General features: G+C 45.6%; 1 protein-coding gene and 1 pseudogene across 1 annotated transcript; one reads left to right on the top strand and one right to left on the bottom strand.

The window, feature by feature from the left end:
* Positions 1–21,032: 21,032 nt before the first annotated feature.
* On the top strand, positions 21,033–48,053 carry LOC123056027 (BTB/POZ domain-containing protein At5g66560-like; annotated as a pseudogene).
* Positions 48,054–50,211: 2,158 nt separating this feature from the next.
* LOC123050329 (c-Myc-binding protein homolog) lies at positions 50,212–52,062 on the bottom strand. The gene is made up of 5 exons (XM_044473143.1): positions 51,910–52,062; positions 51,310–51,382; positions 51,177–51,225; positions 50,884–51,007; positions 50,212–50,432 (listed from the first exon to the last, which is right to left on the bottom strand). Exons 1-5 carry the CDS (start codon positions 51,910–51,912, stop codon positions 50,388–50,390), a joined length of 294 nt encoding a protein of 97 aa, XP_044329078.1. The 5' UTR covers positions 51,913–52,062; the 3' UTR covers positions 50,212–50,387.
* Positions 52,063–72,089: the final 20,027 nt, after the last annotated feature.

The following is a 72,089-nucleotide window of genomic DNA, read 5'->3' as shown; positions in this document are numbered from 1 at the left end:
TCCCAGATGGCTTCCTGACCCTCTTGACCCATCCCGCACAGCACCTCTAGCAGATTGTCTAGGAGCAATGAAAGATCCATTGCCAGCTCTATTGGCAGAAGCTGACCTGGTGTTCTTTGCTGGAGAAGACCTTGATGACCTGGTGTTATTTGCTACTGAAGAAATAGTTGTGCTCTCCTTCTTGGGAGGTGGTACTCGTGTTGCTGAAGAGGTATTGGTCCTGCTCCTCTTGAGAGGTGGTGGTGCTGCTGTTGTAGCCTCAATGTTGGTGCTCCTCTTCTTGAAGAACCAACCTCAGAGTAGTTAGCTCTATTTGCCTACACAAGAAGATTAGTTAGCTCTATTTTCCTACACAAGAAGATTAGTTAGCTCTATTTTCCTACAAATGAAATGAATGTAACAATGCAATGAATGGAACTGAAGGACCTACCTGGTGCTTGTTCATCCTCATCTGGAACTTAGGTTTCAATGGGTCACCACAATTGTTGAGCCTGTGCCCTTGCTTCTTGCACTTGCTGCATGTCACTGTACCAATCCTAGAAGTATCCTTTTTAGCTGGCACCTCAAACATGCCTTTCCTCCTGGCAGTTTGGTTTTTACCTTTCTTTTCTCTAAAAACAGGTGGAGAAATATCATCACCAGGTGTATGAGGCCAATGGTCAGGACCTGGCACAGGGAATATTATGTGCTTATATGTTTCACAATACATGGGTTTCTTGAAGAAAGCATTCACATAGTCTTCAAGATGTATCTTCACTTATGCATTGCAGCAATGGCATGACTGCAGGGGACACCTGTCATGTCCCACCTACTACAGTCACAGGTCTCGTTGTTCAAATTAACACAATATGTGTTTTCAGATCTACTTGTAACTTGCCATATGCCTGGACCTGCCATGTATGCTTCACAATACTTAGCCCACTGAAGGAAATATGCCCTAGAGGCAATAATAAAGTTGTTATTAATATTTCCTTATATCATGATAAAGGTTTATTATTCATGCTATAATTGTATTAACCGGAAACTTGGTACATGTGTGAATACATAGACAAAACAGAGTGTCCCTAGTATGCCTCTACTTGACTAGCTCGTTAATCAAAGATGATTAAGTTTCCTAACCACAAACATGAGTTGTCATTTGATGAACGGGATCACATCACTAGAGAATGATGTGATGGACAAGACCCATCCGTTAGCCTAGCATAATGATCGTTTAGTTTTATTGCTATTGCTTTCTCCATGACTTATACATGTTCCTCTGACTATGAGATTATGCAACTCCCAAATACCGGAGGAACACTTTGTGTGCTATCAAACGTCACAACGTAACTGGGTAATTATAAAGATGATCTACAGGTGTCTCCGAAGGTGTTTGTTGGGTTGGCATAGATCGAGATTAGGATTTGTCACTCCGAGTATCGGAGAGGTATCTCTGGGCCCTCTCGGTAATGCACATCACTATAAGCCTTGCAAGCAATGTTACTAATGAGTTAGTTACGGGATGTTGCATTGCGGAACGAGTAAAGAGACTTGCCGGTAACGAGATTGAACTAGGTGTGAGGATACCGACGATCGAATCTCGGGCAAGTAACATACCGATGACGAAGGAAACAACGTATGTTGTTATGCGGTTTGACCGATAAAAATCTTCGTAGAATATGTAGGAGCCAATATGAGCATCCAGGTTCCGCTATTGGTTATTGACCGGAGATGTGTCTCGGTCATGTCTACATAGTTCTCGAACCCGTAGGGTCCGCACGCTTAACATTCGATGATGATTTGTATTATGAGTTATGTGATTTGATGTATCGAAGTTTGTTCGGAGTCCCGGATGAGATCACGGACATGCCGAGGAGTCTTGAAATGGTCGAGACATAAAGATTCATATATTGGAAGGTTGCATTTGGACATCGGAATGGTTCCGAGTGGTTCGGGCATTTTTCCGGAGTACCGGGAGGTTACCGAAACCCCCCGGGAGAAGTATTGGGCCTAGTGGGCCTTATTGGAGGAGAGGAGAAAGGGCCACAAGAGAGGGGCGCGCCCTCCCCTTTCCCAAATAGAATTGGACTAGGGGAGGGGGCCGGCCCCCCTCTTTCCTTCCCCCTCTCTCTCCCTTCCCTTTCCCTCCGGTGGAAGAAGGGAAAAGGGGGGCATCCTACTTGGACTAGGAGTCCAAGTAGGACTCCCCCCTTGGCGCGCCCTACCTGGCCGGCCTCCTCTCTCCCTCCCTTCTTTATATATGTGGCCAGGGGGCACCCCAATAACACAACAGACAATCTCTTAGCCGTGTGCGGTGCCCCCCTCCATAGTTACACACCTCGGTCATATCGTCATAGTGGTTAGGCGAATCCATGTGCTGGTAACTTCATCATCACCGTCGTCACGCCATCGTGCCGACAGAACTCTCCCTCTGCCTCAACTGGATCATGAGTACGAGGGACATCATCGAGCTGAACGTGTGCTGAACGCAGAGGTGCCGTACGTTCGGTGCTTGGATCGGTTGGATCGCGAAGACGTTCGACTACATCAACCGCATTACTAAACGCTTCCACTTTCGGTCTACGAGGGTACGTGGACACACTCTCCCCGCTCGTTGCTATGCTTCTCCTAGATAGATCTTTCGTGATCATAGGAATTTTTTTGAAATACTACGTTCCCCAACAGTGGTATCAGAGCCAGGTCTATGCGTAGATGTTATATGCAGGAGTAGAACACAAAGAGTTGTGGGCGATAATAGTCATACTGCTTACCAGCAACGTCTTACTTTGATTCGGCGGTATTGTTGGATGAAGCGGCCCGGACCGACATTACATGACCACGTTCATGAGACTGGTTCTACCGACGTGCTTCGCACACAGGTGGCTAGCAGGTGTCTGTTTCTCCAACTTTATTTGAATCGAGTTTGACTACGCCCGGTCCTTGTTGAAGGTTAAAACAGCACACTTGACGAAAAATCATTATGGTTTTGATGCGTAGGTAAGAATGGTTCTTGCTAGAAGCCCATAGCAGCCACGTAAAACTTGCAACAACAAAGTAGAGGACGTCTAACTTGTTTTTGCAGGGCATGCTGTGATGTGATATGGTCAAGACGTGATGATATATAAATTGTTGTATGAGATGATCATGTTTTGTAAAAGTTATCAGCAACTGGCAGGAGCCTTATGGTTGTCGCTTTATTGTATGAAATGCAATCACCATGTAATTGCTTTACTTTATCGCTAAGCAGTAGTGATAGTAGTAGAAGCAATAGTTGGCGAGACGACAACGATGCTATGATGGAGATCAAGGTGTCAAGCCGGTGACGATGGTGATCATGACGGTGCTTTGGAGATGGAGATCAAAGGCACAAGATGATGATGGCCATATCATATCACTTATTTTGATTGCATGTGATGTTTATCCTTTATGCATCTTATTTTTCTTAGTTCGACGGTAACATTATAAGATGCTCCCTCACTAAATTTCAAGGTATAAGTGTTCTCCCTGAGTATGCACCATTGCTACAGTTCGTCATGCCGAGACACTATGTGATGATCGGGTGTGATAAGCTCTACGTTTACATACAATGAGTGCAAGCCAGTTTTGCACACGCAGAATACTCGGGTTAAACTTGACGAGCCTAGCATATGCAGATATGGCCTCGGAACACTGAGACCCAAAAGGTCAAGCGTGAATCATATAGTAGATATGATCAACATAGTGATGTTCACCATTGAAAACTACTCCATCTCACTCTCACGTGATGATCGGACATGGTTTAGTTGATATGGATCACGTGATCATTTAGATGACTAGAGGGATGTCTATCTAAGTGGGAGTTCTTAAGTAATATGATTAATTGAACTTTAATTTATCATGAACTTAGTCCTGATAGTTTTTGCATATCTATGTTGTAGATCAATAGCTCGCGTATAGCTCCCCTGTTTTATTTTTGATATGTTCCTAGAGAAAACTAAGTTGAAAGATGTTAGTAGCAATGATGCGGACTTGGTCCGTGATCTGAGGATTATCCTCATTGCTGCATAGAAGAATTATGTCCTTGATGCTCCGCTAGGTGACAGACCTATTCCAGGAGCAGATGCAGGCGTTATGAACATTTGGCAAGCTCGATATGATGACTACGTGATAGTTTAGTGCACCATGCTTTACGTCTTAAAACCGGGACTTCAAAAACGTTTTGAACGCCATGGAGCATATGAGATGTTCCAAGAGTTGAATTTAGTATTTCAGACTCATGCCCGTGTCGAGAGGTATGAGACCTCTGACAGTACTTTGCCTACAAGATGGAGGAGAATAGCTCAACTAGTGAGCATGTGCTCAGATTGTCTGGGTACTACAATCGCTTTAGTCAAGTGGGAGTTAATCTTCCAGATAATATAGTGATTGATAGTGTTCTCTAATCACTATCACCAAGCTACTAGAACTTCGTGATGAACTATAATATGCAAGGGATGACGAAAACGATTCCCGAGCTCTTCGCGATGCTGAAATCGGCGAAGGTAGAAATCAAGAAAAAGCATCAAGTGTTGATGGTTGACAAGACCACTAGTTTCAAGTAAAAGGGCAAAGGGAAAGAAGGGGAACTTTGTGGCACCCCGACCCGCATGGAGCAGGGGGCCTTCGCATGTCAGCCCAGGATAACACCTGACGCACGACAGGTCCATAATACAGCATTCCAGGTACAAGAATATTCATCAAATACATGTATATGAGATCACATCATTGATGAATACAATTATCTGGCATAGCCCTAAGGCTATTAAATGACAGCGGAAGTCTGATTGAATGGCGGCGGAAGTCTTGGTTTGGCAGCATAACAACTCTGGCTGGGCTCCACAACTCACAGGACTGGCAAGGTTACGGCCTAGCACGACGGATCAAGCGAACAATTCGGGTACGACCTACAAAACTGGCATGACACGCCAGATCAGTACATTGAATGTACTTGCAAGACAACCAAATACATAGCATCCAAACAAGTAGAAGACAAAGCAGGAACCAAGTGTATGCAACAACCTATCTCATATCAATTACTAAACATGGCATGATATAGATCAACTGAGCATGAACAACATCATAGCATCTACTAACATGGCAATAACATGGCATATCAAAACATGCTTATAACATGGTAATAGCAAAACATAGCATATCATCTCAATCGGAGCATAATTTAACATGTCAATCAAAGCATGGCATGGCATCATGGAACTATGCTGAAAATAAACTACCGGTCATAACCAATGCAGACATAATATGTTAACTTTATGCAACTACCTTCTGTTCTGTCATGGTTCTTTAAATGCAACATATTACTCATGCAATGCAACCAAACTTGTGCACCGAGTCCCTCGGACTCTCTTACCAACAGGTTATCTCGCAACCGAACAGTGATCTTTCCGGCGATCACAACCACGACCAACACTTGGTCTCCAACACTCACCGAGACCTCATCTCGTGATCATATCAAACCATCGCCGTGACTTCTCACGACTATCTCATAGTCCAAGTCACCATATTCTTGTTATCACATCTTTATTTACCAACTTAATTATTTCAGGTTTATCCTCCATTTCGACCAAGACCTGATAGTGTGACCTACTACGAACGGTGTTGCTATCGATAGACTTTATATACACTCTGCAGAGGTAGCACACTGTACCCACACCACGGAACCCATGGCCTTGTCATCCCATTCGGGTGGACCAACGGCATTCCGACGAAGCCGACCTACTGCCATGACACTCTCCCGGCCACTCTGACCTACTCCCAACTGGGCTAGTCCTGGGTGGCCCCGTGTCTACCAAAGACACAACGACCACCGTCGTGGCCAAAACGTCCCTCACGGGGACCGGTACCAAAAAATTTAACAACGGGCACACAAGGTTATGTCCGCCTATCTAATCAGGGTAAGCATGCCCATAACCTTCCCTAGTAGGAGGCACCGGCGAGAGGCACGACAATAGATCGCATTAAGGCCTTCCCATAAGGCAAATGTGGCTGCACTGAAAAAGTTCGATTTGGTGGCACTATGACTCGATCCCATCGATGACGGAGGAGGTTTGTTATTATTAAGTCATTTTAGGAGCTTCTCCATCATCATGAACATGAATGCAACAATGAACATGCATCATACAAATGCTTTAATAAAATACCGAACTTCTCAAGTACACAACTATCGAATACAGAGCATGACAATATCAAGTACTAGCATATCACCGTGCATTTCAATCATCATAACATCTTATAACGATGACATGAAAATAAAGTAGAGTAGTGACATGGCATTATTAATAATAACATTTTAATTAGCATGGCAAAAGATATCATGAAAACACAAGCATGCATGACAGGCATAATGGAATAACTGCAGACGAAAACGATATGAAACAACTGCAACTACACACACACAAGGTGCCAGCAAAGTCAACATGCAAGTTCGGGGCTCATGATAAGAGGTTGGCTTGCCTGGGGGTCGAGGAATACTCCGAGAAAAAGTGTGAAACGATCACGGAAAGATTTGCCAGAAAGAGTTCTCTCTCGGAGGGGGCTGTTTACGTGTGAGGGAAAAATGGTCATTTTCACTGTGTGGAAACATAATGAAAATGATACCAACGGAAAGAGCTCGACGAACAGAGAACGTGAGCTCAGGAGGACAAGGCGCATCTTGTGGTGGGCTCTATTGCCGGCGAGGAGCGCGGGAGAAGAAACAGCAGGGCACGCGGCGTAGAGGGGCTTCGGGCTCGTGTGGACACGGGGTTCTGGTAAGGGAGAGAGGAGGCCGAGGCTATGGGGCGGCTCTCTGGAGCATGGGGGATGCGGTGATGGTGGAGGAACAGAGAGGGAAGCCCGGCATCACCGGAATCGGGCGATTCCCGAGGCGGCGGCTATGGCGACGGTGGTGGTCAGAGAGCGACTCCGGGGAGGGGTGAGTGGCTTGGGGAGGCTTGAGGACTGCGAGAGAGCTCGGGGGCGCTATTTATAGCCGCGGGGAGAGCTCGGGAAGGAGGGGAGGGGTGGCACGCGGCAGGCGACGTGTCCGCGCGCCGGCGAGGGCGCGGTGTCGGCAGGCGCGGCCAAGGCTCACGGGAAGCGGCAGGAAGGCGACGAGGAGGATGCAGCCGAGCAGCAGAGGCTCACGGAGACGAGCAAGGCTCGAGGACAAGAGGAGGAAGCGGACACTGGCGAGGAAGAGGACGAGCTCACGGGCACGCACTGCTCGAGCGTTGGCACGGCTCGCCGGAGAAGAAAACGAAGGGGGCCAGAGGTCCAGGGGGAAGACGACGTCGAGGGGGAGCTGTTGGGCATTAATGGCGAGGCCAGAGACGGTCGGAGTAGCGCTGCCGACGAGAACAGTGGCTAGACCACCGTTTTGGCTGGCTGCCCTCGTAGTCACCACTGACATGGCGCGCTCTGGAGTTTTTACTGGTGCCAGCTCATGTCTACCGCGTAGTCCTTCGAAGAGAGAGTAATACTGCGGTAGAAAAACAGGCAAAGACAAATGGAGCTGAGTAAACCAAGCTCCACAAGTTTTCTGTTGCAAACTTGGCCACACTCTAGAGAGTAAACCAGAGAGGGCAAAAGGTAAATTTGATGTCTGTGAGGCTTAGGGTAGAAAGGACTACGGTCCTGGGAGTTTTGAGGTAATTTGGACAACTATTTACCATAGTTGCTGTACAACTACCAAATCTGACCCAGAAACTGAATGATGAACAACCACTCACTAGGAGTGATGGATTAAGCTAAAACTTGGCAAAGCCTGATGATTTGGACATACCATGATGCTGTAAAAAGTTCATACCAAATGGACTCACCAAAATGGTACTTCCTTCACAGCTATCATTTCTGTCCAAAAACTTCAGAAAAATCCTCAAGGCAATTGGCTAGATGAAATGAGCCAAAATCTTGTGGAGATGGGTCATATAGATAGGAGAAGGCCTGGGAAAAGTATCAGCCATAAAGAAGCAAGATAAAATACACTTGCTTCACAAACTGAAAATTTGGACAGAAAACAAGAATTGCTCCTGTGCTCACATAGTTCAATGAAATGAACTGAATTTGGGTGGAGGCTAATTATTTGCGATACTTGAGAGGATGGAAAAGTTTCATCCCATTTGGAAACCCTATGAAGGTACTTCCTTCACAAAGTTGTATTCTGGTCAGAAACTCTGAAAAATTGCACAGGGAGCTAGGATGAATGGATTAAGCTCATATTTGGCATCCATGGGTTATTTATCAAGTTTAATCACCCTGCCAAATTGCAGCTCCATTGGAATTAGGAATAAAGCACTTCCTTTGCAAAATTTCAGAGAAGGCAGAAACTTGCATTGGATCATGTGCCAAATTTTTGAACTGAGGAACATGAGAGGAGGATGTAAATAGTGATTATATAGCAAGGACAAGCTCCACAATTTATGTGGGAATTTTCTCTGCTATAAAAATAGTAGTTCCTTTGGAAAATGGCATAAATGCAATATTGGCATTAAATAGGAAAAGGCAATTTTCCTTATTTAATTATGGCCAATATACTTGCCAGAGCTTGGATTAGGCATAAGTATCAACTTCACCAATTCTCATGAATTTAGGAGATGGCTAGCTATGCCTTTGGATTTTATTCCTCAGAAAGGCAAGAAAAGGAATAAATCATAATTCAAAAATATTGCATTGGACTTAGCAATATTTTTGCATATCCAAGGTTCAGAGAGATAGGAGGATCTCTGGGAACGATTGGGAGGATCAACAGATCAAGGAAAATGATGGCTCCTTTGTAAGCACAAAGGACCTATCCAAATTCCAAAATTTTGGAATTAGGGTTTGAGAGGATTTGAGCTGATGCAAATGAGGTCTTGCCCACTGAAAAAGACATGAGCAAGGTTTTGAAAGGTTGAAAATGACAAGAATCATCAGAGTCATCCAACAAACTTAGGAGAAAGATTTTGAAAATGAGTGCCAGGAAGGAATAACAGCACAAAAAATTGATAACCCAATTTTGGGGCTGTTACAAACTTCAAGAAGAATGGCAAGCAAGTTGCCACTCCCATGAAGAAACCCAAAGCTAGACCCACGCCTGAAACTGAGTGCTTCTACTGCAAAGGAAATGGTCACTGAAGTGGAACTGCCCTAGATACTTGGTGGATAAGAAGGATGGCAAAGTGAACAAAGCTATATTTGATATACATTTTATTGATGTGTACTTTACTAGTGTTTATAGCAAACCCTCGGTATTTGATATTGGTTCAGTTGCTAAGAGTAGTAACACGAAAACATGAGTTGCAAGATAAACAGAGACTAGTTAAGGACGAGGTGACGATGTGTATTGGAAATGATTCCAAGGTTGATAAGATCACCATCGCACACTCCTTTTACCTTCGGGATTAGTGTTGAACCTAAAATAAATTTTATTTGGTGTTTGCGTTGAGCATGAATATGATTGGATCATGTTTATTGCAATACGGTTATTCATTTCAGTCAAAGAATAATTGGTGTTCTGTTTACATGAATAAAACCTTCTATGGTCATACACTTAATATAAATGGTTTATTGAATCTCGATCGTAGTGATACAAATGTTCATAATATTGAAGCCAAAAGATGCAAGGTTAATAATGATAGTGCAACTTATTTGTGGCACTGTCGTTTAGGTCATATTGGTGTAAAGCGCAAGAAGAAACTCCATGCTGATGGGCTTTTGGAATCACTTGATTATCAATCACTTGATGCTTGCGAACCATGCCTCATGGGCAAGATGACTAAGACTCCGTTCTCCGGAACAATGGAGCGAGCAACTGACTTTTTGGAAATAATACATACTGATGTATGTTGTCCGATGAGTGTTGAGGCTCACGGTGGGTATCGTTATTTTCTGACCTTCACAGATGATTTGAGCAGATATGGGTATATCTACTTGATGACATATAAGTCTGAAACATTTGAAAAGTTCAAAGAATTTCAGAGTGAAGTGAAAATCATCGTAACAAGAAAATAAAGTTTCTACGATCTGATCGTGGAGGAGAATATTTGAGTTATGAGTTTGGTCTTCAATTTGAACAATGTGGAATAGTTTCACAACTCACGCCACCTGGAACACCACAGCGTAATGGTGTGTCCGAACGTTGCAACCGTACTTTATTGGATATGGTGCGATCTATGATGTCTCTTACCGATATACCACTATCATTTTGGGATTATGCATTAGAGATAGCTGCATTCACGTTAAATAGGGCACCATCTAAATCCGTTGAGACGACACCGTATGAACTATGGTTTGGCAAGAAACCTAAGCGGTCGTTTCTTGAAAAAACTTCAACCTGATAAGCTCGAACCCAAATCGGAGAAATGCATCTTCATAGGATACCCAAAGGAGACTGTTGGGTACACCTTCTATCACAGATCCGAAGGCAAGATTTTCGTTGCTAAGAATGGATCCTTTCTAGAGAAGGAGTGTCTCTCGAAAGAAGTGAGTGGGAGGAAAGTAGAACTTAATGAGGTAATTGTACCTTCTGCTGAATTAGAAAGTAGCTCATCACAGAAATCAGTTCCAGTGATGCCTACACCAATTAGTGAGGAAGTTAATGATGATGATCATGAAACTTCGGATCAAGTTACTACCGAACCTCGTAGGTCAACCAGAGTACGTTCCGCACCAGAGTGGTACAGTAATCCTGTTTTGGAAGTCATGTTACTAGACCATGACGAACCTACGAACTAGGAGGAAGCGATGATGAGCCCAGATTCCGCAAAATGGCTTGAGGCCATGAAATCTGAAATAGGATCCATATATAAAAACAAAGTGTGGACTTTGGTGGACTTGCCCAATGACCGGCAAACCATTGAGAATAAATGGATCTTCAAGAGGAAGATGGACGCTGATGGTAGTGTTACTATCTACAAAACTCGACTTGTCGCGAAAGGTTTTCGACAAAGTTCAAGGTGTTGACTACAATGAGATTTTCTCACTCGTAGCGATGCTTAAGTCTGTCCGAATCATGTTAGCAATTGCCGCATTTTATGAAATCTGGCAAATGGATAACAAAACTGCATTCCTTAATGGATTTATTAAAGAAGAGTTGTATATGATGCAACCAGAAGGTTTTGTCAATCCTAAACGTGCTAACAAAATGTGCAAGCTCCAGCGATCCATCTATGGACTGGTGCAAGCATCTCGGAGTTGGAATACACGATTTGATGAGTTGATCAAAGCATATAGTTTTATACAGACTTATGGTGAAGCCTGTATTTACAAGAAAGTGAGTGGGATCACTACATCCTTTCTGATAAGTATATGTGAATGACATATTGTTGATCGGAAATGATGTAGAATTTTTTGGAAAGCATAAAGGAGTGTTTGAAAGGAGTTTTACAAAGAAAGACTTCGGTGAAAGCTGCTTATGTATTGAGCATCAAGATCTATAGAGATAGATCAAGACGCTTGATAAAGTTTTTTCAATGAGTACATACCTTGACAAGATTTTGAAGTAGTTCAAAATGGAACAGTCAAAGAAGGAATTCTTGTCTGTGTTGAAAGGTGTGAAGTTGAGTAAAGACTCAAAACCCGACCATGACAGAAAATAGAAAGAGAATGAAAATTCATTCCCTATGCCTCAGTCATAGGTTCTATAAAATATGATATGCTGTGTACCAGACCTATTGTGTACCTCGCCATGAGTTTGGCAAGAGGGTACAATAGAGATCCAGGAGTGGTTCACTAGACAGCGGTAAAAATTATCCTTAGAGGACTAAGGAAATATTTCTCGGTTATGGAGGTGATAAAGAGTTCGTCGTACAGAGTTACGTTGATGCAAGCTTTTACACCGATCCGAATGACTCTGAGTCATAATCTGGATACATATTGAAAGCCGGAGCAATTAGCTAGAGTAGCTCCATGCAGAGCATTGTAGACATAGAAATTTTGCAAAATACATACGGCTCTGAATGTGACAGACCCGTTGACTAAACTTCTCTCACAAGCAAAACATGATCACACCTTAGTACTCTTTGGTTGTTAATCATATAGCGATGTGAACTAGATTATTGACTCTAGTAAACCCTTTTGGTGTTAGTCACATGGCGATGTGAACTAATCACATAAAGATGTGAACTATTGGTGTTAAATCACATGATGATGTGAACTAGATTATTGACTCTAGTGCAAGTGGGAGACTGAAGGAAATTGTTGGGGAACGCAGTAATTTCAAAAAAAATCCTACGCACACGCAAGATCCATGTAGGTGATGCATAGCAACGAGAGGGGGGAGTGTTGTCCACATACCCTCGTAGACCGAAAGCGGAAGCGTAATATCAACGCGGTTGATGTAGTCGTACGTCTTCACGATCCGACCGATCCTAGCACCGAACGTACGGCACCTCCGTGTTCAGCACACGTTCAGCTCGATGACGTCCCTCGTACTCTTGATCTAGTTGAGGCCGAGGGAGAGTTCCGTCAGCACGACGCGTGGCGACGGTGATGATGAAGCTACCGGCGCAGGGCTTCGCCTAAGCACTACGATGATATGACCGAGGTGTGTAACTGTGGAGGGGGGCACCGCACACGGCTAAGAGATTGTCTGTTGTGCTATTGGGGTGCCCCCTGGCCACGTATATAAAGGAGGGAGGGAGAGAGGAGGTCGGCCAGGTTGGGCGCGCCAGGGGGTCCTACTTGGACTCCTAGTCCAAGTAGGATTCGCCCCCCCCCCCTTCCTTTCTTCCACCGAAGGGAAAGGGAAGGGAGAGAGATGGGGAAGGAAAGAGGGGGGGCGGCCCCCTCCCCTAGTCCAATTCGGTTTGGGCAAGGGGAAGGGCACCCCTCCTACGTAGCCCTTTATCCTCTCCTCCAATAAGGCCCAATAGGCCCATTACTTCTCCCGGGGGGTTCCGGTAACCTCCCGGTACTCCGGAAAAATGCCCGAACCACTCGAAACCATTCCGATGTCCGAATGCAACCTTCCAATATATGAATCTTTACCTATCGACCATTTCAAGACTCCTCATCATGTCTGTGATCTCATCCGGGACTCCGAACAACCTTCAGTTCATCAAATCACATAAACTCATAATACCAATCGACATCGAACGTTAAGCGTGCGGACCCTACGGGTTCAAGAACTATGTAGACATGACCGAGACACATCTCCGGTCAATAACCAATAGCGGAACCTAGATGGTCATATTGGCTCCTACATATTCTATGAAGATCTTTATCGGTCAAACCGCACAACAACATACGTTGTTCCCTTTGTCATCGGTATGTTACTTGCCCCAGATTCGATCGTTGGTATCACCATACCTAGTTCAATCTCGTTACCGGCAAGTCTCTTTACTCGTTCCGTAATGCATCATCCCGCAACTAACTCATTAGTCACATTGCTTGCAAGGCTTATAGTGATGTGGATTACTGAGAGGGCCTAGAGATACCTCTCCGAAACACGGAGTGACAAATCCTAATCTCGATCTATGCCAACCCAACAAACACCATCGGAGACACCTGTAGAGCATCTTTATAATCACCCAGTTACGTTGTGACATTTGATAGCACACTAAGTGTTCCTCTGGTATTCGGGAGTTGCATAATCTCATAGTCTGAGGAACATGTATAAGTCATGAAGAAAGCAGTAGCAATGAAACTGAAACGATCATAATGCTAAGCTAACGAATGGGTCTTGTCCAACACATCATTCTCTAATGATGTGATCCCATGCATCAAATGACAACACATGTCTATGGCTAGGAAACTTAGCCATCTTTGATTAACGAGCTAGTCAAGTAGAGGCATACTAGGGACACTCTATTTGTCTATGTATTCACACATGTACTAAGTTTCCAGTTAATACAATTCTAGCATGAATAATAAACATTTATCATGAAATAAGGAAATAAATAATAACTTTATTATTGCCTCTAGGGCATATTTCCTCCAGTCTCCCGCTTGCACTAGAGTCAATAATCTAGTTCACATCGCCATGTGATTTAACACCAATAGTTCACATCACCATGTGATTAACAACCATAGTTCACATCGTCATGTGGCCAACACCCAAAGGGTTTACTAGAGTCAATAATCTAGTTCACATCGCTATGTGATTAACACCCATAGAGTACTAAGGTGTGATCATGTTTTGTTTGTGAGAGAAGTTTAGTCAAGGGTCTGCCACATTCAGAGCCGTATGTATTTTGCAAATATTCTATGTCTACAATTCTCTGCACGGAGCTACTCTAGCTAATTGCTCCCACTTTCAATATGTATCCAGATTGAGACTTAGAGTCATCCCGATTGGTGTAAAAACTTGCATCGACGTAACTCTTTACGATGAACTCTTTATCACCTCCATAACCGAGAAATATTTCCTTAGTCCTCTAAGGATAATTTTGACCGCTGTCCAGTGATCTACTCCTAGATCAAAATTGTACTCCCTTGCCAAACTCAGGGCAGGGTATACAATAGGTCTGGTACACAGCATGGCATACTTTATAGAACCTATGGCGGAGGCATAGGGAATGACTTTCATTCTCTCTCTATCTTCTGCTATGGTCGGGCTTTGAGTCTTACTCAACTTCACACCTTGCAACACAGGCAAGAACTCCTTCTTTGACTGTTCCATTTTGAACTACTTCAAAATCCTGTCAAGGTATGTACTCATTGAAAAAACTTATCAAGCGTTTTGATCTATCTCTATAGCTCTTGATGCTCAATACATAAGCATCTTTACCGAGGTCTTTCTTTGAAAAACTCCTTTCAAACACTCCTTTATGCTTTCCAGAAAATTCTACATCATTTCTGATCAACAATATGTCTTTCACATATACTTATCAGAAAACTGTAGTGCTCTCACTCACTTTCTTGTAAATACAGGCTTCATCGCAAGTCTGTATAAAACTATATGCTTTGATCAACTCATCAAAGCATATATTCCAACTCCGAGATGCTTACACCAGTCCATAGATGGATCGTTGGAGCTTGCACACTTTGTTAGCACCTTTAGGATTGACAAAACCTTATTGTTGTATCATATACAACTCTTCTTTAAGAAATCCATTATGGAATGTAGTTTTGACATCCATTTGCCAGATTTCATCAAATGTGGCAATTGCTAACATGATTCGGACAGACTTAAGCATCGCTACGAGTGAGAAAATCTCATCGTAGTCAACACCTTGAACTTGTCGAAAACTTTTTGCGACAATTCGAGCTTTGTAGATACTAACACTACTATCAGCGTCCGTCTTCCTCTTGAAGATCCATTTATTCTTACTGGCTCGCCGATCATCGGGCAAGTCAATCAAAGTCCATACTTTGTTCTCATACATGGATCCCATCTCAGATTTTATGGCCTCAAGCCATTTCGCGGAATCTGGGCTCATCATCGCTTCATCATAGTTCGTAGGTTCATCATGGTCTATTAACATGACTTCCAGAACAGGATTACCGTACCACTCTGGTGCGGATCGTACTCTGGTTGACCTACGAGGTTCAGTAGTAACTTGATCTGAAGTTTCATGATCATCATCATTAACTTCCTCACTAATTCGTGTAGGCAACACTGGAACTGATTTCAGTGATGAGCTACTTTGCAATTCGAGAGAAGGTACAATTACCTCATCAAGTTCTACTTTCCTCCCACTCACTTCTTTCGAGAGAAACTCCTTCTCTAGAAAGTATCCATTTTTAGCAACGAATACCGTGCGTTCGGATCTGTGATAGAAGGTGTACCCAACAGTTTCCTTTGGGTATCCTATGAAGACACATTTCTCCAATTTGGGTTCGAGCTTATCAGGTTGAAACTTTTTCACATAAGCATCGCCGCCCCAAACTTTAAGAAACGACAGATTAGGTTTCTTGCCAAACACAGTTCATATGGTGTCGTGTCAACGGATTTAGATGGTGCCCTATTTAACGTGAATGCAGTTGTCTCTAATGCATAACCATAAACGATAGCGGTAAATCACTAAGAGACATCATAGATCGCACCATATCTAATAAAGTGCGGTTACGACGTTTGGACACACCATTACGTTGTGGTGTTCCGGGTGGCGTGAGTTGCGAAACTATTCCGCATTGTTTCAAATGAAGACAAAACTCATAACTCAAATATTCTCCTCCACGATCAGATCGTAGAAACTTTATTTTCTTGTTACAATGATTTTCTACTTCACTCTGAAATTCTTTGAACTTTTCAAATGTTTCAGACTTATGTTTCATTAAGTAGATATACCCATATCTGCTCAAATCATCTGTGAAGGTCAGAAAATAACGATACCCGCCGCGAGCCTCAACACTCATCGGACTGCATACATCAGTATGTATTATTTCCAATAAGTCAGGTGCTCGCTCCATTGTTCCAGAGAACGGAGTTTTAGTCAACTTGCCCATGAGGCATGGTTCGCAAGCATCAAGTGATTCCAAAAGCGCATCAGCATGGAGTTTCTTCATGCGCTTTACACCAATATGACCTAAACGGCACTGCCACAAATAAGTTGCACTATCATTATTAACTTTGCATCTTTTGGCTTCAATATTTATGAATATGTGTATCACTACGATCGAGATTCAATAAACCATTTATATTGAGTGTATGACCATAGAAGGTTTTATTCATGTAAATAGAACAATAATTATTCTTTGACTTAAATGAATAACCGTATTGCAATAAACATGATCCAATCATATTCATGCTCAACGCAAACACCAAATAACATTTATTTTAGGTTCAACACTAATCCCAAAGGTAAAGGGAGTGTGCAATGGTGATCTTATCAACCTTGGAATCACTTCCAACACACATCATCACCTCGCCCTTAACTAGTCTCTGTTTATGAGATTATGCAACTCCCGAATACCAGAGGAGCACTTTGTGTGCTATCAAACGTCACAACGTAACTAGGTGATTATAAAGATGCTCTACAGGTGTCTCCGAAGGTGTTTGTTGGGTTGGCATAGATCGAGATTAGGATTTGTCACTCCGAGTATCGGAGAGGTATCTCTGGGCCCTCTCGGTAATGCACATCACTATAAGCCTTGCAAGCAATGTCACTAATGAGTTAGTTACGGGATGATGCATTGTGGAACGAGTAAAGAGACTTGCCAGTAACGAGATTGAACTAGGTATGAGGATACCGACGATCGAATCTCGGGCAAGTAACATACCGATGACAAAGGGAACAACGTATGTTGTTATGCGGTTTGACCGATAAAGATCTTCATAGAATATGTAGGAGCCAATATGAGCATCCAGGTTCCGCTATTGGTTATTGACCGGAGATGTGTCTCGGTCATGTCTACATAGTTCTCGAACCCGTAGGGTCCGCACGCTTAACGTCCGATGGCGATTTGTATTATGAGTTATGTGATTTGATGTACCGAAGTTTGTTCGGAGTCCCGGATGAGATCACAGACATGACGAGGAGTCTCGAAATGGTCGAGACATAAAGATTCATATATTGGAAGGTTGCATTTGGACATCGGAATGGTTCCGAGTGGTTCGGGGATTTTTCCGGAGTACCGGGAGGTTACCGAAACCCCCCGGGAGAAGTATTGGGCCTAGTGGGCCTTATTGGAGGAGAGGAGAAAGGGAGGGGGGCGGGCCCCCTATTTCCTTCCCCCCCTCTCTCTCTCTCCCTTCCCTTTCCCTCCGGTGGAAGAAAGGAAAAGGGGGGCATCCTACTTGGACTAGGAGTCCAAGTAGGACTCCCCCCTTGGCGCGCCCTACCTGGCCAGCCTCCTCTCTCCCTCCCTCCTTTATATATGTGGCCAGGGGGGCACCACAATAACACAACAGACAATCTCTTAGCCGTGTGCGGTGCCCCCACCACAGTTACACACCTCGGTCATATCGTCGTAGTGCTTGGGCGAAGCCCTGCGCGGGTAACTTCATCATCACCGTCGCCACGCCGTCATGCTGAAGGAACTCTCCCTCGACCTCAATTGGATCAAGAGTACGAGGGACGTCATCGAGCTGAACGTGTGCTGAACGCGGAGGTGCCGTACGTTCGGTGCTTAGATCGGTTGGATCGTGAAGACGTTTGACTACATCAACCGCGTTACTAAACGCTTCTGCTTTCGGTCTACGAGGGTACGTGGACACACTCTCCCCGCTTGTTTCTATGCTTCTCCTAGATAGATCTTGCGTGATCGTAGGAATTTTTTTGAAATACTACGTTCCCCAACACCCACTTCTTCCCCTCTTCTAAAATCTCTGAATAAGTAGGTGTGATCTCCCATCTGCATGACTCTGTCTTCTCTCTGATCTTCTTAAACTTAATCATCTGCTTTGTTCTTATGCCCTCTAATATAGTCCTGATTGGCTTGTTCCTAACATCCAATATCATTCTATTGGAAACCTCACTAAGGTTGTTTACTACCAGGTCTGTTTTGCACACATTGTCCATTTTATACTTAGCCCATGTATGCTCTGGTATCTGTGACAACCACTGCCAAGCTTCTAAACTTTCTTTTTTCAAATTCTCGATGCCTAAATCATGACCATGTTTGGTAAAGGAATAGGCAGCCTGATCTAAATGTTTCTTAAGTTCCTCTCCTCTGAAACCAACAGATTGGAAATTGGCATAAATATGTATAAGACAAAACCTTTGTGGAGAGTCAGGGAATACATCATCTATTGCATTCAACAATCCCTATTCAATGTAGTGTAATCTTAAGTGTTACTAATGATTAACATTTTACTCATGGCAAATGTAAAGGCAAATGTAAAGACTAGGTACAGAACCATACCTTCTGCCTGTCACACATAATTGTGTATTTGCCAAACTTATTGTCAGTTCCAATGACTGTTCTCAACTGTGTGAGAAACAATGTCCAGTTGTCTGTCTCTTCCTTATCAACAACACCAAAAGCTATTGGGAAGATGTTATTGTTGCCATCCCTCCCTGTAGCTGCCAATATCTGCTGACCAGTGCTTAGCTTGATGAAGCAACCATCCAGACCTGCTAACATGATCACATGAGTGCCTAATTACATTAATGAAAAAATATCATATACATTTGTGTCTGAATACTTACCTATAAATGGCCTGCATCCTTTCAGAAAACCCTCCTTGCATGCAAACAAGCAGTAAAACATATAGTGAAACCTTGGGGTAGGAGCTGGGTTTAGTGGGTCCTCATGTGTTGTTACTATGCACCTACTGCCAGGGTTAGTATCTAGCACACACTGCAGGTAGTCCCTTATTCTGTGATACTAGAGTTTGTGATCTCCTTGCACAACCTCAACTGCTTGCTTCCTTACCCTATATGCCAAGCTTTTAGGCACATGGACACCAAACTTCTTCTTTGTGTATGACATAATTGTGTCAACACCAGCTCCAGGGTTGGATCTGACTGTATCCTCACAAACCTTAGCAACCCAACTGACTGTCACCTTTGTGTTCTCTCCACTTGCTCCACAAGTGTGATCCAGGTTCATCTTCTTGATACTGAAAGCTGCCTCATGAGCTATCCTAGAGGCAACTATGTAAAACTCACAACCATGTTTTCTCTCAAAGCACCAAGCAATAACCCTAGTTGGTTCATTTCTGTGATACTCAAAACTCCTAAGAGTCCTCACATGAAAATTTCTAAGTGCTTCTCTGAACTGAACTACATTTTCAAAGCACAAATGCATTGAAGATTGCTCATGTGCATCAGGCCTGGATGGATCATACCATCTCCTCTCCTTCTTCTGTTTCTTCCTCCTCTTCCTTCCGGATGGCAGCCTTGGAGCATCCTCTTCATCACTTAGGCCAAAATCACCTGGAAAACAGTACTCATCAGCTTCAGGGACATAATCTTCAAACTTGATGTGCTCAGGCTCACTGTGAGACTTGCTAGTTGGGCCAGGTTTTCTAACTGGCTTAAGCTTTTTGGCTCCTTTTGTAGTTAGAGCAGCAGGATCCTCTGCTTGTTCATCTTCAGAAACAATTTGTTCTTCCTGCCAAAACTCAGAAGGTTCTGAGTTAGCTCCACAAAAGTGCTCTGTAGTATCAGTGCCAGCCTCATCTTCACCCCTACACCAAGCTTTGTAAGATATTTTCTCCCCTCTGTAATCACCCCTAAAGAACTCAAAATCTGAAGATGATTTGTCATCTTCAACTTCATCTTCTTCTTCTGGTACATCTTCTTCATCTGCTTCTTCTTCTACATCTTCTTCTTACACAACTGTTTTCCCCTTGTTCAAATTGCTGCTTTGCTGTGTGTTCAGGTAGGGCTCATCAGGGGTCAGAACTGGCAAACTAGCATTAGAGGCGGGGTACAGAACACTTTCTTGTGAAACTCTGTAAACAACAGGTTCACCAACATGATCAATGGGGATCTGTTCCTCAAGCATTATGTGATCCATATTAACATATGTTGGGCTTGGATCAGTAGCTTTTCTGACATTGGTGTTCAGTACCTTCTTATCAACAAATAAGTCAAGCATTTCCTCTAATGCCTCCTCACTATCCAGGGCCTCCACCCCCTCCAGCCCCTTTCCCTCTTCCTTTACATAAGTCAAAAAAGCATCCATTCCATAGCCCTCGAACTCAACCAATGCTAATATGGTCAGATAACTGATATCTGAAGAAATTGAATACTTTCTCTCCATATTATCTGTTCCTTGAAAATGTAGCCTCATGACCCAAATCTGATCATCTAAGTTGTAGGATTAAATTGACAAACAATTATTTTTTAAGTCACTGAAACTTAAAACAATGACCAAATGCACTGAACATTACTGAACTTTCTAATTACAGTGAATGCACTGACCAAATGCACTGACCAAATGAACTAACCAAATGCACTATCTTCTACAGTGACGTAACCAATAAAATACAGTACCCTGCCAAGAACAAACAAGTACTAACCCTAATTCTAATTTGAACTAAACGTATGAAGGGCCCAGAAATTTCTTACCTCACTCCACCAAAGGACAACGCACAACTGTGGCCGCCATCTGGATCCGCGTGGATGCACTTCGCCACTGCCCTAGCCGCGCGGACTGCCGGATCTGAGCTCGCCGGATCTACCTGAGCCGCGGGCGGTGATGGCTGCTGCGACCGCTGAGCCGGGATGCTCGAGCTGCCTAGCCATTTGTCCACCTCTGAATGTCCATCGCCCTCCTGGCCGGTGACGCCTTGGCTCAATAGCTCGCCGCCGACGGCATTTGGCTATGCCGCCGCCATCGCCCACCTAGGTCACTGCGGGGGAGAGGAGGGGGAGACTGAGAAAGAGTGCGGCCCGACCGCCCACTTTGGTTCCGACCGGACCGGCCGAGCTAACGGCCGTCAACGGCTGCGCCATGAGCGCGCGTGGCCAGGTGGGTTGACAGGTGGGCCCAGCACGTAGGAAAACGGTTAAATCGCTAGTCACTGCAGGTTTGGGTTTTTTGAAACAGCCAACCGCTTGTTTGGTAGCTTTCTGAGAAAAATTAAAAAAATTATAGTTTTTTGGAACCCTAACCTGTAAACTAGTAGTTTTATGCTATTTACTCCAAAAAATGGGAAGCTATAAACATCTTGACCTGACAATTTTAGCTATTGACCATGTAATTTATATACATGGCAGAAAAAAATATGTTACAACACAAGCAGTAGCGTTGCTCTACAACATCAAATTTTGCTCTCTCATGCAAATTTAGCAACTTGGAGTTAATCCGACTCTTCCGTATGAATCATAGTGCTGAAGTTCAGCTTTGCCCATATATTAAGTTTGTCACGCATAGTATCTTCTTCCCGGCTTGTGTTTGTATATAAGCATGTAATATACTCCCTCCGTCCCATAATATAAGACGGACAAAGGGGTACTAATCTATATATAAATCCTTTTCTCATCAAAAGAAAAATAATAATCATATACGAATCCGGACTCGATCTTATTGTCGGAAGCTATGGACGGTGAAACCGTGTACAACACGTAGCTTGGTGTTTTACTGGAGTATATTATAGATACCGATCATAGCTTTCGTTCCTCCCTTGAAGTCAGCTGCAATCAATCTGTTCCTATATTCGATCCATCGGGCCGACTGGATCGACGACCCTAGCAAGCTAGCTAGCATGTTGAGCTCTTCCGCGCCTGTCGGCGAGACACCGCCGCGCACAGCATCAACCATTGTTGCGGAAGGTGTGTCCGGGTCTCATGTGCTCACAGTTCAGGGATACTCTTACACCCTTGGAATCGGCGTCTACAGGGCTATTCTGGCCGGCGTCTTACGCGTTGGAGGACATATCTGGAGCATCGCTTACTACCCTGATGGTTTCGACAGAGATTCTACCGACTGTATATCTTTTTCTCCATTTCTTCACCGCGCCGATGTTGTCGGCCATAGTTATGATACCAATGGTGATGATAATGATGATGTTGATGCTAAGCAAGCTATCAAGATGAGATGCAGGTTTAGCCTGCTGGACCAGGTGGGCGAACCGGTGCCAAATCACGACACCGTACATGACGTCCATATGCTGTGCGCGCGGGCAGGGAATCACGTCTCACAGATTCATCACAAGGGCCGATTTGGAAAACTCGGAGTATCTTAAACACGATTGTTTCAGGGACCTAGCTAGCCGGCGCCCGTGCACTCGTTCGTTGGATTGGGCACACTTTCCTTTTAAAGAAACGACAGCACCAGGACCTTTTCAATTGCACGAAAGAAAGAAAGCGACTTGTCCCATGTGGTCATGTTATCTATCCCATCTGTATTTATTAGGGGATTAAAAATTTCAAAAAGTTGTAACTTTTGATTCAAGTGTCAAAATTCAGATTCGTTTTCACCATTGGGTTTCTCGCGATGAGTTCTTCAAAACTAGATCCCATATGAGTAGGTTTCGACGAACTTTTTTTTCGAGCAACTTTGTGTGCTACAGAGGCAACTTTAGTGATACAGAAAAGCAACTCCTTTTCCCCCTACTATGACTACCTATCAACGAAAGATCCTTCTAAGTTGGTTACCATGACTACCAATTGACTAGTTTCACCTTTAAAAATGCCTACCATAAGGACAACTCCAACGTGGATCACCAAAATCGCCCCAAAAAATGTCAGAATCGGCCTCTCTAGACATTTTTAACCATCCAATGACAGTCACCTAATTTGTTCGAACAAGTCCATACGTCATAAATCCTCCAAACCGAACGATGAGGGGGTGTTCTCAGGGCCCCTCAGCGTCAATTGCTCCCTCCAACATGAAGCCGGATCCCATCTCCTCAGACGACAAGAGGAGCAGAATTCGCCCCTCCTAGTCGAGGCCCCCGCGATGGACAAAGAGCTCGCACTACAAATGGAGATACTAACCCAATGGTCAACCTCCAACCACTGTCTGACAATGCCCTCTCCACTGCTCTCGAGCAAACACAACGTCCAAAACTAGATTGCGCCTAAAGGAGGAGACGTCGTCCCCACTGCGCCAACCATTTCTGTTGTAACAAGGAGGTGGGAACAACAACTTCGAGTATTGATAAACGCAACCCCATATAAAAAAGACTAAGTTCACCCAACAGAGCCCGTTGGGGGTAGAAAAGAAAAACAACCATATGACTTATATGCACTGAAGTTGTACTTAAAAAGCCAGCAACTTTTGGGGTGTTTTTGTGCAACTCCAATGCATTCATCAGACAACTCGTGTGTAGTCTCATTCTAACTTGGTATCTAGATAAAGCGGCCACATATAGAAAAGACTAAGTTCACCAGACAACTCGTGTGTAGTCCAAGCCTGACCAACTTCACAGTTTTTCTTGGGCACCCAGGCAATAGCAGAGGAGAAAACACACACGCGCGCACGCACACACACATAGTCATGTGCCTCATATCTCCAGCTAGGAAACCTGACGGTTCCACCCGCTCCCCTCTACGGTCGCACTAAGAGATTCCACCCGAGGAGAGGAAAATCTTGACTCCACCTCTACGACACAAATTTTAATTGCAGGTATCTAAAACCTTTAGATATTTACCAAATAATAATGGTCTTGATAAATGTTTCTGTTCATGAGGATTGGGCAACTGGATACATGGTTTTAGGCAAACTATTTGTTGATCGTGGGCAACTGGATACTTGGTTTTAGGCAACTGTATGGTTGATTGTCGGCAATTATGACACCTGAAAAAGGGATAAAGAACATACAAATGTTCATTTTTGGAGGGTTCACGGATAAATTTAATCCCCTAAAAACACTTCACGGTTTTAGTCACGCCCCATGACCAACTCCACCCTGCTCCCCCTCTATGATTATTCGCCAACTATTTATGATCATACCATGGATCCCTCCCCTAGGAGATAAATTCTTGATGCATCTCTATGACACAAACTTGAAAGGTATCTAAAACCTTTACATATTAGTCAAATTATGGTCTTGGTAAAATTTCTGTTCATGAGGATTGGGCAACTGGATACATGGTTTTAGACAACTGTATGGTTGATTGTGGACAACTGGATACATGGTTTTAGATAACTGTATGGTTAATTGTGGGCAACTGCATACATGGTTTTAGAAAACATAACGGTTGATTGTAGGCAACTATGACATCTAAAAAGGGGATAAAGAACGTACACATGTTCATTTTTGAAGGGGGGTCACAAATAAACTTAATCCCCTAAAAACACTTTATGGTTTTAGTTATGTCCCCATGACCAGCTCCACACCGCTCCCCCTCTATGATCATTTCACCTAGTATTTACGATCATACCAAGGGATCCAACCCCGAGGAGATGAATTTCTTGATGTGTCTCTATGACACAATCTTAATTGAAAGGTATCTAAAACCTTTACATATAAGCCAAATTATGGTCTTGGTAATAATTTTGTTCATGAGGATTGGGCAACTGGATACATGGTTCTAGGCAACTGTATAGCTGATTGTGGGAAACTATGACACCTGAAAAGGGATAAAGAACACACACATGTTTGCTTTTTAGGGGCTCACAGATAAACTTAATCTCATAAAAACTCCATGGTTTTAGTTATGTCCCCATGACTAGCTGCACCCCACCACCGTCTATGATCATTCGCCAAAGTGTTTATGATCACACCAAGGGATCCCACCCGAAGAGAAGAAATTCTTGACACAAACTTAATTGGAAGGTATCTAAAACCTTTAGATGTTGGCCAAATTGTGGTCTTGGTAATGTTTTTGTTCATGTGGATTGGGCAATGGGATACATGCTTTTAGGCAATTGTATGGTTAATTGTGGGCAACTATGTTATCTTTCATGTATTGTGCATAAAAAGGATGCAAGCTATGTCGGGCAAGTCAGAGTATTCTGTCTAGCACAAGTTATCTAGGAAATAAAAAAAGGAAAAAAAAACATAGCAGCTCTAAGTGTTTCTGACCAGAACATAAGAAAGAAACTATGAGCTAATTTATGTGCAACTCATGTGTATTTCCCAAACAACTTAGCTGCTGAAAAAAAGCACATAGACAAAAGAAGACATGATCTTGTTACCCCCTCCCCTGCCAACTCCGTCGCTCCATCGTAATCTTGTTAAGTCCATGTACGCCCTTTCTCCTGTGGATAAAAGTGTGACATGTTTGTGTTAACCTAGGATAAAAACATGTGTGGAAAAAAGAAAAAGAAAAAAGAACAAGAAGCATAGCACAATAAAACTGTCCCGTATAAATTGGAGCAACTCATGCTAAAAATTGGAGCAACTAGTTGCGAATGTTGGAAATATGCCCTAGAGGCAATAATAAAATGGTTATTATTGTATTTCCTTGTTCATGATAATTGTCTGTTGTTCATGCTATAATTGTATTAACTGGAAACCGTAATACATGTGTGAATACATAGACCACAACATGTCCCTAGTAATCCTCTAGTTGACTAGCTCGTTGATCAATAGATGGTTATGGTTTCCTGACCATGGACATTGGATGTCATTGATAACGGGATCACATCATTAGGAGAATGATGTGATGGACAAGACCCAATCCTAAGCATAGCACAAGATCGTGTAGTTCGTTTGCTAGAGCTTTTCTAATGTCAAGTATCATTTTCTTAGACCATGAGATTGTGCAACTCCCGGATACCGTAGGAATGCTTTGGGTGTACCAAACATCACAACATAACTGGGTGGCTATAAAGGTGCACTACAGGTATCTCCGAAAGTGTCTGTTGGGTTGGCACGAATTGAGACTGGGATTTGTCACTCCGTATGACGGAGAGGTATCTCTGGGCCCACTCGGTAATGCATCATCATAATGAGCAAGATGTGACTAAGGAGTTAGCCACGGGATCATGCGTTACGGTACGAGTAAAGTGACTTGCCGGTAACGAGATTGAACAAGGTATTGGGATACCGACGATCGAATCTCGGGCAAGTAACGTACCGATTGACAAAGGGAATTGTTACGGGATTGATTGAATCCTCGACATCGTGGTTCATCCGATGAGACCATCGTGGAACATGTGGGAGCCAACATGGGTATCCAGATCCCGCTGTTGGTTATTGACCGGAGAGTCGTCTCGGTCATGTATGCATGTCTCCCGAACCCGTAGGGTCTACACACTTAAGGTTCGGTGACGCTAGAGTTGTAGAGATATTAGTATGTGGTTAACCGAAAGTTGTTCGGAGTCCCGGATGAGATCCCGGACGTCACTAGGAGTTCCGGAATGGTCCGGAGGTAAAGATTTATATATGGGAAGTCCTATTTTGGCCACCGGAAAATGTTCGGGATTTTTCGGTATTGTACCGGGAAGGTTCTAGAAGGTTCCGAAGTGGGGCCCACCTGCATGGGGGGACCCACATGAACGTGGGTAGTGGGGGCAAGGCCCCACACCCCTGGTCAAGGCGCACCAATATCCCACCTTAGAAGGAATAAGATCATATCCCGAAGGGATAAGATCAAGATCCCTAAAAAGGGGGGATAACAATCGGTGGGGAAGGGAAATGATGGGACTTCTTTCCCCCACCTTTGCCAACGTCCCAATGGACTTGGAGGGCAAGAAACCAGCCCCCTCCACCCCTATATATAGTGGGGATGCGCATGGGAGCAGCACCCCCAAGCCCTGGCACCTCCCTCCCTCCCGTGACACCTCTTCCTCCCCGCTTGCGCTTGGCGAAGCCCTGCCGGGATCCCGCTACTTCCACCACCACGCCGTCGTGCTGCTGGATCTCCATCAACTTCTCCTCCCCCCTTGCTGGATCAAGAAGGAGGAGACGTCCCCGCTCCGTACGTGTGTTGAACGCGGAGGTGCCGTCCGTTCGGCGCTAGGATCATCGGTGATTTGGATCACGACGAATACGACTCCATCAACCCCGTTCTCTTGAACGCTTCCGCTCGCGATCTACAAGGGTATGTAGATGCACTCCTCCCCTCTCGTTGCTAGCATCTCCCAGATTGATCTTGGTGACACGTAGGAAAATTTTGAATTTCTGCTACGTTCACCAACAGTGGCATCATGAGCCAGGTCTATGCGTAGATTCTATGCACGAGTAGAACACAAAGTAGTTGTGGGCGATGATTTGTTCAATTTGCTTGCCGTTACTAGTCTTATCTTGATTCGGCGGCATTGTGGGATGAAGAGGCCCGGACCGACCTTACACGTACTCTTACGTGAGACAGGTTCCACCGACTGACATGCACTTGATGCATAAGGTGGCTAGCGGGTGTCTGTCTCTCCCACTTTAGTTGGATCAGATTCGATGAAAAGGGTCCTTATGAAGGGTAAATAGCAATTGGCATATCACCGTTGTGGCTTTTGCGTAGGTAAGAAACGTTCTTGCTAGAAACCCATAGCAGCCACGTAAAACATGCAACAACAATTAGAAGACGTCTAACTTGTTTTTGCAGGGTATGCTATGTGATGTGATATGGCCAAAAGGATGTGATGAATTATATATGTGATGTATGAGATTGATCATGTTCTTGTAATAGGAATCACGACTTGCATGTCGATGAGTATGACAACCGGCAGGAGCCATAGGAGTTGTCTTAATTTATTGTATGACCTGTGCGTCAATGAAAACGCCATGTAATTACTTTACTTTATTGCTAACCATTAGCCATAGTAGTAGAAGTAATAGTTGGCGAGACAACTTCATGAAGACACGATGATGGAGATCATGGTGTCATGCCGGTGACGAAGGTGATCATGCCGCGCCTCGAAGATGGAGATCAAAAGGCGCAATATTGGCCATATCATGTCACCTTATGATTTGCATGTGATGTTTGTCATGTTTACATCTTATTTTCTTAGAACGACGGTAGCATAAATAAGATGATCCCTCACTAAAATTTCAAGAGACATGTTCCCCCTAACTGTGCACCATTGCGAAGGTTCGTTGTTTCGAAGCACCACGTGATGATCGGGTGTGATAGATTCTAACGTTCGCATACAACGGGTGTTGACGAGCCTAGCATGTACAGACATGGCCTCGGAACACAAGCAAAACACTTAGGTTGACTTGACGAGCCTAGCATGTACAGACATGGCCTCGGAACACAAGAGACCGAAAGGTCGAACATGAGTCGTATAGTAGATACGATCAACATGGAGATGTTCACCGATGATGACTAGTCCGTCTCACGTGATGATCGGACACGGCCTAGTCGATTCGGATCATGTATCACTTAGATGACTAGAGGGATGTCTATCTAAGTGGGAGTTCATTAAATAATCAGATGAACTTAATTATCATGAACATAGTCAAAAGGTCTTTGCAAATAATGTCGTAGCTTACGCTTTAGTTCTACTAAGATATGTTCCTAGAGAAAATTTAGTTGAAAGTTGATAGTAGCAATTATGCGGACTGGGTCCGTAAACTGAGGATTGTCCTCATTGCTGCACAGAAGGCTTATGTCCTTAATGCACCGCTCGGTGTGCTGAACCTCGAGCGTCGTTTGTGGATGTTGCGAACATCTGACATACACGTTTTGATGACTACGTGATAGTTCAGTGCGTAATGTTGAACGGTTTAAAATTGTGGCACCAAAGACGGTTTTGAAACGTCGCAGAACATATGAGATGTTCCAAAGACTGAAATTGGGATTTCAGACTAGTGCCCACGTCAAGAGGTATGAGACCTCTGACAAGTTTCTTAAGCCTGCAAACTAAGGGAGAAAAGCTCAATCGTTGAGCATGTGCTCAGATTGTCTGAGTACTACAATCACTTGAATCGAGTGGGAGTTAATCTTCCAGATGAGATAGTGATGGTTCTCCATAGTCACTGCCACCAAGCTATTAGAGCTTCGTGATGAACTATAACATATCAGGGATAGACATGATGATCCTTGAGCAACTCGCGATGTTTGACACCGCGAAAGTAGAAATCAAGTAGGAGCATCAATTGTTGATGGTTAGTAAAACCACTAGTTTCTAGAAGGGCAAGGGCAAGAAGGGATACTTCATGAAACGGCAAATCAGTTGCTGCTCTAGTGAAGAAACCCAAGGTTGAACCCAAACCCGAGACTAAGTGCTTCTGAAATGAGGGGAACGGTCACTGAAGCAGAACTACCCTAGATACTTCGTAGATGAGAAGGCTGGCAAGGTCGACAGAAGTATATTGGATATACATTATATTAATGTGTACTTTACTAGTACTCCTAGTAGCACCAGGGTATTAGATACCGGTTCGGTTGCTAAGTGTTAGTAACTCGAAATAAAAGCTGCGGAATAAACGGAGACTAGCTAAAGGTGAGATGACGATATGTTGGAGTGTTTCCAAGGTTGATGTGATCAAGCATCGCATGCTCCCTCTACCATCGAGATTGGGGTTAAACCTGAATAATTGTTATTTGGTGTTTGCGTTGAGCATAGACATGATTGGATTATGTTTATCGCAATACGGTTATTCATTAAAGGAGAATAATGGTTACTCTGTCTATTTGAATAATACCTTCAATGGTCTTGCACCTAAAATGAATGGTTTATTGAATCTCGATCGTAGTGATACACATGTTCATGCCAAAAGATATAAGATAGTAATGATAGTACCACATACTTGTGGCACTGCCACTTGAGTCATATTGGTATAAAACGCATGAAGAAGCTCCATGTTGATGGATCTTTGGACTCACTCGTTTTTGAAAAGATTGAGACATGCGAACCATGTCTATTAGTATATATGCATGAAGAAAGTCCATACAGATGGATCATTTGGACTCACTTGATTTTGAATCACTTGAGACATGCAAATCATACCACATGGGCAAGATGACTGAAAGGCCTCGTTTTCAGTAAGATGGAACAAGAGAGCAACTTGTTGGAAGTAATACATTTGATGTGTGCAGTCCAATGAGTGCTGAGGCACGCAGTGGATATCGTTATGTTCTTACTTCACAGATGATTTGAGTAGATGCTGAGATATTTACTTGATGAAACACAAGTCTGAATTATTGAAAGGTTCAAGTAATTTCAGAGTGAAGTTGAAGATCGTCGTGACAAGAGGATAAAATGTCTGTGATATGATCATAGAGATGAATATCTGAGTTACGAGTTTGGCACACAATTAAGAAATTGTGGAAATTGTTTCACGACTAATACCGCCTGGAACACCATATTGTGATGGTGTGTCCGAACATCATAACTGCACCCTATTGGATATGGTGCATACCATGATGTCTCTTATCGAATTACAACTATCGTTTATGGGTTAGGCATTAGAGACAACCGCATTCACTTTAAATAGGGCACCACGCAATTCCGTTGAGACGACACCGTATGAACTATGGTTTAGAGAAACCTAAGCTGTCGTCTCTTAAAAGTTTGGGGCTGCGACGCTTATGTGAAAAAGTTTCAGGCTGATAAGCTCGAACCCAAAGCGGATAAATGCATCTTCATAGAATACCCAAAACAGTTGGGTATACCTCCTATTTCAGATCTGGAAGCAAAAGTGATTGTTTCTAGAAACGGGTCCTTTCTCGAGGAAAAGTTTCTCTCGAAAGAATTGAGTGGGAGGATGGTGGAGACTTGATGAGGTCATTGAACCGTCACTTCAACTAATGTGTAGCAGGGCACAGGAAGTTGTTCCTGTGGCACCTACACCAATTGAAGTGGAAGCTTATGATAGTGATCATGAAACTTCAGATCAAGTCACTACCAAACCTCATAGGACGACAAGGATGCGTACTACTTCAGAGTGGTACGTAATCCTGTCTTGGAAGTCATGTTGCTAGACAACAATGAACCTACGAGCTATGGAGAAGCGATGGTGGGCCCGGATTCCGACGAATGGCTCGAGGCCATAAAATCCGAGAGGATCCATGTATGAAAACAAAGTATAGACTTTGAAAGAACTACTTGATGGTCGTAAGGCTGTTGGGTACAGATGGATTTTAAAGGGAAGACAGACAATGATGGTAAGTGTCACCATTAAGAAAGCTCGACTTGTCGTTAAGATGTTTTCCGGCAAGTTCAAGGAGTTGACTGCGATGAGACTTTCTCACTCGTAGCGATGCTAAGAGTCTGTTAGAATTATATTAGCAGTTACTGCATTATTTATGAAATCTTGCAGATAGGATGTCAAAACATTGTTTCCTCGACGATTTTCTTGAGGAAAGGTTGTATGTGATACAACCAGAAGGTTTTGTCAATCCTGAAAGATGCTAACAAGTATGCAAAGCTCCAGCAATCCTTCTAAGGATTGGAGTAAGCATCTCGGAGTTGGAATGAACGCTTTGATGAGATGATCAAAGATTTTGGGTTTATACAAAGTTCATGAGAAACTTGTATTTCCAAAGAAGTGAGTGGGAGCACTATAGAATTTTTGATGAGTATATGTTGTTAACATATTGTTGATCAGAAATGATGTAGAATTTCTGGAAAGCATCCAGGGTTATTTGAAAAGTGTTTTTAATGGAAAACCTGGATTAAGCTACTTGAACATTGAGCATCAAGATCTATAAGGATAGATCAAAAACGCTTAATAGTACTTTCAAATGAATACATACCGTGACAAGATTTTGAAGGAGTTCAAAATAGATCAGCAAAGAAGGAGTTCTTGGCTGTGTTACAAGGTGTGAGTATTGAGTAAGACTCAAGACCTGACCACGGCAGAAGAAAGAGAAAGGACGAAGGTCGTCCCCTATGCTTTAGACGTAGGCTCTACAATATGCTATGCTGTGTACCGCACCTGAAGTGTGCCTTGCCATGAGTTAGTCAAGGGGTACAATAGTGATCCAGGAAGGGATCACATGACAGCGGTCGAACTTATCCTTAGTATCTAGTGGACTAAGGAATTTTCTCGATTATGGAGGTGGAAAGGGGGTTCGTCGTAAAGGGTTACGTCGATGCAAACTTTGACACTAATCCGGATGACTCTGAGTAGTGAACCGGATTCGTATAGTAGAGCAGTTATTTGGAATAGCTCCAAGTAGCGCGTGGTAGCTGCATCTACAAGATGACATAGAGATTTGTAAAGCACACACGGATCTGAATGTTGCAGACCCGTTGACTAAAACCTCTCTCGTAAGCATAACATGATCAAACCCTAGAACTCATTGAGTGTTAATCACATGGTGATGTGAACTAGATTATTGACTCTAGTAAACTCTTGGGTATTAGTCACATGGCGATGTGAACTTTGAGTGTTAATCACATGGTGATGTGAACTAGATTATTGACTCTAGTGCAAGTGGGAGACTGTTGGAAATATGCCCTAGAGGCAATAATAAAATGGTTATTATTGTATTTCCTTGTTCATGATAATTGTCTGTTGTTCATGCTATAATTGTATTAACTGGAAACCGTAATACATGTGTGAATACATAGACCACAACATGTCCCTAGTAAGCCTCTAGTTGACTAGCTCGTTGATCAATAGATGGTTATGGTTTCCTGACCATGGACATTGGATGTCATTGATAACGGGATCACATCATTAGGAGAATGATGTGATGGACAAGACCCAATCCTAAGCATAGCACAAGATCGTGTAGTTCGTTTGCTAGAGCTTTTCTAATGTCAAGTATCATTTCCTTAGACCATGAGATTGTGCAACTCCCGGATACCGTAGGAATGCTTTGGGTGTACCAAACGTCACAACGTAACTGGGTGGCTATAAAGGTGCACTACAGGTATCTCCGAAAGTGTCTGTTGGGTTGGCACGAATCGAGACTGGGATTTGTCACTCCGTATGACGGAGAGGTATCTCTGGGCCCACTCGGTAATGCATCATCATAATGAGCTCAATGTGACTAAGGAGTTAGCCACGGGATCATGCGTTACGGTACGAGTAAAGTGACTTGCCGGTAACGAGATTGAACAAGGTATTGGGATACCGACGATCGAATCTCGGGCAAGTAACGTACCGATTGACAAAGGGAATTGTATACGGGATTGATTGAATCCTCGACATCGTGGTTCATCCGATGAGATCATCGTGGAACATGTGGGAGCCAACATGGGTATCCAGATCCCGCTGTTGGTTATTGACCGGAGAGTCGTCTCGGTCATGTCTGCATGTCTCCCGAACCCGTAGGGTCTACACACTTAAGGTTCGGTGACGCTAGAGTTGTAGAGATATTAGTATGCGGTTAACCGAAAGTTGTTCGGAGTCCCGGATGAGATCCCGGACGTCACGAGGAGTTCCGGAATGGTCCGGAGGTAAAGATTTATATATGGGAAGTCCTATTTTGGCCACCGGAAAATGTTCGGGATTTTTCGGTATTGTACCGGGAAGGTTCTAGAAGGTTCCGAAGTGGGGCCCACCTGCATGGGGGACCCACATGAACGTGGGTAGTGGGGGCAAGGCCCCACACCCCTGGTCAAGGCGCACCAAGATCCCACCTTAGAAGGAATAAGATCATATCCCGAAGGGATAAGATCAAGATCCCTAAAAAGGGGGATAACAATCGGTGGGGAAGGGAAATGATGGGATTTCTTTCCCCCACCTTTGCCAACGCCCCAATGGACTTGGAGGGCAAGAAACCAGCCCCCTCCACCCCTATATATAGTGGGGAGGCGCATGGGAGCAGCACCCCAAGCCCTGGCGCCTCCCTCCCTCCCGTGACACCTCTTCCTCCCCACTTGCGCTTGGCGAAGCCCTGCCGGGATCCCGCTACTTCCACCACCACGCCGTCGTGCTGCTGGATCTCCATCAACTTCTCCTCCCCCCTTGCTGGATCAAGAAGGAGGAGACGTCCCCACTCCGTACGTGTGTTGAACGCGGAGGTGCCGTCCGTTCGGCGCTAGGATCATCGGTGATTTGGATCACGACGAATACGACTCCATCAACCCTGTTCTCTTGAACGCTTCCGCTCGCGATCTACAAGGGTATGTAGATGCACTCCTCCCCTCTCGTTGCTAGCATCTCCTAGATTGATCTTGGTGACACGTAGGAAAATTTTGAATTTCTGCTACGTTCCCCAACAGCGAACAGTTCCCTGACAGTAAGAATTAATTGGGGAGTGACTCAAAAATAAAAGATGGTAGACTAAAATATAACCGGGAAGAATCCCCTATAAATTTAGTAAAATGAAATCAACTTTTCTTGTAATTCCAGGCAACTCATGTTAAAAACTGGAGCAACTAATTGCAAGTAGTTCCATGACAGTAAGAACCGGTTTGTAGAGTAACAAATCAAAAAGGTCGGCTGAAGATCACTGAATATAAAGCCCCCATGTATTTAGTAAAAACTAAAGCAACTTTTGTTGAAATCTGCACTCATTTTGTGGAGTAACAAGAAATAGAAAAGGTAGACTGAAGATCAATGAATATAAAGCCCCCATGTATTCAGTAAAAACTGAAGCAACTTCAGTTGAAATTTGCACTCATTTTCTGGAGTAACAAGAAATACAAAAGTGTTGGAAATATGCCCTAGAGGCAATAATAAATTGGTTATTATTATATTTCCTTGTTCATGATAATCGTTTATTATCCATGCTAAAATTGTATTGATAGGAAACTCAGATACATGTGTGGATACATAGACAACACCATGTCCCTAGTAAGCCTCTAGTTGACTAGCTCGTTGATCAATAGATGGTTACGGTTTCCTGACCATGGACATTGGATGTCGTTGATAACGGGATCACATCATTAGGAGAATGATGTGATGGACAAGACCCAATCCTAAGCCTAGCACAAGATCGTGTAGTTCGTTTGCTAAGAGCTTTTCTAATGTCAAGTATCATTTCCTTAGACCATGAGATTGTGCAACTCCCGGATACCGTAGGAATGCTTTGGGTGTACCAAACGTCACAACGTAACTGGGTGGCTATAAAGGTGCACTACAGGTATCTCCGAAAGTGTCTGTTGGGTTGGCATGAATCGAGACTGGGATTTGTCACTCCGTGTGAACGGAGAGGTATCTCTGGGCCCACTCGGTAGGACATCATTATTATAATGTGCACAATGTGACCAAGGAGTTTATCACGGGATGTTGTGTTACGGAACGAGTAAAGAGACTTGCCGGTAACGAGATTGAACAAGGTATCGGGATACCGACGATCGAATCTCGGGCAAGTACTATACCGGTAGACAAAGGGAATTGTATACGGGATTGATTGAATCCCCGACATCGTGGTTCATCCGATGAGATCATCGTGGAACATGTGGGAGCCAACACGGGTATCCAGATCCCGCTGTTGGTTATTGACCGGAGAACGTCTTGGTCATGTCTGCATGGTTCCCGAACCCGTAGGGTCTACACACTTAAGGTTCGATGACGCTAGGGTTATAGGGAATAGATATACGTGGTTACAGAATGTTGTTCGGAGTCCCGGATGAGATCCCGGGCATCACGAGGAGTTCTGGAATGGTCCGGAGGTAAAGATTTATATATGGGAAGTCCTGTTTTGGTCACCGGAAAAGTTTCGGGTGCTATCGGTAACGTACCGGGACCACCGGGAGGGTCCCGGGGGTCCACCAGGTGGGGCCATCCGGCCCAGAGGGCTGCGTGGGCCAAGTGTGGGAAGGGACCAGCCCCTAGGTGGGCTGGTGCGCCTCCCACAAGGGGCCCAAGGCGCAGGGAAAGGGGGAAGGGGGAAACCCTAGGCTCAGATGGGCCTAAGGCCCACCTAGTGGTGCGCCCCCCCTCTCTCCCCCCTTGGCCGCCCCTCCAAGTCCCATCTAGGGCTGGACGCACCCCTTGGGGGGAACCCTAGATGGGGGCGCAGCCCCTCCCCCTCCCCTATATATAGTGGGGGGTTTGGGGCTGCCATAGACATGAGAACATCTCTCTCTTGGCGCAGCCCTACCCCTCTCCCTCCTCGTCTCTCGCAGTGCTTGGCGAAGCCCTGCTGGAGTGCCACGCTCCTCCATCACCACCATGCCGTTGTGCTGCTGCTGGACGGAGTCTTCCCCAACCTCTCCCTCTCTCCTTGCTGGATCAAGGCGTGGGAGACGTCACCGGGCTGCACGTGTGTTGAACGCGGAGGCGCCGTGGTTCGGCGCTTAGATCGGAATCAACCGCGATATGAATCGCTACGAGTACGACTCCTTCGTCCGCGTTCTTGCAACGCTTCCGCTTAGCGATCTACAAGGGTATGTAGATGCACTCCCCTTCCTCTCGTTGCTAGATTACTCCATAGATTGATCTTGGTGATGCGTAGAAAATTTTGAATTTCTGCTACGTTCCCAACAGTGGCATCATGAGCTAGATCTATGCGTAGTTTCTATGCACAAGTAGAACACAAAGTAGTTGTGGGCGTCGATTTTGTCAATTTACTTGCCGTTACTAGTCTTATCTTGATTCGGCGCCATCGTGGGATGAAGCGGCCCGGACCGACCTTACACGTACACTTACGTGAGACAGGTTCCACCGACTGACATGCACTAGTTGCATAAGGTGGCTAGCGGGTGTCTGTCTCTCCCACTTTAGTCGGATCGGATTCGATGAAAAGGGTCCTTATGAAGGGTAAATAGAAATTGGCATATCACGTTGTGGTTTTTGCGTAGGTAAGAAACGTTCTTGCTAGAATCCCATAGCAGCCACGTAAAACATGCAACAACAATTAGAGGACGTCTAACTTGTTTTTGCAGGGTATGCTATGTGATGTGATATGGCAAAAAGGATGTGATGAATGATATATGTGATGTATGAGATTGATCATGTTCTTGTAATAGGAATCACGACTTGCATGTCGATGAGTATGACAACCGGCAGGAGCCATAGGAGTTGTCTTAATTTATTGTATGACCTGCGTGTCAATGAAAAACGCCATGTAATTACTTTACTTTATTGCTAACCGTTAGCCATAGTAGTAGAAGTAATAGTTGGCGAAACAACTTCATGAAGACACGATGATGGAGATCATGATGATGGAGATCATGGTGTCATGTCGGTGACGAAGGTGATCATGCCGCGCCTCGAAGATGGAGATCAAAAGGCGCAAGATGATATTGGCCATATCATGTCACCTTATGATTTGCATGTGATGTTTGTCATGTTTACATCTTATTTGCTTAGAACGACGGTAGCATAAATAAGATGATCCCTCACTAAAATTTCAAGAGACATGTTCCCCCTAACTGTGCACCGTTGCGAAGGTTCGTTGTTTCGAAGCACCACGTGATGATCGGGTGTGATAGATTCTAACGTTCGAATACAACGGGTGTTGACGAGCCTAGCATGTACAGACATGGCCTCGGAACACATGCGAAACACTTAGGTTGACTTGACGAGCCTAGCATGTACAGACATGGCCTCGGAACACAAGAGATCGAAAGGTCGAACATGAGTCGTATAGTAGATGCGATCAACATGGAGATGTTCACCGATGATGACTAGTCCGTCTCACGTGATGATCGGACACGGCCTAGTTTGACTCGGATCATGTATCACTTAGATGACTAGAGGGATGTCTATCTAAGTGGGAGTTCATTAAATAATCAGATGAACTTAATTATCATGAACATAGTCAAAAGGTCTTTGCAAATTATGTCATAGCTTACGCTTTAGTTCTACTGTTTAAGATATGTTCCTAGAGAAAATTTAGTTGAAAGTTGATAGTAGCAATTATGCGGACTGGGTCCGTAAACTGAGGATTGTCCTCATTGCTGCACAGAAGGCTTATGTCCTTAATGCACCGCTCGGTGTGCTGAACCTCAGCGTCGTCTGTAGATGTTGCGAAACATCTGACATACACGTCTTGATGACTATGTGATAGTTCAGTGCGTAATGCTAACGGTTTAGAATTGTGGCACCAAAGACGTTTTGAAACGTCGCAGAACATATGAGATGTTCCGAAGACTGAAATTGGGATTTCAGACTAGTGCCCACGTCAAGAGGTATGAGACCTCTGACAAGTTTCTTAAGCCTGCAAGACTAAGGGAGAAAAGCTCAATCGTTGAGCATGTGCTCAGATTGTCTGAGTGCCACAATCGCTTGAATCGAGTGGGAGTTAATCTTCCAGATGAGATAGTGATGGTTCTCCATAGTCACTGCCACCAAGCTATTAGAGCTTCGTGATGAACTATAACATATCAGGGATAGATATGATGATCCTTGAGCTATTCGCGATGTTTGACACCGCGAAAGTAGAAATCAAATAGGAGCATAAACCACTAGTTTCAAGAAGGGCAAGGGCAAAAGGGATACTTCATGAAACAGCAAATCATTTGCTGCTCTAGTGAAGAATCGCAAGGTTAAACCCAAACCCGAGACTAAGTGCTCCTGTAATGAGGGGAACGGTCACTGAAGCAGAACTACCCTAGATACTTAGTAGATGAGAAGGCAGGCAAGGTCGACAGAAGTATATTGGATATACATTATATGAATGTGTACTTTACTAGTACTCCTAGCAGCACCAGGGTATTAGATACCGGTTCGGTTGCTATGTGTTAGTAACTCGAAATAAAAGCTGCGGAATAAACGGAGACTAGCTAAAGGTGAGATGACGATATGTGTTGGAAGTGTTTCCAAGGTTGATGTGATCAAGCGTCGCATGCTCCCTCTACCATCGAGATTGGTGTTAAACCTAAATAATTGTTATTTGGTGTTTGCGTTGAGCATAAACATGATTGGATTATGTTTATCGCAATACGGTTATTCATTTAAGGAGAATAATGGTTACTCTGTTTATTTGAATAATACCTTCAATGGTCTTGCACCTAAAATGAATCTCGATCGCAGTGATACACATGTTCGTGCCAAAAGATATAAAATAGTAATGATAGTACCACATACTTGTGGCACTGCCATTTGAGTCATATTGGTATAGCACGTATGAAGAAACTCCATGCAGATGGATCGTTTGGACTCACTTGATTTTGAATCACTTGAGACATGCAAATCATACCACATGGGCAAGATGACTGAAAGGCCTCATTTTCAGTAAGATGGAACAAGAGAGCAACTTGTTGGAAGTAATACATTTTGATGTATGCAGTCCAATGAGTGCTGAGGCATGCAGTGGATATCGTTATGTTCTTACTTCACAGATGATTTGAGTAGATGCTGAGTGTATTTACTTGATGAAACACAAGTTTGAATTATTGAAAGGTTCAAGTAATTTCAGAGTGAAGTTGAAGATCGTCGTGACAAGAGGATAAAATGTCTGTGATATGATCATAGAGATGAGTATCTGAGTTACGAGTTTGGCACACAATTAAGACATTGTGGAAAGTGTTTCAACAATTAATACCGCCTGGAACACCACAGTGTGATGGTGTGTCCGAACATCATAACTGCACCCTATTGGATATGGTGCATACCATGATGTCTCTTATCGAATTACCACTATCGTTTATGGGTTAGGCATTAGAGATAACCGCATTCACTTTAAAAGGGGCACCACGCAATTCCGTTGAGACGACACCGTTTAGAGAAACCTAAGTTGTCGTTTCTTAAAAGTTTGGGGCTGCGATGCTTATGTGAAAAAGTTTCAGGCTGATAAGCTCGAACCCAAAGCGGATAAATGCATCTTCATAGAATACCCAAAACAGTTGGGTATACCTCCTATTTCAGATCTGGAAGCAAAAGTAATTGCTTCTAGAAACGAGTCCTTTCTCGAGGAAAAGTTTCTCTCGAAAGAATTGAGTGGGAGGATGGTGGAGACTTGATAAGGTTATTGAACCGTCACTTCAACTAGTGTGTAGCAGGGCACAGGAAGTTATTCCTGTGGCACCTACACCAATTGAAGTGGAAGCTTATGATAGTGATCATGAAACTTTGGATCAAGTCACTACCAAACCTCGTAGGACGACGAGGATGCGTGCTACTTCAGAGTGGTACGTGATCCTGTCTTAGATATCATGTTGTTAGACAATACTGAACCTACGAGCTATGGATAAGCGATGGTGGGCCCATATTCCGACAAATGGTTAGAAGCTATGAAATCCGAGATAGGATCCATGTATCAGAACAAAGCATGGACTTTGGTGAACTTGCCCGATGATCGGCAAGCCATTGAGATAAATGGATCTTTAAGAAGAAGACAGACATGGACGGTAATGTTGCCGTCTATGAAGCTCGACTTGTGGCAAAAAGTATTTTCACAAGTTCAAGGAGTTGACTACGATGAGATTTTCTCATCCGTAGCGATGCTTAAGTCCGTCATAATCATGTTAGCATTAGCTGCATTTATGAAATCTGGCAGATGGATGTCAAAAACAAGTTTCCTTACCAGTTTCCGTAAGGAAAGGTTGTATGTGATACAATCAGAAAGGTTTTGTCGATCCTAAGGATGCTAAAAGGTATGCTAGCTCCAGCGATCCTTCCATGGACTAGAGCAAGCATCTCGGAGTCAGAATATACGCTTTGATGGAGTGATCAAAGTTTTTGGGTTTATACAAAGTTTGTTAGAAACTTGTATTTACAATAAAGTGAGTGGGAGCGCTACAACATTTCTGATAAGTATATGTGAATGACATATTGTTGACCCGAAATGATGTAAAATTTCTGGAAAGCATTAAGGGTTGTTTGAAAGGAGTTTTTCAAAGGAAGACCTGGATAAAGCAGCTTACATATTGGGCATCAAGATCTATAGAGATAGATCAAGATGCCTGATGATACTTTCAAAGAACGCACACCTTGACATGATTTTGAAAGAGTTCAAAATAGATCAGCAAAGGAGTTCTTGGCTGTGTTACAAGGTGTGAGTATTGAGTAAGACTCAAGACCTGACCACAGCAGAAGAGAGAGAAAGGACGAAGGTCGTCCCCTATGCTTTAGACGTAGGCTCTACAGTATGCTATGCTGTGTACCGCACATGAAGTGTGCCTTGCCATGAGTTGGTCAAGGGGTACAATAGTGATCCGGGAATGGATCACATGACAGCGGTCGAACTTATCCTTAGTATCTAGTGGACTAAGAAATTTTCTCGATTATGGAGGTGAAAAGGAGTTCGTCGTAAATGGTTACGTCGATGCGAACTTTGACACTAATCCGGATGACTCTGAGTAGTAAACCGGATTCGTATAGTAGAGCAGTTATTTGAAATGGCTCCAAGTAGCGCGTGGTAGCATCCACAAGATGACATAGATATTCGTAAAGCACACACGGATCTGAAAGGTTCAGACCCGTTGACTAATAACCTCTCTCACAAGCATAACATGATCAAACCAGAACTCATTGAGTGTTAATCACATAGTGATGTGAACTAGATTGTTGACTCTAGTAAACTCTTTGGATGTTGGTCACATGGTGATGTGACCTATGAGTGTTAATCACATGATGATGTGAACTAGATTATTGACTCTAGTGCAAGTGGGAGACTGTTGGAAATATGCCCTAGAGGCAATAATAAATTGGTTATTATTATATTTCCTTGTTCATGATAATCGTTTATTATCCATGCTAGAATTGTATTGATAGGAAACTCAGATACATGTGTGGATACATAGACAACACCATGTCCCTAGTAAGCCTCTAGTTGACTAGCTCATTGATCAATAGATGGTTACGGTTTCCTCACCATGGACATTGGATGTCGTTGATAACGGGATCACATCATTAGGAGAATGATGTGATGGACAAGACCCAATCCTAAGCCTAGCACAAGATCGTGTAGTTCGTTTGCTAAGAGCTTTTCTAATGTCAAGGATCATTTCCTTAGACCATGAGATTGTGCAACTCCCGGATACCGTAGGAATGCTTTGGGTGTACCAAACGTCACAACGTAACTGGGTGGCTATAAAGGTGCACTACAGGTATCTCCGAAAGTGTCTGTTGGGTTGGCACGAATCGAGACTGGGATTTGTCACTCCGTGTGAACGGAGAGGTATCTCTGGGCCCACTCGGTAGGACATCATCATAATGTGCACAATGTGACCAAGGAGTTGATCACGGGATGATGTGTTACGGAACGAGTAAAGAGACTTGCCGGTAACGAGATTGAACAAGGTATCGGGATACCGACGATCGAATCTCGGGCAAGTACTATACCGGTAGACAAAGGGAATTGTATACGGGATTGATTGAATCCCCGACATCGTGGTTCATCCGATGAGATCATCGTGGAACATGTGGGAGCCAACACGGGTATCCAGATCCCGCTGTTGGTTATTGACCGGAGAACGTCTCGGTCATGTCTGCATGGTTCCCGAACCCGTAGGGTCTACACACTTAAGGTTCGATGACGCTAGGGTTATAGGGAATAGATACGTGGTTACCGAATGTTGTTCGGAGTCCCGGATGAGATCCCGGACGTCATGAGGAGTTCCGGAATGGTCCGGAGGTAAAGATTTATATATGGGAAGTCCTGTTCTGGTCACCGGAAAAGTTTCGGGTGCTATCGGTAACGTACCGGGACCACCGGGAGGGCCCCGGGGGTCCACCAGGTGGGGAGGCCCAGAGGGCTGCGTGGGCCAAGTGTGGGAAGGGACCAGCCCCTAGGTGGGCTGGTGCGCCTCCCACAAGGGGCCCAAGGCGCAGGGAAAGGGGGAAGGGGGAAACCCTAGGCTCAGATGGGCCTAAGGCCCACCTAGTGGTGCGCCCCCCTCTCTCCCCCCTTGGCCGCCCCTCCAAGTCCCATCTAGGGCTGGCCGCACCCCTTGGGGGGAACCCTAGATGGGGGCGCAGCCCCTCCCCCTCCCCTATATATAGTGGGGGTTTTGGGGCTGCCATAGATATGAGAACATCTCTCTCTTGGCGCAGCCCTACCCCTCTCCCTCCTCGTCTCTCGCAGTGCTTGGCGAAGCCCTGCTGGAGTGCCACGCTCCTCCATCACCACCATGCCGTTGTGCTGCTGCTGGACGGAGTCTTCCCCAACCTCTCCCTCTCTCCTTGCTGGATCAAGGCGTGGGAGACGTCACCGGGCTGCACGTGTGTTGAACGCGGAGGCGCCGTGATTCGGCGCTTAGATCGGAATCAACCGCGATCTGAATCGCTACGAGTACGACTCCTTCGTCCGCGTTCTTGCAACGCTTCCGCTTAGCGATCTACAAGGGTATGTAGATGCACTCCCCTTCCTCTCATTGCTAAATTACTCCATAGATTGATCTTGGTGATGCGTAGAAAATTTTGAATTTCTGTTACGTCCCCAACAAAAAGGTAGACTGAAGGTCGCTGAATATAAAGCCCCCACGTATTCAGTAAAAACTGAATCAACTTTAGTTGAAATTTGCAGACAAACTCATGCTTGTAATTAAAACAACAAATTGCGAAATAGTGAGTTTACGACAGTAAAATCAGTTATATCTCAGGCAAAACAAACAACAAAACCCCCTGAGTTGCATGGAACACATTCATTTCATTTTATAAAGAAAAATAAAAAAGGTGACAGTAGCATATATATATATATATATATATATATATATATATATATATATATATATATATAGGAGCATTATATCACATAAAAAAAGCAAACATGTGTACGTGGCATGGGCTGGTTTTCTTCAGGCGAACAAAGGTTAGAGAAGATAGACTGAAGACATGCTTTCAGTTTTTTGCATCCTAAAAAATGGAAATAAACTATTTGGTAGCGTGAATTGGTTTCCACACCTCTCGATCTCCACTGCTGTGTCTTTTTAGCAACTACTGGTATGGACCGAGCAACTCCCTCTATCGTGTGATGCAACTAATACTGTATTTTTTAGAATTACTTCCTATCCATTTCTCTTCGCCCGTTTCGGTTGCCTTCCTTTTTTATCTTCATCGTCTCATCAAAAGTATATCTTAAAAAACCACGGGTACCTCTTGTTGATCGACCATTTCACCCTGTGAAGCATCAGATTGAGCGACCCTTTTGCTTCTAACTCAATATAAAAAACAAAAAATGCAAAACTGTTCTAGAAAAAAAAATGACGAAGCAAATGACCTAGCAAAAACAAGCAATCGTCCTACCAAAACCAAGCAACCCTCCTAGCATCACTATTTAGATTATCTACTTTAGGCAGAGAAAAATGTATGAGCAGTCTGAATAGCCTCTTATGGACAACTATCTGATCTACTCCCGCCCCCCTCCTCATCCACCTTCTCGTATGTTGTAGAAAAAAATCAAAGCAACTCAATTACAGAGAAACACAAAAAATGGGAAATTGTTCTAGCAGAAACAAGCAGATGTCCCTAGCATTACTACTTTAGATCGAATCCGAGCAACTGCATTACAAAAAGACCAAATACAAAAAACTGTTCAGAACGAATCCGAGCAAATGCCCCAACAAATCTAAGCAACTATATTACACACACAAAATGCAACACTTATAATGAAATCTGAGCAACTACTCTAACCCCATACAGTGAAAAGTCACATTGTGAATCCAACACTACCCACCCAAGTGAAATCCAAGTAGAATGTATGATAGACTTACACTTGTACATGTTGATTTGTTCTGCCACCAAATTCCCTAAAACATGATCCTTCTAAAGGAACGATAATACATGCTATTTTCTGTACAGTTATATTCTAGAAAATAACTTTTTTGGAAACTTAGATGGTTTGTTAGAAATCAAACTGCCCGATGACCCACGTAGTTGCATTCATTTATGCATGCTTTGACTGATTCTTTTGTTTAGGATCACAAATATGTGATCAGTGTCATTTCAACATACAAAGCTGACTGCATGAAGAACCTTGTGTGTATGCAACATACAGAGGGGGATCAACAAAACAAAAGAGATGGTGGAAAATTATAAATGGTTATCAATTGGATCCGATCTACGCATGTAGGAAACATACATCCTCCAAGTGCCATCTGATTTTGTGAGTAACTCTAACCCTAGCGAAAAGCAACTACTTGCCTGCCTCCACTCATTAACCTATCCTCCCTCGTCAGCTACGAATTCTTGAGCAACTCTTACAGCCGGATTGAGATACTACATACTACTAGTTCGGTGAATACAACTTCTGTAGAATTTTACCTCTTCAGCAGCAAGCCAGCCGTGAACACCAGCCGTGCTCATCTACTCAAAGAACGCAGCAGGCCCAGAGCTCCGGGTACGCCCTAGTGGACACACACATGGACTCGTTCGCCCCGACCAGCAACTCGGCGTCGCAGATGTCGCTCCTTCCATGGCGCCCCGTCCAGGACCCTCACCTTGAAGGACCACGCCCGCCGGCGGTGCCACCCTTTCATGGTCTCCATGGAATCCTTGAGCACCAACATCAGCGCCCGCCTAGTGGAGGGATGTAGAACGGGCTGGCGACCACGGCGCAGGTGACCGAGGAAGCAAGCCCTGCCGGGAGTGGCGTGCATCCCCAGGAGGAGGCAGGAGGAGGGGGTGGTCGGGCGCGTGCCGGGCGTGCCGCTCGTCGCCGGGAGTAGGTAAGAGGGAGCGGCGGCCGGGGGTTTGCTTGGCGCGACACGCGTAGAAGGGAGGAGGACCAGGCGGCAGGCCCGTAGCCGGGAGGAGGAGCGCGACGAAGGGGCATGGCCCGGAGGAGCAGCGGGGGCGGCAGTCGCTTCTCCATGGAGGAGGCTTGGGCGGCAGGTGGTGTGACGGAGGTGTGGGTGGTGGGTGAGTGGATAAGCAGTGGGAGATGGCTGACTTTGTCTGTAGCGCGTGCGCTCCAGAGAACGATAGAGCGCAGCTGCGCTTTCTAGAATTTAGGTTGTTTCAGGAGGTAATAGCACCCCAGATACCCTAACTTGCACACGATGTGATGATTTAGTCCCAAACTTGCAAAACTTGACCAAACCATACCTCAACTTGCACTTGATGTGATGATTTAGTCCCAGGCCAATCACAGCTCGCCAATTGGCTGCCAGGTGGCTGGACCCGTCAGCGCGCACACTTTTGCACAAAACCCCCTGTTGTTTCCCTGAATCAAATCGCAGTATAGCACACCTGAATTAAATCTGTGCTCGACGAAATTCCGCTGAGAAGTTGGTGCTTGCGCGCGCAGTTCCCGCTCATGTCCAAGAGCCGCAAGATCAGCCGCATGCTTGCCGAGCAGGACGAGCAGCGTCCAGCGAGCCAGCGGCGGCGTCGGCGTGGGAGTTCTGAAGGCAATGTCGAAGAGCATGCTGCGGCGGAAACAGAGATTGAGGAAGCAGAGGAGGAGGACGGGGACGAGGAGCAGCAGCATGTTAGGATGCATGACGGCAAGGCGTACCGCATCACCTTCCCGGACTTTCCCGGCGGGCCGGGCACCTTCGAGGCGGCGGCCAAGTTCTGATACGGCGTCCGCGTCGAGCTCACGCCCTGGAACGTCGCCCCGCTGCGGTGCGCGGCCGAGTACCTGGAGATGACGGAGGAGCACTCCGAGGACAACCTGGCCGCGCGCACCGAGGCCTACCTCTCGCAGTCCGTGCTCCGCCACCCCGGCGAGGCCACCAAGGCGCTCAAGTCCTGCGAGGAGCTGCTGCCGCACGCCGAGGAGCTCGGCATTGCCGCCCGCTGCGTGGACGCCATCGCCGCGCGCTCGTCGGCGACGTCGCGCTCCTGGTTCGGCGACCTGGCCGTGCTCGGCCTGCACATGTACAAGCGGGTGATGGCGGCCATGGCCGCGCGCAAGGACGTGAGGACGGAGGCTTTGGAGGGCTGCCTCGTGTCCTACGCCAAGGCCACCCTCCCGGGGCTGTCGAGGTCCATGAGGTGGCGCCGCGCGTCCGCGCCGGTCTCGTCGGAGGTGGAGCAGAGAGACCTCCTGGAGGTGGTGGTCGCGAGCCTCCCCGCGGACAAGGGCTCGGGGAGCGTCGTGACCGCGAAGTTCCTGTTCGCGCTGCTGCGGACGGCGCACATCCTGCGCGCTTCGGACGCGGCGCGCGCGGCGATCGAGCGGAAGGCCGCGACGCAGCTGGAACAGGCAACGGTGGAGGACGTGCTCATCCCGAGCTACTCCGGCGCCGCGGAGACGCTCTACGACGTGGACTACGTCGAGCGGGTGGCCAGGCACTTCCTGCCGAGGAGGTGGGCGAGGACGAGGCGTCGTCGTCAGCTGCAATCACCGAGGAGGAAGCGGCGGCGAGGACGACGGCGTCGCGTCCGTCGGCCGTGGCAATGGTGCAGGTGGGCAAGCTGGTGGACAACTACCTGGCAGAGGTAGCGTCCGACGCCAACCTGAAGCCAACCAAATTTTGCGAGCTCACGCTGGCAATGCCGGACCACGCCCGCATCTACGACGATGGCGTCTACCGCGCCGTCGACATCTACCTCAAGGTACGTACATTCCCCGATTTGTCATTGACTGCTTCTGACAAGTCAAGGAAGAATGCGCGTTTGTCGAGTAGCAGTTTGTTGCCGACTCCATGGCTTGTGACTGGTGCATGCATGCGCAGGCGCATCCGCGGCTGACGGCGGAGGAGCGGGACAGGGTGTGCGGCGTGGTGGACTGCAGGAAGCTGACGGTGGAGGCGTGCACGCACGCGGCGCAGAACGAGCGGCTCCTGCTGCGCGCGGTGCTGCAGGTGCTCTTCTCCGAGCAGCTGCAGCTCCGGCGCGCCATCAAGGGCACGCTGCTGGCGTCCACGGCTTCCCCGCGAGCGCGGCATCCGAATCCTCATCCGCAGCGGCCGGCGGCGGCGGTGCGTCACGCCGCTGGCCCGAGCGAGGCGTGGCGGACGACGATGGTGCAGGAGAGCCAAACGCTGCGGGTGGACATGGACGGCATGAGGAGCCGGGTGCAGGGCCTGGAGAGGGAGTGCTCCAGCATGCGAAGGGCGATCAAGAAGATCGACGGCGGCGGCGTGGCGTCCAAGGCAGCGGCAGCCCGGACGCGGCCGCCCCGGCGGGCTGGCGGTCGAGGTACCGGTGCAAGTTCAGCACGCAGGTGTGCGACTCGCAGGCGCGCGACGCGGTCGTGTCCAGGGCGTCCAGGATGGGGATGAGCCCATGACCGACCGAACCATGATGGCGCCAAATCTCCCATCCCGTTCGAACGCGACATGTTTCACGATCAGAAAAGAGCTCGACAGTCGAGATGAAAATTGTTCCAAGATGTCACGGCTAGCCAGACGAGAGAGAGTGAAGACCCGAGATCGAGCGCGGCAAAAATTTCTCACCCCTTGTCATCTCGTCCGTACGACGCACCCGATTCTCAAACTCATCTCGTCCGTCCGTTGATAAAAGGAAACGGCAGGGGGTTTTGTGCAAAACTGCGTGCGCTGACTGGTCCAGCCAATTGGCGAGCTGTGATTGGCCTGGGACTAAATCATCACATGAGATGCAAGTTGGGGTATGGTGGAGTCAAGTTTTGTAACTTTGGAACTAAATCATCACATTGTGTGCAAGTTAGGATACCTGAGGTGCTATTACCTCTTGTTTCAGCATTAGATGCGATGTCAGCGTCACCAAGCTCATCCGAAAGCCGCCCACAACACAAGAATTTGTGATAGTGCCGCCTTCTGACATGGCTCGTCAATTTGGCCGTATTTTGGAGACCGGGGAGGCTGGAGACGTGACCTTTGAGGTCCGCCGTCCGCGGGGAGACCTTTGTGGCGCATAGGCATCTGCTCGCTGCTCGATCGCCGGTGTTCATGGCGCAGCTCTTCGGTCCCATGATGGAGAATGATGCAAAGAGTATACAGATTGATGACATGGAAGCCAAGGTTTTCAAGATGATGCTCCACTTTATTTACACGGACACACTGCCTAATATAGATGAAGGTGAAATCGTGGAGATGGCTCAACATCTGTTTGTGGCGGCAGACAGATACAATCTGGAGAGGCTCAAATTGATTTGCGCGAATATGTTGTGCAACTACATGGATGTAAGTACAGTGGCAACTACATTGGCACTGGCTGAGCAGCATGATCGTGACAGGCTTAAGGAGGTATGCTACAGGTTCCTCGCGTCTTTTCAAAATTTGAAGGCAGTTACGCTGACTGATGGCTTTAAGCATCTCAAGATCATTCGCCCCAATATTCTAGAGGAGCTACTCGGTCGTTAGGTGGTTGATGCTCCTTGATCTTGTTCCCTTTCTATTTTTCCTTTGAAAGAGATAATGATGATGTAATTATTATGTGGACCAAGTTACTAGCAATCCAGCTTTTTCGTTTATAAGCCTCTACATCTTTGGTAAATAAGTATATGGAGATGCAAAATAGTATGAAAGATAAATTTGCATGAACTAATTGATATACTGGCCATAATCCAATAGGTGAGTTCTGTCAGGGTTAGGAACTGGCAATGTATTCGGTTTTGGTTGGCGGAGTTGCGGCGGAGTTGCCGGTAGGGCTTGTAAGGGTTGGTGGTGTCGTGGCTAGAGGTAGAGCGGCGGAGTTGCCAGTAGGGCTTGTCAGGTTTGGTGGTGTCCCGGCTAGAGGTAGAGCGGCCGCGGTTGCCTGTTTTGTGGTGACATGGTTGTGTGGTCCGGCCGCGGCTGCGCGGTGAAATGAGGACAGAAAGGTGACTAGCGGTTCCCTATGGCGATTTTGGGGTGGCGGTCATCGGCCCGTAGCAATTTCACAACGTACGCTCAAAGGGGTAGGGTTGGTGGTGGTTCGCATAGGTGTTTTGCTCTGGTGCGAGTGGATTTGCCACATATGCGACGATAGATGCCATGTTTGCTACCTGACAGGGTTTTGCCATTTTCTGATGCCTTTTTTTGCCATGTTTCCACATGAAAAGCAAATTCCGAGGGAATAATTTACAGTACATAATGATATTTATTTATGTATTCAACTCTTTCTGTTTCTTATATACTCCTAATATATTATGTTGACAATCTCCCTTCGTTGCTTTTGTCACTCATGGCAAATGTTATTTAGGCCATGGCTCATTTCTATTTTTACACATGGAAAATTTTCAAACTATGTACATAACCAAAAATGGGAAGTTATAAATATCTTGACCTGGCAATTTTAGGTATTGACCATGTGATTTATACATGGCAAAAAAAATATGTTACAACACAAGCAGTAGCATTGCTTTATACAACATTAAATTTTGCTCTCTCGGGCAAATTTAGCAACTTGGAGTTGATCCGACTCTTCAGTATGAATCATAGTGCTGAAGTTCAGCTTTGCCCATGAAGGTGTTGGTATTTCTGGTCTTGAGTGGAACACACACGTCATTCAAAGGGACTAAGGAGTGTATAATGTATTACATCACATGGTTGGCAAAGTTTAGCCAAGAAATGTTTCTTTTTTACATGACTTGGTGATCCAAATTGAAGAGACATATATATTTGCTTGGTAACACCTACTATGTCAACATCTGCTGATTCCATTAGTTCCAAGGTGCGTCGATCTTCAAATTCTTAAGTTCCTCCAACTGCAAAGAGAAATGTATATTAATGGTTGGGTCCAAATTCTAACAAGACCGTCTCTGCAGTTCATCCTTCAAATGTAAACTTTGCTTCGCCTGGAAATGGTAAGGCAACTATTTCCATCTAGATGACCTCAAAAAAATATTTAATCTAGCAGAACTTATTTTTCTATAGCTTTGTGAATAACTACTTAACAAGTAAAGCGGGGCGAAAGCCTGTTTCGAGAGAGAACGTGCGGTGCGAGCACACCACAGCGAACACAGCCCAGCCCACCATTCAGCTGTCCTAATGTTAGCTATGTGGAATAGTTACATAGCTATTTCACAACTTTATAATATCCAAATATGCATTAGAAGCTGAGACTGAGACTCCCATGTAAATAGGCAAAGTGGCATTGCATAATCTGTACTCCTTGATGGCATTAGGTGTATTTTGCAAACATGATAGCATGTTTACCTGTCTACTTGTTTCCTTGTGAGTCTCTAAAAGCTCATTATACTTCAGTTGCAAATCCAACTTCTCGGCTTTGAGCTTTTCATAGTCGGAAATCGATGGACCACCCAATTTCTGCTGAACAAACCTGAGATATATGAGCATGCTTAGTCCTAGCATGAATATCGACCCACACACATTATTTTGATGTCACTTTAAGCAAACTAAGAGCTACCCAACCAGCCTCCAATTGCAAGAATCACTCCTCTACTATATGAGTCAAGAGAATAAACATGCCAAAATCCAAATCAACTCACTCGACTGCCGATGATGGCTTGTCGTTCTCCTCATACAACGCAACAAGAGCTGCAACATCATACGAAGTAGACATAATTAGCCAGCGCGTGACCGCAATTTACAAAGATATACGTACTTCACATGACACCAAACCTTTCGTGAGAGTATCGAGCACGCCGCTGGATTCAAGATACTTCCTGAAACCTTCTTTCTTGGCTTCTCTATCCTAAAAGGACCATAACACTACCATTAATAGCCATCATTTGGGAAGCAAAGTACATGATAAATATGCTGTGCCTTCAGGAACTCTCCTCTGCCTTTTAACTTGCAGCTCTAAACAAAGCAAATATGTGAAATTACCTGCCATTTCTATGCTACAAACTAGTATCTGCCATTTTAAGCTGAAACTACCCGGGCGACACGGAAATCATATTCCTCCAGGCAAACCGGAGAAAACTCCACCAAATCTTCCTCCCAGACTGCATGTTTGGTGAATACTGACCAGCTGCCGTCCACATAGCAAATTCATTTACAGATAGGACCTACAAGCCAGTCGTGTTCTACATTTCTACTGGACGACCATACCGCATTTGACCACCATAGCTATGCTACTCTAATCCACCAATCTCGTCAAAAGAAAAACGACGCGCACCGGATGTTCTGCTCTGCTAAAGCTGAAGAGACGCAGCGTATTTACGCTTATCCAAGAACGCGCGGGGTGGTCCGAGAGAGTTGAGGGAGGAAGAAAGTTACCATCTCGGTAGCAGATCCGGGGTAGCAAATCTGCGGCGGAGCTTTCGTCGGCGGAGAATGGCGTGGGAGCGCAGGCGGCTGGACGGATCTGCCGACTTGAGTTGAGCTGGTGGGACCGCGGGAGTGTGCTGTGCTACACTACGGCAGAGTTCGAGACTGATGATGATCTGATTCGGAGGGTGGTGGGTAATAATGAGACTTGGGCCGGGTCGGGCCAGTACGGCACGGGCCGCGTCGGGCTCGGGCCTGCCAGCCCGGCCAGCACAGCATGTTTGCCTAAAAAAAAAAGCTGAAAAACATGTGTTTAGGGAGATAACAAGATTTCCAGATCGATTTAAAAGGGGCAGGAGTATTATTTCCCATCAGTGCAGTATATACCTTCTTGGTACTAAAAGATTCCTGGCCCGGTAAGAATTTCCATTTGTCATGTTCAGTATGTGAGCTCGCATTATCCAGAAGTATAGACATCTGGTGGAATTGCTGGTGGGCCTCAACAGATAGACGCAATTGGAACACGTTGTAATCACAATGGAGTGTTTAGCCTGCATAATGGACATGTTATCTTCATAAGCAAATGAGTGAAGTTCAGAAAAAGCTCTTATAGCAATATCCCATTCCAAATGTCCTTCCATAATAAAGGAGTGTCACCCTTTCCAACATGGCAATGCGCTAGACCCCTATATAAATCAGTGAGAATCGAACAGTCTTGCCACGAAAAAGATCATTTAGGATTACAAGCATCTTGCCGGAGAAACCATGGATCGCCTTAGAGGTTGTCAGAGGAGTCACCGGAATAGAGGAGGGGGGAACCATCTTCCGTTCCATGATGGAGGTGAGTTTATTTCAATTATTCATTTTTATCACTTCGTCCTTTTTTATTTCAAGTGGTTTTATTTTAATTCAATAAAATATATGTTTTTTTAAAATAAGGGATTTAGAAAACTTTTCAAGCATTGAAAAATACTTGCAGTAAAAAAATGCCTGAGATTTTAAAAATATTCACTAAATTGTCAAAATGTTCATGAATTTGAAATAAATGTTCCTGAATTAAAAAATGTTACGTATTTGAAGTAAAGTTCACAAATTCAAATAATGTTTGTAAATTTAAAATAATTTTGTGGATTTTTATTAAATGTTCAAGAATTCAAAAAATATTCATGGATTAAAAAAATGTTCGTGAATTTTAAAGAAATGTTTGAGAAACTAAAAAGTGTTCGCATATTCGAAATAGATCCATGAATTGAAAAATGTACATGAATTAAAACAATAGTCATGGATTATAAAAAATATTCACCAATTCAAATAATGTTCATGTATTTTGAAAGTGTTCACAAATTTTTAAAATATGTTTGAGAATTTGAGAAGTGATCATAAATTTTAAATATTGCATTTGAATTCAAACTAAAGGAATTGTTCTTGAATTTTATAAAAGTTTACAAAAGCAAAAATATTTGTCAATTTCAGAACAAAAGAAAAAAATGAAAACAAAACAAAAGGTTATAGCAAAAGAGAAAGGAAAAAATACCGAGAAACAAAAAAAGGGGCAAAGAAACACGAAGAAGAAGAAAAAAAATCATCTGGATGCCTTTGAAAACCAGATGGAAGCTTCCCAAACCAGTCAGAGAAGCTTCCTAAAATTGCTAGGAACGCTTCTGCTTAGTGGGCCTGCCCAGTTGACATGCATGTACAACGCGATAACGCTCACAAAGCGTGATATATATCAATTGGGGGTTATCTTATGGAATTCTTCTTCCTTCCGGAGCTTCATAAAGATGTGCAATCAATGAAGATGTTCCGTATACCATATTTTGAAAGCCCAATACATCAAGTTCATACTCGTCAGTGCCGCCATTTAATGCTCAATTTATAGGAATATATACAATGGTCATGAAACCGACAATCTAAAATAACTGGGCGCCACCATAGCTTAAATACTTCATTTGGCAAATCGTGCCAAGTGGAATTTGTGCGGACGGCCATTTTCATGACCGAGAATGGCTAGAGAGCCACACACATCATGTTTGGTTGCCTCTACCCCCCCCCCCCCCCCCCCCCCATCTGGGCCATGCTTAGAGTTTTGCTCAGTCTTGTTCCATTCCTGTTTGGGCCATGCTTACAATTTTTGCTCTCTCTTGCTGGCCTGCTCATTGATAATTGGTTCAACATCCAAAAAGTAAAGGCATGGTGGTCCTCTTCCATGGCAATCGGAGGCAAAACATAGACCACACTTCATGGGGAACTAGAAATGACCACTAGCTTTTCAGAATATCTCCTCCTTACCAATGTCAATTATCGACAAGATGAAAAACGAAGCCGCTACATGGGGAATCGCCGAGGCCGTGACGGTGCTAGCGGCACCGAAGGCTCAGAATGGCGGCAAAGCAAGGGTGGCGGTGGAGCTAGGATATGGCCGGCGCAGACGAGAGTGAAGAGAGAAGAGGAACAAGTGGAATCAGCAAGTCAGAGAGGTGATTTGGTGCAATTTGTGATGGGGCCAGGCTGTCTAGCCGACATGGCGGACGCGCCCGGGCCTCCTCATGCCCGCCACAAATTTCGTTTGGATACGAGGGGTACCGGTCAGCCCGAACGTTAATGGCCGATATGAGGAGCCCGTCTGGGTCGGTTTCTTTTTTGACCGGTTGCTGATCAGACCATCCATCCGGGTGTTTGAGGCCGGTTTAAGACGACCAGATGTAGATAGATGCTCTAATCGAACGATACAACGTCGATCAAAATCATACTGCATGGAGCTGTGGTATGCACACCTATTTAGCATTTGAAATCGACCTTGTTTACTTAACCCCTCCTCTTATATAATCAAAAAAATACTGTGGCAGCTAGGACATCAAGATCGGTTGGTACTTGGTGGTGAAATCCGATGACGGGCAATCCGGCAAATCCGCTCTTGCTCTTGGCGCGCGCGCTCACTGTGGCCACGATTTCCCCGTGCAGCGAAAGAGCCTGGACGTGCTTTGTGGCGTACGGTACGGTGGTGATTACCTAACCTAGGGTACGTACGTGCTCCTGGCTAGGCCAGGACTCGGGGGCGAGCAACAAAGGCAACAACACATGCGCTCCCCACGAAGACGCTCCGTGTCGGGCGGGCCTGGGTGCCGGTGGGGGTCCGGGTCGACGATGAAACGCGCGCGCGTGTGCGACAGAACTCGTCACGGGCCATCGTACAGAGCTCGGTGGCGTTGATGTTCCATCGGCGTGCAGGCTGGAATTCCCTCACGTTTGGTCTGGTCATGATTGTGGACACGGGAGGGAGGTGTGCCGTGTCCATCGACGGCCCAACGTCCACAGGAGTTTAGCCGTCTTTGTCTTTGCCTTTGCCTTTGCCTTTGCCATTGCCATGGGCGGGGTGCAGCGAACGATGGAGAAAGGTTGTACGAGATGACCGAATAGACGACACATTGCGCTGGCTCCCTGCTTCCACTGTGAATCGCGAGAGACAGACCGAAATAAAGCTCCGCAAGTTACTCTAGTCCGTAGTACGTTTGCAGGTATACGGTTCCTTTCATTTCCAAGGACACATCAAAGTTTTCGGAGGTACTCCATAGTATACATACTACGGCACAGCCCGCTGTAGTGTACAGATACATCCGCATCCAGCTCCAGCCGTAGCCTGCAGCGAGCAATTAAAGCGCACTGATCCACAAGAGCACGAGCAAAACGCTTGCGAAACGTGGACGCGGCGGTTGCAAAGCCCTAATCTGTCAGGACGGGAGCTGCATGCATGCATGCATGCGCCAGCTTACGACGGACGGACCGCCCATTTCTCGTGCTTCTTTCTCTCGGGTCTCGCCACGATAACAACGGCACAAATTAGAAGAAACAAACCGCCAGGGAAGATGAAGCTATAGTCTGCGTTAGTTGACGCCTAGCAAGTGCATGTGCATAGACTACATAGAGATCGCGCCGCAAAGTGAATCAAAATGGCCGCATTCAGCAAGAGAGGAATTGAGCTAGAGAGGGGCCGTCGGGGTGGTTTGTGGATGGGCTTCCACGTCGGTTGCTTGCTTTGCTGTAGTGTAGGATGTGACGGACCACTCCGAGTCCGAAACACGGCACGGCTGGATGAGCATCTTGGAGCAGTGACATGTACAGTACATCCATCACCCACCCCGTTTAAAACAGTTCACCAGTACATGCATTTGGTTCTTTGCTGATTAACTCTCTTTCTGGGCGACTCTAACGGGTGCGAACCACCAGCAGTCTGCGAATAAGATAACCTAGGTGAGGTTTGCTAATCAATTCTTAGTAATCTGAAAAAGAATATTCATGGGAAAATTATGCAGAGAGCAGAGGGTTTCTCTGCGAAAACACAGGGACAGGGACAGAGAACGAGAGGAGGTACAGGGACAGCATGTCGTATCGTAGCTCCGTTTTCCCAAATACAATAAAATATGCAGACACACACAAGAATTTCACACATGCGTATAGTGTAGGGAACCTTTGAGGCTGGCCCTGTTTTGGCCCTCGCGCCCTGTCATTTTCACCTGGGCCCGCCCGTATCGTGCTACCGCTTCCTGTAGGGGCCCCGACAAGGCTACCAACGGTTGGTTGACAATGGGTTGCCGAAATTACCTAACTTTAGGGTTGCGGCTGTTATGATCTTGAGAGCTCGGATGAACGTAGAAAATAAAATTAATTGTTTCAAAAAATTCTGAAATTTTGTTGTATAAAACTTTGACAAATATTTTGATAGCTTGCAGAATTTCATCATCGACATTCATGTAATATGTGGCCAAAAAAAATCGATGCTCCTAAACTTCAGAATGTTTTGATTCTTTTTTATTTTACTGTTCACTCGAGCTGTGAGCTCGGGACTAGAACAACGCTTCCGTAACTTCCGATGGTTTTGTGTAAATACACCGTCGTTTTCAAAGGCCATACGACCATTTTCGGAGGAAAAGGGTAAGTTCAGAAGTACTCCCTCTGTAAAGAAATACAGGAGCGTTTAGATCGCTATTTTAGTGTTTTACACGATCTTATATTTTTTTATGGAGGGAGTACTACATGTGATATAGTGTAAATGTGTTTCCTTTTTGTGGCTGTGTACCTGCACACAAAAGGGCACACTCCTTTTCCCATACTTCCTCCGTCCAAATTAATGGGACTCATTGTATTTTGGGTCAAAGTTTGACTACATATTTGACTTGAAAACGACAATTCGTGTCACTAAATATATTATTGTATTTTATTGTAGTTTCCAATCAATTTTTTTACATATTTTTATTTTATCAGTTAAAATTATGATCAAAATATGAACACAATACGAGAGGAACTAGTAAACCCAGATGGATGTAGTACATTTTAGAGGAAAACCTTCTCACATTTCTTGTCCCATTTTCCTTTCGCAAGCAACGACAGCTAGCTAGCTGGCTAGTAGTAGATGCTTCGGAAGCTCGATGAGATATTCTATCACGTATCAGCTACATTTCGGCATGCGCATTTGATTACTTCTAGATCTCGATCAACTCATTAGGCCGCGTGCGCCATGGCCTTGCCAGACAGCTTTAAGGCATCAAACACCAGCCTTGATTAAGGATTTTAATTAATCAGTTGTCTGCTTTAATTAGACAAACAGTTCTCGGCGTGGACGGCAGTACCATGGTAGTTTGGCTAATGATTTCCATGCCCCTAACGAGCTAGCTTAACCACTCCATGGAATCTTTTGACCTAGAACGGCCAAGATGGAGAAAAAAGTTTGTATCGCGAATTACGAAGGACAATAGTATAAGTCGTCCTTCAAAAAAACATGTTGTACTAGATAGTAGTTTACTTGTTCTTGATGCACATAGAACAAATAAGAGCGGTGCATCTTTGAGCATAGACAAGACTTTACGTGGAAAGCAATAGAGTTCCGGGTACTAGAATATATAGGCGTTGAGTGTGGGAAGTAGGGTAGTAAAATGAATACGTACTACGTAGCTCCTTTGTCTTCTAGATGCTCTGGTGTCCTCGAGTATCATATTGAGTGTGGTACACGCACTTAGGTGAGGTGAGGTGATTATAGTTATGTCTATAGCCCGCTAATCTAACTCTCCCTTTTGTCGTACGTCTTTTCTCAACTAATGGACGAAAGTAAAAGTCGCTCAAAGACTGGCTTGGCTTCGAAGGACGGTTTAGAAATTTATCATTCTGCTAACGTACGAGCAATGTGCACTGACCGAAGCTGGCAAAACTGATTGAAAACGAGTGAGTGACACGTGCTTCAAACTCACTGGATACACGGCATATATACCACTATATACTACTCCCTCCCTCCCATAATTAATTAGCAGTTCGCATGGCACCAAGACGATGCAGCCGGCCGGGGAGTTCAACTTTTGACTTGTGATTCAATCAGCCAGCACACAGCGCCAGAAAGAAGACAATGCCATGAGTGAATCGTACAGACACCCACGGATGAAAAGCTCTCCGACCGAGTGTGGTTAAAGCCAAAGCACAAGCAAACACGACTGGCATGTGTTGCTTCCCGGTAGTACACAAGTAGCAAGTGCATGCACGCTGTCGATGCGTCGATTTATTCGCAGCAAATCTCTGTGCTCCCTGTTCCATGACCATTATCGAGTGGGGTAAAACTGCGTCTGGGCCTCTGGGGTTTCCTGACCAGAGCGTCCCGCCATTCGGCAATTAGTTCTTGACACGTAGCCGCCACGCCGTCCACGAAACCAGGAAGTGACGGTGCCTCCGCACGTGGCCACGTACCATCTATCTATCACGAGTAAATTGCATAGAAGTACCACAATTAGGGCATTGGAAGTAGATTGATACCAAGATTGGTAATTTTTACATGTCAGTACCAACTTTGGGGCGAGGCGTTGCAAAAGAGGCTAAAAGTGATGTTTATACGTATTGACAGGGAAACTGACCGGTTGGGCCCGCCCGTCAGGCGCCACGCTGGCCAGTGCGCGCGTCGCCTGCGCTGGCTGCGTGCTGACTCGGACGAGGCCGGCTCGGCCCGTTTATGTGCGACCGAGCCAGACCCCGACCCCGACCGCGCTCGCTTCTTCTTTCTTCCATCCTGCCTCGCCGTCGCCTGCGCCCGCCACCGCCGGCCGCCACAGCACGCCGCCGCAGCCATGGTTCTGGAGGACGAGAGCAGCGACGACAACTCAAGCCTCCCGTACATGCACTCCGAAACCTCCACCGATGGGCTGAACCAGGTAAGTTACTCCATTGGAGCTAGGGTTAGGATTCGGTTTAGGAAATTTGGGGATTTTTGTGTGTAGGTGGTCTTTGTTGTTAGGATTTCGTTTGATTTGATTTGTCCTCGTCCTCTGCACATGATGGTAACTTGGATTTTGCTTGGGCAGGTGCCTTTCTCTCTTGAGGACCCGGATTACAAGGGTCTTGAGCTAGATCTGATAGTGTTGTGCGAGAAGCATGGGAAGCCATCAGAGAGGCTTGTTGCGTTTGAAGGAACAATGACTGGGAGAAGGTTCTTAGCATGTGCAGAGCCGGTAATTTTCTTGCCTTGGTGATTAAGCACTGGATGTGTGTTCATTGAAAGTGGCAGAGTCTTGTTTGCCACCTGTGATTCAGTTATGTGCATGCTAAATTTGTTAGGAATGATCATTATTAAGTTCAGTGGAATGCATTTCTGCTAAAATATATGCTCCTGTTGTGTGCACATGCTATTTATTTACACTTCTTTCCAAATGCAGTGTTGCTCAATATTAAGTTTAGTGGAGCCAGTTAGTAACAATTGCTTACTGCTGACAGTAGGTAGTCTCATTAGCTAGTTTGTTGCTGCAGGCTAGTGTAGTGTATTTAGGTGGGCAAAGTAGTTCACATTGTGTTGCTTATTACTGTTAGGATTTCATTATATTAATGGTCAATTCTTAGCAACTGCTGTTGCTTAGCACATGGCTGCTTAGCAACTTCTAAGTTGAATGGAGTGTTACTCTGCTGCCTGGTAAATATATGAGTTGATCATGCATTGTAGGATTACATTAATCTATTTTACAATGTGGTCCTGTTGCTTAGCAAATGGCTGTGCAAATCCAGTTAATGTCAGTGCCAACATTAGGTACTGCCATGAACTAACTGTTGCTTAGTACTCTTAGTAGTTGTATTGTACTAAATTTTGCCCTTCTAATTTTTCCAGGAAGGTCAGAATTGTGGGTTTGTTCAGTGGGTTGATGAGCAGTGGCCCCCAACAATGGAGAATGCATTGCTGAAGCTTTGGTCAATGGTTGAAGAGAGCAAGTCTGCTAGGGTGAATGATAATCTTCAAAGTGCTCTAACTATTCATTAGTTGACAGAAGAAAAGAACAAGCTGGATGCAGACTATGACAAGTTAGTGAAAGATGTGCATCAACTTGTGGACTTTCAGCAGGATAGGGTTGTGGATTTCAGTTATCTGCAGTCTGCTGTCACATATCAGCACCAATGCAGAGCTGAATTGGTGGCTGGTATGAATGCAGAAATGGCAAAGAAAGATGCAGCTGCACAGAAGCTTCAACAAAAGTATGAAATCCTGTGCAACCTGACAAGTGCTCAAGAAACTGTCATCCAAAACTTGAAGTTGAAGAATATGAAAGAGAAGGAATTGTTGAGTGAGGGTAGGATGAATTTGGAGTTGAAGAAAGCAGAGTTGACAACGTTTGAGGAGAAGCTCACCCAAGAGAAGCTAGAGTTGAAGCTCCAGGTTGCTGATCTGCTGAAGCTCAAGGAAAACCATAATGAAGAGAAGCAGATGCAAGAGTTTAAGATTACTGAGCTCATCAAGGCAGAGGAGAAGCTGAAGGAGAAGATCAAGGGGATCCAGGCCATCTTGCAGAACTGAACAAGATGACTTGAGATTAGTGGGCATTGCAGACCTTTTGGGAATGATGGTTGTGCAATGACCTAGTAACTTAGAATTATGGTTGTGTAATGTATGGTTCTAGTACTAATTTTGAACTCTGGTTGTAACTCTAGTAGTTATGCTATTCATCCTTTTGTGAGAAAAGGATGGATTGTGCATTTGAACTCCACTATGTAATGTGATCAATGTGAACAATGGATGTGTATTCTATAATGTGTTGAACTCCAGTGTTACTTATGTTATAGTGATGCTTAAATGCTTAAATGCATTTGCAAAAGTAATGCTTATGTTAGAGTGATGCTTATGTTAGAGTGATGCTTATGTTAGAGTGATGCCTTTAGGTGTTTTCGTCGACCCCGAGCCACCAAAGCCCTAATTGATAGGTTTAGGTGGTTCCGTCGACCCCGAGCCACCAAAGCCCTAATTGATAGGTTTAGGTGGTTTCGTCGACCCCGAGCCACCCTAGAGCCTAGATGATAGGTTTAGGTGGTTCCGTCGACCCCGAGCCACCCTAGACCCTAAATGATGCCTTTAGGTGGTTCCGTCGACCCCGAGCCACCAAAACCCTACATGATGCCTTTAGGTGGTTCCGTCGACCCCGAGCCACCAAAACCCTAGTTGATGCCTTTATGTGGTTCAGTCGACCCCGAGCCACCAAAACCCAAAGTGCTTCTTTTTTAGCCTAGACCTTAACAACATATCCAACAATGTATACAACAATATATCCAGCAATATATCCAGCAACAGAGTTACTCTATCCAATAGTATGCACCATTGTCATGAACATATCAATTATAAAAAGATATAAAAAGAACCATCCACATGAACATAGTCCATTCCAGGCATTGATTAACTAATAAATAGCAAGATCACATCCATCCACATGAACAAAAGCCAGCTCCAGAAATGGCATTAACTAATAAATAAATCCATCCATCCACATGAACAAAAGCCATATATGTCATTGATTCTTAAAGTACACCAGCAAAGTACAATAAGAGCACCAGCAAAGTACACTGAGAGCACAAGCAAGATCACATTGTACCATAGGATGCAAGAACACACATGAAGTATCTAGTTTTGAACATTACATGGCACATGTGCCATTTAGTGGTTACCACTTGCATAGAAGTAGGCTCTCCATCCTCTGTTTCTACCACCAGAAGCTGGAGTAGCAGTAGATGTAGAGGGAGCAGTAGATGTGGAGGGACCAGATTGCCTTGGGGCAGAGAATGTACCTCTCCCTCTCCCAGCACCTCTCCCAGCACCTCTACCAGCACCTCTACCAGCACCTCTAGCAGCACCAGTCCCAGCAGCTGCAGCTGCAGCCCCTCTCCCAGCTCCTCTCCCAGCTCCTGTTCCAGCTGTTGGTGTTGTTGTAGGAGTTGGATGAGAAGTTGTTGATGCTTGTGTAGTAGCAGCAGCACCAGCATTGGAATTCCTTGCAAGAGGCTTGCATAAACAAAGAAGGAAAATGAGTTAGTACTTAAAAAAATAGAATGTACAAGAAGGAAAACCTGTTACTACTTATTAGAGGATTACCACATGTTTGTTCTTCCTCAAAGCCAGCTCAGGCTTCAACTGCTTGTTGCAGCTTGTGTACCTATGTCCTTGCAGTCCACAATTGCCACATGTTATAGTCCCCATTCTTGATGTCTCCTTAGGCTTTGGGACTTCAAATTTCCCCTTGATCCTCTTCTCTTTCTTTCTTCCTCTCTTCACTTTAAATGCAGGTGGGTCAATGTCTGGACCAGGTGTCCTTGTCCAGTCATGCTCACCAGGAACTGGATAGATCATTGGTTCATAAGCTGCCAGATAAATTTCTTTCTTGAAGAACTTGCTGACATAATCCTCTGGTTTTCTTTTGGCCTTGTTTATTGCTGAGATGGCATGGTTACATGGGATGCCACTTAGGTCCCATTTTCTGCACCCACATGTGTGCATTTGCAAGTTAACAGCATGGGTTTGCTGCCCACTTGTAACTTGCCACAAGTCCACACCAGCTTGAATTGGTTTGCAATATTTGGCCCTCTCCTTCTCAACCTCTAGCTTCTCACTATAATGGGGTGTTATGTCCCATCTAGCTTTCTTTCCACTCTCCCTATTCCTATGCCACCTCACCATCTGCTTATCCTTTATTCCATCACACATTGTCCTAATTGGTTTCTTCCTAACATCTAGGACATACTTGTTGAACACCTCAGATAAATTGTTAACTACAAGGTCAGTCTTGCAGTTTGTGTCAAATGCATGCCTTGCCCATGTTTTCTTGGGTATTTGACAAAGCCACTCCCAAGCTTGCTCACACTCAGCTCTAAGGTCATTCATTGCAATGTTAAATTTGTGTTCACTATATGCATAGGCAGCATTATCCATACACTTTTTCAGATCTTCCCCCCTAAACCCAGCATTTTGGAAGTTTGCATAGATATGCCTAAGGCAGAACCTTTGGTTGCACTTAGGAAAGACAGTATTCACTGCATTTAGTAGGCCCTGGGACACACAATTAAACTAGCTAAGCTACTATCTAGCAAAAAACAACCATATAGGAACAATGACATAAGATGCAAGCACATACCTTTTGTCTATCTGACATTATTGTATATGGACCAAACCTTCCCACTTCTCCTCCTAGGCAGATTTTAAGTTGGTGTAGAAACCAACACCAGTTAGGTGTGTCCTCTTGCCCAACAATACCAAATGCTAGTGGGTATATATTGTTGTTGCCATCTCTACCAGTGGCAGCAAGTAGTTGAGCACCAGTAGTTAACTTAATGAAGCACCCATCAACACCTGAGCAAGCAAATTCAGTATTAAAAACATTCAAATTCATTTCTAGATGAAACAATATGTAACTAATGCACAAGGTGAACAAACTAACCAATGAATGGTCTGCACCCCTTGAGAAACCCCTCCCTTGCTCCATTGATGCAATAGAACATAGCATGGAATCTTGGACCTGGATGGGGGATTTTTTCAGTGGGTGTTGGAGTTACAGTAGTGACTACTACTCTACTCCCAGGGTTTGTATCAATCACTGTCTGAGCATAGTCTTTCAACCTAGGGTATTGCTTCTTGTGGTCTCCTAGCACAGCATCAATAGCTAGGTTCTTTGCCCTATATGCCATTGACTTGGGCACATCCACACCATACTTCTCCATGCAGGCATCAATCAAAGTCTGAATGCTAGTTGTTAGATCAGATCTGAACAGTGACTCATACTTCTGTGCAAGCCACTTGGCACTTACCCTTGTTGTCTCTGTACTAATAGGGCAAGTGCTTAATTCTCATCTTCTTAATTACAAAAGTAGTTTCACCTTTTATAACTGCTGCCACCATAAAGAAGTTGCAATGTTTTTGGTTGCATTCTACAATTATTCTTTGATCTGAGTTCCTATGATATTTGAAGTTTCTGCCTTGAGTGATGTGTAAGTTCAACAAAGCCTCTCTGAATTGATGTTGATCCTTGAAACACATCTGTAGACATAATTGCTCATGTGGTGCCTCCATTTTCTCATTGTACCATTTTCTAGGAGGCCTCTGCTTTGCCCTGCTCTTCCTTTTCTTTGGCAGCACAAATGCCAATGGCTCATAACCATCATCATCAGCCTCCTTCAACAATCCTTTCTGTTCTTCATCAGATGAAGGTTGGAAATCAGGTTCCTCCTCTTGAACTACACTTGAATGTGTCCTTGTTGTAGGCCCTTTCCTAACTAGAAGCTTCTGTTTCTTCTTCTTCTTCTCTTCATGTACAATTACAGTTTCTTCATCCTGTGAAACAACATTGTCATCTTCATCCATTTCAAAAGGTTCCTCAACCTCTGTGTCACCAGAGTAATGCACCATTTCTTCCTCCTCAGATTCTTCATCATCTGTTTCTTCCTCTTCTACTTCATCATACTCTCTCTGTTTCTTTCCCTCATCCATCTCTATGTCATCAGCATCACCCATATAAAAAGGGTTTACATCACTGTCATCTTCACCTTCACAATCAGAACCACCACTGCCATCATATCCCTCTTCTTCTTCTATTTCCAAAACAGCTTTCAGTTTTCCTTTTACATTCTTGCTCTCTTGTGTGCAAACACCAGTACCATGAGCTACTAAACTGCAGCTGCTACTCTGACTTTCAAAGGCAACTCCTTCTTCATCAACAGCATAGATGGGTGGCTCACTGAGATCATATAACACAACAGTGGATAATTCTTGCCTCTGAAACTTGCTGCAAGGAGGTGGACATGCCCTCACTAGCAAATTTAAAACCTTACACTCCTCAACCTGCCTCTTTACTAGTTGCAACTCAGCATTACTCTCTACCATCTCCAATCCTTTCTCCCCTAAATCTGGATTCTCAATGTGAAACAGCAGATCATATTCACTAAATCCCTGGGTTTCCATCACTGCAATCATATTCAGGTATGTTACATCTGAACTGTAGAGCTTCAGCTCTAACATTTCTGAAGCATCAAAAAGAACCTAACATCCAAAATGTCATCATACAAACTGCAAAATGAAATAACAGACAAAATTGGTTAATAAACAATTTTACTTAACATACTGTCTAACATATAAACAAAGATTTGTTTCAGTTAACATATAAACAAGTTAACATATAAACAGAGTTTTGTTTAGGTTAACATATACACAAGTTAACATATAAACAGAGCTTACTGCACTAGTTAGGCCTAGCAATTAACATATAAACAACAGTTAACATATACCACTCTAATCTAGTTAGGCCTAGCAACTGCACTCTGCTCTAGTTAGGCACTAGTTAGGCACTAGTTAGGCCTAGCAACTGCATTACTGTTGAGGAGTGTATTTAGGAATGAACATATAAACAGCAGTTAACATATACCACTCTGCTCTAGTTAGGCCTAGCAATTAGAGTGCTAAACATGCAGGCAGTACACTCTAACCCTAATCCCCAATTTCAGTGAGCAAGAATGGAGCAAGAATGGAGCAAGAATGGAACAGTGGAGCACTTACAGAACACCACCGAAGCCATGAGTCCAGTGATGGGCGGTGCTAGGGTTGTCCACCCAAATTCGCGCCATCCGCAGCCTCTGCTCCATCGACAACGCCGGCTCCGCAAAATCTTCCTCCGCGCTACTGTACTCCGAGCTGGAGTAGCCGCCACTGCCATCGAAGCGGGGGAGGTCGCCGCCGCTCGCATCGCCCAGGCCATCGCCGCCTGCCGGAGTCGCCGAGGCCATCGTCGCCTAGGGCACAGCAGCCGCGGGGGAGAGGAGGGCACAGCGGTCGCGGGGGAGAGGAAGGCACAGCGGCCGCGGGGGAGAGGAGGGCACAGCGGCCGCGGGGGAGAGGAGGGCACAGCGGCCGCGGGGGAGAGGAGGGCACAGCAGCCGCGGGGGAGAGGAGGGAGGTGACAGCGCCTGAGCTGTTCGATCGATGGCTACGGCAGCGTGGTGCGGCGGCGGCGGGGCGGGCGGGGAGGCAGCCGCCGGCGAGGTGCGAGGAAAAGGACAGGGCAGAGCGGGGTCGGGGTCGGTCGCACCAACGGGCTCGGTCGCACCAACGGGCCGAGCCGGCCTCGTCCGAGTCAGCGCGCAGCCAGCGCAGGCGACGCGCGCACTGGCCAGCGTGGCGCCTGACGGGCGGGCCCAACCGGTCAGTTTCCCTGTCAATACGTATAAACATCACTTTTAGCCTCTTTTGCAACGCCTCGCCCCAAAGTTGGTACTGACACGTAAAAATTACCAATCTTGGTATCAATCTGCTTCCAATGCCCCAATTGTGGTACTTCTATGCAATTTACTCATCTATCATCAATACATCGTCCACCGGCCGTCCGGTACCACATTTTAAGCGGATACACAAACACGGCTACGCCTACACGTACGTGCTCACCGCTATCTATACCTCTTCAAGTCTTCATCATGGCACGTGTTGCCGCCTGGGCGGGATGATCAGGGAAGTTTTTTTTTTAAACGAGGCAAAAGACTTGTCATTTTCATTGATTAAGAAGAAGTGAGAATTGCCCGGTTAATTGACGGAAAACCGGGCTAAAACCGAAACAACCCAATCCATAAACACATGGGCACGACCGGCCAACCTGGCCACCGACATGGAACACACTCCACGACGGCACATGCCAACAGATGGCCACACGCACGAACAACTGACAGCTCCGACTTTGACGACGATCATTGCGCGGGAAATATGCAGGACTTGCGCCGACCGTGCCCACCGCAAACGACCACCGAGCGCCTGTCATCATCACCACCTGGATCCGCTCCACCGCAGCTCCGACTATAAAGCAACCAGGCAACCCACAAAAGAGCACCTCGGACACGCCGGGAAGATCCGACTACCAAAGCCCGAGCCGCGACCCAAGCTCCTCTCGACGCCATTATTGTTGCCAAACAGAAATCAGCGCCCCCGAAACGGCCGCCTCAGCAACCACGCGGCGAAGATGCCGCCATCCACCGCGGCGAAGATGCCGCCTTCCACCGGTCTCCAGTTGTAGCCGGCTCCGAGACGATGCCCCCAAGGAGGAAGAAGACGTGGAGACGCCTTCATCGCCCGATCCCGCGGATCTGAGGATTCCCTCCGGAGCCAAGGCCGCGGGGAGAAGCACCACACCAAAACGACGCTTCCAAGAAAGAGTGCGGCGCCCGCGGGCGTCGCCGTCGCCGGATCCAGCAGAGGCCGGAGCAGGATTTCTCCCGGAGATTCTCAACCACCGCGAGCCCGAACCAGCCGGCCACCAACCGCCACCAAACCTGCACCGCAGAGCACCGAAGGGAATCTCCCGCCAGCGCCCGCGCCCGTCCCAGCAGAGGCCGTCCCGCGCGACCCCCCAGCCAGCAGCAGCCGTGCTGCTGGGTCCTGGGCGCACACCGCCGTCTCCACCGACCAGCCGACCCCGCCAGAGGAAGGAGGAGCCACGCCCGAATCTCGCTGAGTCGCACCACCTCCCGCCGCAGCAGAGACGCCAAACCACAGCAGCTCCGCCGCCGCCCACCCAGCTGACGAGAGCCACCGCCCGCCCGCGGCCGCGCCGCCCAGAGATCGAAGAGGTCCGGGGCCGCCGCCCCGGCGTCCGAGCACCCGTGTCGCTGACCCCCTTAGCAGAAACCGGGGAAGCCAGATCTGGCCGCGACCGGCTCGATCCAGCCGCCCCACGCAGCGCCCTGCAACAGCCCCCTCCGCACCCGCAAGCCGAGCATCACCCCCGCCGCCAGAGCATCACCGGAGATAGGCGAGACAGCCGCGCAGTCCACCGCCAGGCACCACAGTGCCGAGCGCCACCCGCCGCCGCTCCCCCAGGACTGGACGTCGCGCGACGGGTGAAGGCCCCGCCGCCGCCACCCCCGCACGGGCTTTGCCCGGCGGTGGCCACCGGCGGCGGCGAGGGAGGAGGAGCAGGTGGGGGAGTGGGAGGCGGCGGGGATCGGGTCGCCGCCCGAGTCGCCAAGCTAGGCGACGCGGTTGCCGGAGATAACTAGCTGGATATAAGAAAATATTACCTATATGATCAGGGAAGTTGCTTCGCGCATCCAGCTGCCTTGTCACGTACTCCCTTCGTACAAAGTTGAATCATCTATTTTGGAAGGGAGTACGTACAGACGAAAACATGATTGGCGCGAACCAACCTGTGGTTGAGAAGGTTAGGTTGACAGTGGTATTCCTAACCCACCAGGGTTCAAATCCTGCTGCTCGCATTATTTCTGGATTTATTTCAGAATTTCTGGCGATGCAATTTCAGTGGGAGGAGACGTTTCTGTCGACGACGAGGCGCTTACGGTGACTTCGTAAATCTCAAAATGATACGCCACCTCAGTCTCTCGGAGATGCTCATAGGGATAAATTGTGCATGTGTGCGTTCATAGAGATAAGTGTATGCGCGCTTGTGTTTGTACTGATGTAAAAAAAACACGATTGGCAATGAGTGAGGGCGGTGGTTGCCCGACGGAAGATTTGGCGATCCAGATTGCCGGACAGAGAAGACGCGTCGTGATCTCACGACACCTTCCGTGACATGCATGCCGATCTCCAGATCAGCACGAGTTAGTTTTGGTACCCACTACCCATGCCATCTCAACTGCCCCGTCTGGCCGTTTCCAACTCCACGCATTAGGCTAAAGTTTGTAGAGTAACTCTAGCAGGTGCTTTGGTCCTGCAAAATCGTTATACGGTTCGCCCTAAAATGATTTTACATGTAGTTAAACCACGGTGCGAAACAGATCTTGCAAACCCGTAAACGAATTTAAAAAACTTAAGATAAACTGAGTTCCCGCTGCATAGTTCATTCGAAACACACCGAAGATCATCTAAATAAAAACTTAAAACATAGATAAACTACTAGCTTGACGTTGGGGGCGGCGGCTCACGGCTTAACATGAGGTACTACTCGCACGCCGACCGGTAGAGGATGCTGGCGAGCTGGACTCCTCCTTCATCGTCTCGAGGCATTGGGCGGCGCCCTCTTCACCGGGCACCACCGCCTCCTTCGCGACATGGTGATCGATCTCCAGGTCGCGGAGCCTCTTGGTGGTCCACCAAAGCTGGTCGCCAAGCTCTAGGAAGCGGCTCCACGCGCCCTGGCAGCCACTGCAGGAGAGTGCGCCTGCAATGAGCGCCACGTCTCGATGGCAAGCCGGCTGGAGCTGCCGGCCTAGCCGCGCCGCTGCGGCCCTACGTCCCCGACCACCTACCGCCATGGATAGGGAAAACGACACGAATCGCTCGCCGAAGAAACTAAAAGAGACGCCGGAGGGGAGAGGATAGCGGCGACGGGGGCGGAGGTTATCCAAGGCAGGAACCCTACAACGCACCCCACTACATAGATATAGCGGCGGATGGGGCAGTTTCGGGCCGCCTGTATATTTTTTAATGGGCCAGAAGAATTTTAGCACACCTGTTCCGGCCCGAAAAGACTGAAAACTATAAAATCGCTGCAAATATACGAGTCGGCGGCGGTATAGCGCATCTACTAGAGTTGCTTTTGAGCAACTAGAAACGGGATATAGCAAATTCAACACCATATACGCCCGCGAACGCGTCCGGAGGCGTTCGTGGATAGTGACCAGACAACCTTCGTATGGCCGTGCCCACAACTCAATACCTTAAATCCGGCTCCTCAAAAGCATGCTATCTTTGGTGTGACCTTGATACATTCCCCGCAAATCTTTATGACAGTTCTTTGATTGTCAATGCATGCAATCAATTGATCCGAGCATTCTTGGAAACCCTCTGGCCTCTCCAATAGCCAACAACTTTCCTTTGTCCCGCACGTTTGGTTCTCTCAGGTACTCTGCTCCAAACACCTGCACCATGGCGCGGGTAAACTTGACAGCGGTCCTCAAGCATGTGGTCTCCCCCCATGCTGACCATCTCACTAACGACATCTGCGGTAGTACCAAGTGCAAGCATCATCGGAGCAGTCGTGCACTTCTTCTTAGCAAAGAGAAAGTTGGCTGCGGCAATCCCTTGTGAGCTTGAATTAGTCATCATGTGCCTCCACTCCCTCCAAAATGCGCAAAACAATGATTTTAGCATGCGAAAAAGGTGACGAAACTATGGATCATCAAGGAAAGTTGGGTTCGTAGCAAAATAGTCCCTCTGCAGTAGCGGTGCTCCGGACACCCTATCCCGATTGATCACTCTTCTCCCTTTTATTCAGCCCTTGAAGTTGAGAATATGTTCCACCTACTGGTCCATTTTCTCTTGCATGCTCATGAGCATTATCATGTCTACTTCTTCGTCCGAATCCGACGAATCGAAGAACTCATATTGAATCATTTGATCAAGCTCCATCGGTCCATACTCCTTGTCTGACGACCATCGGAATTCATCATTTACCTAAAAAAAAGCACAAATAACTAGGTCGGACAATGTGTCGGACACATAGAATGCAAGACGGAATCAGAGAGTTGCCGGACAATATAAAACGTCTAACTAATTCTTAGTAATCTGAAAAGAAAAGCCATGGGAAAATTATGCAAAGAGCGGAGAGTTTCTCCGCGAAAACACAGGGACGGAGAACGAGAGGAGGTACAGGGACACGTGTCGTATCGTAGCTCCGTTTCGGAAATGAAATGAAATATGCAGGCTCACACAGGACTTACACACGTGCGTATAGTATAGGGGAACCTTTGAGGTTGGCCTATTTTGGCCTCGCCCCCTGTCACACTCTTCCTGTAGGGGCACCTACCAGGCTACCAACGGTTGGTTGACAATTGGTTGCCGAAATTACCTAACTTTTGTAGTTTTGTGTAAATACACCGTCATTTTCAAATGGCCATATAACCTTTTTCGAAGGGAAAGGGTAAGTTGAGAAGTACTCACTCTGTTAAAGCACATTCCTTTTCCCATACTTCCTCCGTCTAAATTTATTGGTCTCATTGTATTTTGGATCAAAATTTGACCACATATTTGGCTTGAAAATGATAAGCGTGTCATTAAAAAAAATATTGTTGCATTTGTATTTTATTGTAGTTTTAAATACATTTTTTATTTTAGCAGTTAAATTATGATCAAAATATGAACGCAATACGAGAATAACTAGTAAACCCAGATGGATGTAGTACATTTTAGAGGAAAATCTTCTCACATTTCTCGTCAAATTTTCCTTCCGCAAGCAACGAAATCTAGATAGTAGTAGCCGCCTAGATGCTTCGGAAGCTCGATGAGATATTCTATCAGCTACAGTTCGGCATGCGCATTTGATTACTTCTAGATCTCGATCAACTCATTAGGCCGCGTGCGCCATGACCTTGCCAGCTTTAAGGCATCCAACACCAGCCAGGATTAAGGATTTTAACTAATCAGCTGTCTGCTTTAATTAATTAGACAAACAGTTCCTAACGAGCTAGCGTAACCACTCCATGGAATCTTTTGACCTAAAAGGGGCAAGATGGAGAAAAAGTTTGTGTCGCCAGTTAGGAAGGACAATAGTATAAAAGTCGTCCTTCAGAAAAATATGTGTACTAGATAGTTTACTTGTCCTTGAGGCACATAAAACAAATCAGAGCGGTGCATCATTGCTCATAAACAAGAGTTCACGTGTAAAGCAATAGAGTGAGAGAAGGAAAATAATAATACAATTTCCTTGTACTGGCATATATATAGGCGTTGAATGAGAGAAGGAAAATGAATACAATACGTAACATCATTTTCAGACTTTAGCAGTAGCAATTTGACTTGTGGATGCCCTCGAGTATAAATCATATTTCACTGCAAAAAAAGAGAGAGTATATATCATATTGAGTGTGGTACACGCACTTACTCGAGGTGAGATGATTATATGAACTGTCATTAGCTTTCCCTTTGTCGTACATCTTAACTAATGGACGGAAGTAAAAGTCGCTGGAACGCTAACTTGGCTTGAAAG

This window comes from Triticum aestivum, chromosome 2D, assembly GCF_018294505.1.
Source record: "Triticum aestivum cultivar Chinese Spring chromosome 2D, IWGSC CS RefSeq v2.1, whole genome shotgun sequence".
Taxonomy (NCBI): Eukaryota; Viridiplantae; Streptophyta; class Magnoliopsida; order Poales; family Poaceae; genus Triticum; species Triticum aestivum.
Note: the sequence above shows the minus strand (reverse complement) of the source record. Positions and strands in the feature narration are given on the sequence as shown.

Excerpts from the sequence above, each read along its gene's own strand:
- LOC123050329 (XM_044473143.1), bottom strand. Across the intron at positions 51,008-51,176 it reads AAGCCATCATCGGCAGTCGA|GTTTGTTCAGCAGAAATTGG; the intron begins GTGAGTTGATTT and ends CATATATCTCAG. Across the intron at positions 50,433-50,883 it reads ACAAGGAAACAAGTAGACAG|TTGGAGGAACTTAAGAATTT; the intron begins GTAAACATGCTA and ends TTCTCTTTGCAG.